This window comes from Ahaetulla prasina, chromosome 11, assembly GCF_028640845.1.
Source record: "Ahaetulla prasina isolate Xishuangbanna chromosome 11, ASM2864084v1, whole genome shotgun sequence".
NCBI classification, from domain to species: Eukaryota; Metazoa; Chordata; class Lepidosauria; order Squamata; family Colubridae; genus Ahaetulla; species Ahaetulla prasina.
Genome location: NC_080549.1, coordinates 304,741 through 371,711, shown reverse-complemented (window position 1 = coordinate 371,711; position 66,971 = coordinate 304,741). Strand labels below are relative to the sequence as shown.

Genomic DNA, 66,971 nt, shown 5'->3' with positions numbered 1-66,971 from the left:
TAATTTTTGCAACTTAGTTATTGTCTATCTTCTTTTTATGGGTGAATTTAGTCTGTTTATATTAACTGAAAACAAATTCACTTCTTCCATCATACTACTTATTGGTCACTCTTGTTTCTCTCCTCGGTTTTGTCTTCTTTTGGTATCTCTCTCTTTTTTTTTTTTATTGAAAGAGTTTTAAAAACAAAACATTTCCTTTCCCCCTCCTCCCAAAACCCTTCCCCTCCTCCCCCGGCTTCCCGGGTCAATCACAAGGTATTGTTATACATAAACCAAACAGAATAAAATTTTCCTTTCCAATCCAAATAACCACATCCAAAGCTTTTCATCTCCCAACCCCCTCCCCATTACATAAAATAACTTTCTAATTATTCAAAGGCAATCTGATATTTCTTAATCTGATATCTGTTTTGTAGATAATCAATCCATTTTTTCCATTCAATTAAATATCTTTCCTGAGTATTGTCTTTTAAAAAAGCTGAGATTTTAGCCATCTCAGCCAAATTAATAACTTTCAATATCCATTCTTCTATTGTAGGTATCTCTTCTTTCTTCCAGTATTGTCCAATCAACAGTCTTGCTGCTGTTATTAAATTCAGAATCAATTTAGTCTCAATCCCTGTACAATCCGTTATAATTCCCAAAAGGAAAAATTGTGGCAGGAACTTTATCTTCTTCTTCAGTACATTTTGAATAATCCACCAAATTCTTATCCAAAAGACCTTAATTTTCTTGCAAGTCCACCAAATATGAAAATATGTAGCATCATCACAATCACACCTCCAACATTTCGCTTGGATATTAGGATACATACATGATAATTTTTTGGGATCTAAGTGCCATCTATAAAACATCTTATAAAAATTTTCCCTTAAATTCTGTGCTTGTGTAAACTTAACATTTCTAACCCAAATTTTCTCCCATGTTTCCAACATTATTGGTTCCTGAATATTCTGTGCCCATTTTATCATACAATCCTTTACCAAATCCTTTTCCGAATCTATTTCAAGCAACACATTATACAATCTCTTTATATGCTCCTGGGTCTGATTTCTAATTTGCTTCATTAAATTTTCCTCCCTTTGCATTATACCAATTTTTTGATCTTCTTTCCATCTAGCACTTATTTGCCCATATTGAAACCAAGTATAATTCCTCCCTTCTTCATTTAATACCTGTAATGATTTTAATTGCAATCTACCTCCTTCAGCATACAAAAGTTCTTTATAAGTAATCCTTTCCTGTTTCTGTTCTATATTTACATTCTCTATTGCATGTCTAGGGCTTGCCCATATAGGAATCTTGTATTCTAATTTATAGGAATATTTTTTCCAGACCCACAAAAGAGCACTTCTCAACACATGATTCTTAAAAGCCCTATCCACTTTTTTTTCATAAAATAAGTATGCATGCCATCCATATAACAAGTCATAACCTTCTATATTCAAAATTCTTTCCTCTGTTAAGTTAAACCAGTCACTTATTACTGAAAGGGCTACTGCTTCATAATATAATTTAAAGTTAGGCATTCTTTTGGTATCTCTACTCCTTCTCTTTCTTGATTTTCTAGTTCTGTCATCTCTCTCAGTTCGATTTCCTCCGTTCCTCTTGACTCCTTGATTCGAGTTCCTTTCTACTGTCTGATTCTTCTCCAAAACACTGTTCATAGAATTCCTGGGCTTTGTCGACTGTATCCACTCTTACTTTCTTATCCTGCCAGGATATTAACATTCCTTCGCAGACTAACCAATGAAACATGATTGTTTTATTAGTTTTGACGAGAAAAACTGATAACTCCTTCGTTTGTCTCGAATTCTTCTTGATAGTTGTTTGAGTACCATGATTTCCTTTCCTTTATAAGTTAATTGCTCTTCTCTCGTTTTTCTACAAATTTCATCTCGTACTGATTTTTTTGCGAACCTTACATGAATTTCACGGGGGAGTCTGTGCCGTCGCGCATAGTTAGTGTGTACTAGCGTGAAAATATTTGCAGATCCCTCGCATCCTGGACATAAACTGTTTCAACTCCTACCCTCAAAACGACGCTATAGAGCACTGCACACCAGAACAACTAGACACAAGAACAGTTTTTTCCCGAAGGCCATCACTCTGCTAAACAAATAATTCCCTCAACACTGTCAGACTATTTACTGAATCTGCACTACTATTAATCGTTTCATAGTTCCCATCACCAATCTCTTTCCACTTATGACTGTATGACTATAACTTGTTGCTGGCAATCCTTATGATTTATATTGATATATTGATCATCAATTGTGTTGTAAATGTTGTACCTTGATGAACGTATCTTTGGCAATCCTTATGATTTATATTGGCAATCCTTATGATTTATATTGATTTATATTTATATGATTATACTGGCAATCCTTATGATTTATATTGATATATTGATCATCAATTGTGTTGTAAATGTTGTACCTTGATGAACGTATCTTTTCTTTTATGTACACTGAGAGCATATGCACCAAGACAAATTCCTTGTGTGTCCAATCACACTTGGCCAATAAAATAAAATTTCTATTCTATTCTATTCTAAATTCTAGATATGCTTCATCAATGTTATTTTGAATTTCATGTTTATTCATTTGTAGTGACTCTGCCAGCAATTCCATCATAAGTTTACAGAGATCTTCTTCTTTACTTTCTTTTACATTCTGAAATCTTAAATAGATAGGATCTTTCCAAATGGATTATCCAACTTCTTTTCGGTTCGTTCTGTTCTTGCCTCTACTATTTTTATCTTTTGCTCATTTTTTGCTATTGTTTCTTGAATCTTTTCCATTCTGTCATCTAATTGTTTTATCTCTCCCTTTATTTCACCCAATTCTCCTTTCATTTCTTCATGATTATTATTCATGGACTCCTGTGTTTTCATTCCTGGATCATGTTCAATGTTGTTTGTATGTTCAGTAAGGTTGGGGCTGATCCTAGTTTCTCAGTGTTTGGCATGTCCATTATTAGCTTTTGTCCTAATGTGGAGGCTGTCACTGGAGTTGCCTTCTTTACTGTTTTCATAACTGGATGTACTTGAAATTTTAAGTATTCGAAAGAAGTTATTCCACCGAACCATAAAAAATTAATGCTATGTTCTAGGGAAGCCTTCTTAGATCACTGCCTCAGTTCTATCTCTCCAAAAGTTACACTGAGTAAAATGCAAATTTAGTCTGACCAATTGTGAAATCTATTTTCTTTTTTTAAAATTGTTTTTATTCAACATTTACATCTTTAAATCATAATTACATTTTTACAGCTTTCGAATACCGGCATTTTTAGTAATATCCACTATCTTTTGGTTGATTATATATATTATATACATATGCATTTTGTTTGTTACGTACTTATTTATATAATCAATACATTTTATATACATACTATGCATTAAATATAACATTTCATTATAATATCTTCTCTTCTACTATACACTATCCATTAATTTTCAATTCCTTTTCCAGCCAATCATACCATCTGTTCCACATTTCATAATAAATCATTTCCTCTCTGTCCTTAAGTTCCATTGTTAATTTATCTGCTTCTGCACACTCCAGCACCTTTTTTATAATCATTGTGTTTATAATCATCATGTATAATCAAACTTGTTGCTTCCAGTTTTGGGCAAATGAAATTCTAGTGGCCGTAATTATGTGGAATATGAGGTATTGAATTTCTTTAGTCCTTTTTTGTTTTATAATCCCTAACAAAAATAATTCCAGTTTCATATCTATTTTTTCCCCAGTAATTTCCTCCAAACATTTTTTAAATTTTAAGCCAATAATCTCTTGCTTTGAGACATGTCCATCACATGTGGTAGTATGTCCCTTGTACATGGTTGCATTTCCAACAGTGAATTGTTTGGAGACATCTTAGCCAATCTCTTCGGGGGTAAATGCCACCTATAAACCATTTTATAAATATTTTCTTTGAAGGTGGCCAATGTCATTTTATAATTTGTTCCCCATATTTTTTCCCAATATTCCAATTCTATGTTGTATCCAAAATTTTTCATCCAGATTATCATTGTTTCCTTCACCATTTCCTCTTCCATTTTAAATTTGAGGAGACACTTATATGTTTTGGTAAGTATCTTATCATCTGTTCCTGTTAATATTTTATCTATTTCTTGTTGTCCATTTTGAAAGTCATATAATTCTAAATCTTTTTTTTATTTTGTTTGGATCTGTAAAAAAAGGCCACCAGTCTATTTTAATTCCTTCTTCTAATAGTTCTTGTTTAGATTTCAAATTTCCTTGTCCGTCTAACAATTCTTTGTATGTAACCATTTTGTTTTAAGTTGATTAAATTGGGGTAAACCAAGGCTTCCATCATCGACATCTATCTTGGTACTTTTGCATAAAAATTCCTTTTAATTTTGGTCCAAATTTCCAGCAATACTTCTCTCACCTGATGTCTTTGGAAGTATGTGTGGGCTTTGTTCTTACCTCCCAAATAAAGGCGTGCCAACCCTTCTGTAAATCATGCCCCTCAAACATCAGAATTCTTCCATTTTTTAGATTTATCCATTCTTTGAGCCATGATATTATAGCAGCCTGATGATAAAGTTCCCAATCTGGGAGGCCAAAGCCACCTTTATTTCTGAAGTCTTGTAAGAGTTTTAATTTGATTCTGGGCTTTCCCCCCGACCATATAAATTTACTAATAATTTTATTCAATTTTTCAAAGAAACTTTCCCCCAGTTTTATAGGAACCGTTTGAAATAGATATAAAATTTTGGGTAGAATATTCATCTTAATGGTAGCAATTCTTCCAATCAATGATATTTGTAATTTAGCCCATCCCTCTAAATCTTTTTGAATTTGGTTCAGTAGTTTCAAATAATTATCTTCCTTTATTGTGGATATTCTCGCCGTTATTCAGATACCCAGATATTTTACTTTTTTTACAATTTGAATTCCTAATTTCTTCTCTAATTTCTCATTTTGACCATCTAGTGAGATTTTTTGTGAGTATCTTTGTTTGATTTTTGTTTATTTTTTAAGCCTGCAGCTATGCCAAATTTTTCTATTTCCTGTAGTAAAATTTCTCCCGTTTCCAAGGGTTCCTCTATTATATTTATTTATTTATTATTTATTTAAATAAATGGCTTAATCAGCCGTAATAAATAATAAATTATATTTATTTATAAATAAATAAATAAAATAAATAATGGACAGCCTTGCCAAACCCCTTTATTTATATCGATTTTTTCCATTAGATCTCCATTTACCATAACTCTTGCGGTTTGATTTGAATAAATTGTTGTAATCATTTCTGTAAATTTTTCACCAAATTTCATCCCAATTAATTGAATAATTAGAAATTGCCAATTCAAGTTGTCGAACGCCTTCTGTGCATCCACTAATATTAATGCCAATTGTCTTTCAGGATGGGTCTCATAATACTCTAATATATTCATTATAATTCTTGTATTGTTTTTAATTTGTCGTTTGGGTAGAAACCTGTTTGGATCTGAATGAATAATTTTGTTTAGTATTTTTTTAAAAAATTCTGCCATTATTGTCGCCAAAATTTTATAGGTGGCATTTCAAAGTGAGATTGGCCTAAAATCTATTTTCTATACACCATTGACATACAAATCAACTGTTATATACTGTGGTATTTTTACCTTTTAAATTTAAACATACAATATCTTGAATTAATCTACAGTTGTTTCCAATTCAACATATATAATAAGAAAGGAAGTGGAACCAAATCTATAATCAATAAATATAAAGTACAAGTTTTATAAGTAAGTAAAGGTGTACATAGATAGGAAGGGGGAGCCGTTAAGATATTGGAATATATTTGATAGAAAATATATAGATATGTAAATATAAAATATGTAGAAGATAGGTAATTAATTATAATTAAATCCAATTCCAAAGTGATCACCCAGATTATCACAGATTTTAATATTTAATCTTTATACTTTCAGGATTCTCTGCAGCATTTCGTTCTCCAAGGTAAAAGATGGCTGCTTTTCATTATTTCACTTCCTAGCCATTTGCTTGGGCCATCACACCTCTGGACCTAGCCGAAGAGATAGCTGATCTCTTCCGCACTGGATTTCGGGGTTTCCACCCTCCACTGCGGAGGATCGCTCTTCACCTCGTTGCTTCTGAGTGCTCCTTTTTCTGTTGCTGTCCTCTCCAAGGTCCAACTTTACTGTTGCCAGTCTCCAGACGTGAAAAATCAGGCAAAAAGAACGGAGTCCCGTCTTCCTACACTGCACCACTGTGACGCCACCCCGGAAGTCTCCCGTTAGTGCCTATTCTGCCCTGTTTTTATGTTCATTGTTCAATACATTTGGATAGGATTGTTCATTTTGATTATGACTTTGATTTTATACCTTTGAAGCAGGGGTGAAATCTACTTACCTTCCTTACTGGTTCGGAAATGCACCCTCTGCACATGTGCAGAGGGTACAAAACACATTACTTCCTGGTTAAAACCAGGAAGTAATGATAGCACTTCCAGGAAGTAAACCAGGAAGTAACAACAGGGTGGGCAGAGCCTCGCATCACGATTGCTACCAGTTCTCTGAACCACCCGCCACAATCGCTACCAGATCGGGTGATCCGGTCCGAACCTAATTAAATAATGAATTATCATTGTCAATGGTTTGCATAGGATAGTTTTTAATCACCCTGTAGAAACCAATGCTGAAAACAAGTCATGGACGAGTGCCAGTTCACTTAAGTTTATATACATAAAGCACACAAAAGTGCCACATTCAGCAGGCCAGTAAAAACACTCTGCACAAAATGTTAAAGGCTTATTTTTTTCAGCATCGTGTTTTGGGGATCAAAGTGTGCTTAGCTGAAGTTGCAGAAGGTGGGAAAGGAGGGAAGAGGGGGCCTAGCACAAAATAAGTTTGCTTGTGTTTCCAATAACAAAGATAAATAGAAGCCTGGCAGACTTGACCAAAGGGCAGAGATTCCAGGCAGCTGGGCCTGTTCAGTGGAATCGGCCCTGCTGCATGCAAGCCAGGCCTGATTCCCGCGAGTCCTTCAGAGCTGGCCTCAACTGTTGCTGAGCCATACAAAAGTGGAATGGGCCCCAAGCAAAGGCAGCCCTGGCACGACGCGGGTCCCATCCGTTTGTGGGTCAAGAATGCCGAAGGCGTCGCTTTGAGCTGATGTCATTCCAACTGTCCGCCACAAGGGGGAGCAGGAAACAGCTCGAGTAACAGGGTGCTTTCCAGATGTGCCTGGACTCCAAATCCCAGAGTTCCCGGTAGGCAGCTGAGCATGACTTCCATTCCTGCTCTGGTCTTGATGCGAGAGTAAGGCGCTGCTGTGCAAGCCGCCAGAACGGCCGCCTTTCCCAAGACTTGGCTCTGCGGTAGGACGCTGCGGCCGCGGCTTCCGGGGCCAGAACGGCCGGTATTTTTCTGGAAGGGAAACGCCGTCGAGCAAAGCTAGGGAGAACCTCCGAGCCAAGGAGCGGGCCTCATCCCCCTGGCTCCCCCCAGCCCGCAAACAGGAGCCCCCGGCCCTTTAAGGGGGAGCGGGGCCCGCCTTTAAACGGAGCCGCCGCCGCCGCCGCCGCGCTGCTTCTTAGCCTGGCGCAACTCTCTTGGCCCGCGAAGCCACCCCGGCTGCCTCACCCGCTGGCCTGGCTGCGGCTGCTCGGGGAGCTGAGCATGGCACTGCGGGAGTGAGGCTCGCCCCCATCCCTGCTTTCTTCCCCGGGAGACGATGCTCCTTTTAGACTCCCCGGCTCCTTCCTCGTGACCCCGCACCTCAGCGCAGCCGGAGGGCCGCCATGGCGGGGCTGAGGCCGTGGGGCGTTGCTCTCCTCCTGGCCCTGCTGGGCCCCCTGGCGCAGCCTTGGGAAGGCGCGAGGGAAGCGCCGGAGGCCGAGGCACCGGCCGCCTCCGAGGCCCCTTCCCTGCCGCTGATCCAAATGCTCCTGAGCCAGGCGCCCCCCAGATCCTGGCTGCTTGGGGGAAGCCGGAGGCGAGCCAGCGGACAGCCGCTGCGCTACATGCGGAACCTCTACCGGAGCGTGGCGGACCGGCACGGCCGGCCCCGCAGGGACGAGCGGCTCTCCAGCAACACGATCCGCCTGGTTCGGCCCTTGGCCAAGGCCCGCCAGGCTGGGGCAGGTGAGCTGGGGCTGGAACTCTCTCCGCGGCCGCCTGCCGCGGGAGCTGGGGCTCGGCGCCACTGATCGGTCGAAGGGCGTGGCAGTCGGCAAGTCTTGGTCGAGGCCGAGGGCCATGTGCTGGGCTTCAGCGCTCTCCCCAGCAGGCAGCTGGCCGAAGGAACCCCAGCCTCGCTGGACACGGTGGGGGTGGGACAGCTGCCCCAGCAGCAGGGAAGTTGCCAGCCCTGGCCAGGGTTGCCCTGCCCTGGCGCATTGCCTCTATGCGGGAAGGAGCTTTCCTTCGCCAGGCGGTTCATTCACCGCCTTCTGCATGTGCCGCATGAGCTGCACGTCTGTCTTGCACACTACAGTGACGGAATATTTTGAAATGGGGCTCTTTTACAGAGTCCTTATTCCAAATGCTCTGTCTCCCCCAGGCTGAGGGCTGCTAGCCTCTCAAAGGGCCTTCAGAATTGGGGTGGGGTGAGGGACTCTGCTCAGCAGGTCCTGGGATGAAAGCAGCTTCTATGATTTTTTATTGTGAGTGCCCCAAAAGTGGCATGCAGCCCATCCCAGTTGGGGAGATGGACTAACGGCATTGCAGAAGAATGGGCAGTTCTCTTCTTTAGGATGGATGGGGGGGCCATGGGGTCTACCGATGGCTCTTGGGCCGCGCAGCTGCTAATGCTCCAGTTCTGACACCTTCTTTGTACCAGCAGGCCCCTGGTTCATCTGGGCCCTTGATTACCATCTGGAAGTTCAAGCACCAGCCCAGCACCTGGTCAGAGCTGTTGCTGTCTACGTTCAGCGTCTATCCTCGCCTCAAGGCCCTCTCTGGTGCACAGCCACCCTGCTCCCCGTTGGAAGCACCCTGCCACAGGTGGCGGTCAGCCCAGCTTTGCTGAAGAATTCCACCACACCTGCTGTGGACAGCTGGGTGGAGCTGGACCTCTCCTTGCACCTCCAGCCGTGGTCCTGGGCTGGCCAGAATAGCCACCTGCTCCGCCTACATCATGCCTGCGCCTTTCTAGAATGGGCCTGGGGCTCTCCCCATGGGCCTGATGGGGGAACCCCACCCTCCCTGGAGGATCCCTTCTTGCTGCTCTACCTCAATGACACTTGGAAACCCCTCTGGGCTGCCATGGGAAGGGAGCTCCCCCAGAGCTCTGCCCGTGTCCACAGGCTGCGCCGAGCTGAAAAACTGGACCTAGACCTCCCCCGCTACAGCCGCCGCCACCCTAGCACCAAGCAGAACGAGTGTGCCCTCTACCCCCTCCGTGTGACCTTTCGCCAGCTGGGCTGGGACAACTGGATCATTGCCCCCCACTCGTACCGGCCTCAGTACTGCAAGGGAACGTGTCCCCGGGTCCTGCGCTATGGCTACAATTCCCCCAATCACGCCATCGTCCAGAACCTGATCAACGAGTTTGTGGACCAGAACATCCCTCGTCCGTCCTGCGTGCCCTACGAGTACAGCCCTGTGGGCATCCTCATGATTGAGCAGAATAACAACATCCTGTTCAAAGTATATGAGGACATGATCGCCAAGTCCTGCACCTGCCGGTGAGCAGCCTGGTCTATGGCAACAAGCTGCCTCCTTCCCTGGGCCTTCGCTCGCTCCCACCCACTGCCTCACTGAGAGAGAATCCAGATTTTAAAACATTTGGCAACTTTTCACTTGGATCCAGGACCCTTCTTTCTGAGGGCCACAGAGGACTAGCACCTTGGTTGGGCTGTTTTACAAAAGGATTTTTATGCACAGGTTGTCAAATTCTCCTCCTCCTCTTCCTTTTTACTCCTGGAATGATTTCACTCTGCCAGACTTGTTGGAGGACAGTTGAAGGAAGTGCAGCTGGCACTCCTGGGAAGGGCTACGGTGAAGCCCGTGGGTCCACGGGAGGCAGGAGATGCGAAGATCGGCTGTCCTGGGGTCGTGTTGAGGCATGAAAGGTTCCCTCACCAGCACTTGTCTCATTGCCTGCATGAGCATCTTGATGCCAGGGGCCACCATCTCTTTTGGCCCAGCAGGGTGGCCGTATCCTGAAGTCCAGCCTGAAAAAAATGGGTGTGCAGATGTTCCAGCCATAGGTTCCCCCCCAGGCCCTTTTCTCTCCTCCCCTCCCAGTGCCCCCTCCTCCAGCAAAAGCTGTGTGGTCTCTGGACTACTCAAACCCCCTTTTCTGTTCCTGCTGCTTAAGGGGTACTGCTGTGTAGCCAGTTCTTTGCTCTGCTGCTTCTGCCTCTCACTCTGCAAATAAAGGGACACTCACACCTGCACACACACACACCCCAGATGTTAAGCAGTGAATTCCTGAAATAATTTGAAAAGAAGGCCTTGGGGTGGGGGAAGAGCCCCCTGGAGGTGTTCTGCCCTAAGAAGGATGTTCTGGAAGCCAAGGGGACTTTTAAGCCAAGGGAGAAGGGTGTTTAGGAGTGTGGCTGCATGGCAGTGGGTTGGGGCCCTGCCCAGGAGAGATGGCTTTTGGGGGCTTAGTTGGTTGGGCCTTCCCTGGGAGCTGCCTCCTCCCGTCCTGGGCTTGGTGGAGTCTTGGGTGGGAGGCAGCTCCTGACTTGGCCTTGGCCTTGGCCTTGGCATGCACTGGATGATGGAGCAAGCCTCCCCCTCCCCTGGCCCTCCCTGTGCTTCCGCGGCCTTGTCCATGGTTGTCTTTCTCTTCACCCTTACTTGTTTGCACTTGTCGCCTACCTGGCCTGAAAAAACTGCCATAACTTGGGAAAACTTTCTATTTATTAAATGGTGTATTTAAATAAGATCCTGCAATAAATGTAGTTTCTGTTTTGCTAAAGATGAATGAAGCCTCTGATTTGGGGAAGAAGGAAAAACTGGGTGCTGGATAAGGGAAAGGGGAGGAGCCCAGACTAGCCCATCTGACCCACAATTCAGCTCCCACACCAGGTGATTGTTGCATCTGCAGCACAGAATCAGCCATTCCCCAACTTGTGGCTCGTAGGTACTTCTCTGCAGCCACCCAGGCAGCCCAAGCTCTTGCCACCAGTTGCTGTTCCTTTCTTCCCAATAGGGCTGATCTAGGGCAAAGCAGGAATCTGTGCATAAGGGCAACAACACAGCCTACCCACAGCCTACCCTATCCAACTGGCAACTGGGTACAATTAAAGGGGGGAAGCAATTCCAACTCCCCAATATCGGCAGTCCCTGCTTTGCAGTCCCAGCTGGAATGGGCATGATGCAACTCCTGAGAGAGAAGCTCAGGCCTGTGGTTGCCTCTCTTGGTCTTTGCTTCCCTGGAGGCCACAGGCCCCGGCTGCTGGCTGGCCACAGAATGTGAGTCTTTCACTATTAAGCACATAATGGTTTATGACGGAAGGAAGATAAAGGGTGAAATGTTCCCGTAGTAAAATGCAGACTATCGGCAAGAACATTTGAGGAACATGTTGCCTATCAAGTTTGCAGATGGCACAAATTGGGCAAAACCCTAATACTTCAGTGTCAGAAATACATTTCAAAACAATGTTACAGAGATGGGCTAAAAACAAGGGAAGAAATCGTTGCAACGTTTTTTCAGGTAAGAGAAGAAGAGTAAATGCTATAAATGTGGATACCGACATCCCGATTCAGCCAGCTGCAGCCGCGGCTGGCTGTTGGAGGCGAGTTATTGGCCCCAAAGGATAGGGTGCGCAACTTAGGTGTCCTCCTGGATGATCGGCTGTCGCTTGAAGATCACTTGACGGCCGTCTCCAGGAGGGCCTTCCACCAGGTTCGCCTGGTTCGGCAGTTGCGCCCCTTCCTTGATCGGGATGCCTTGTGCACGGTCACTCATGCGCTCGTTACCTCTCGCTTGGATTATTGTAATGCTCTCTACATGGGGCTCCCCTTGAAGTGCACTCGGAGGCTTCAGTTAGTCCAGAATGCAGCTGCGCGGGTGATAGAGGGAGCTACGCGTAGCTCCCACGTAACACCCCTCCTGCGCAGACTGCACTGGCTACCTGTGGCCTTTCGAGTGCACTTTAAGGTGTTGGTTACGACCTTTAAAGCGCTCCATGGCTTAGGGCCTGGGTACTTACGGGACCGCCTGCTGTTACCACATGCCTCCCACCGACCCGTACGCTCTCACAGAGAGGGACTTCTCAGGGTGCCGTCCGCCAAACAATGCCGGCTGGCAGCCCCAGGAAGGGCCTTCTGTGGGGCTCACACTCTGGAACGAGCTTCCCCCGAGCTTACGCCAAATACCTGACCTTCAGACATTCCGTCGCGAACTGAAGACACACCTTTTTATTCGCGCGGGGCTGGCTTGAATTGAATTTTAATTTTTTAATTTTGTAAATTTTATTAATTTTAAATGGGGTTTTTAGTTCATGGCATATTTTAATTTTTTCAGGCTAATTTTAAAATAAGTTTTTTAAATTGTATTTTAATTTGTATATTGTATGTTTTATCTTGCCTGTACACCGCCCTGAGTCCTTCGGGAGAAGGGCGGTATAAAAATCAAATAAATAAATAAATAAATAAATAAAATGCAAAAAAAAAAAAGTAAGGATATCTGTCTTAGGAAAATTACTCGTGAAAAAGTAGAAAGACTATGAACATAAGTTGCAACAACAACAACAACCCCCCCTCCTCCACCCCCTAAAGCAAAGCAGAGGAAAGGCAGTGGTGGGCTGCACTGTTTCCAAACCGTAATTGCTTCACTGTAGCTTGGCTGGACCTAATTGCAAGTCCTGTCAGTTCTGGGCATGACTCAGAAAGAGCCTGCTAGAGATGAGCAGGCCCAGGAAGGCCCAGGAGGAGGACTGGGTCCTGAACAGATGCTAAGCAACAGAAGGGAAGTCTCACTGACTCGGTTTCGTCAGGAAAACAATAGGCAGCTATGGCACAGGAGGAGTAGGAGCGCTTGGTGTTCCATAAGAGAGGAGCTGTTCCTTCTACTTCACATCCCAGTTACTCTTTATCAATGGAGCAACTGTGGAGTCTGATTTTACCACTGCGCCAGAGTTAATTGGCTCCCCTTGCACAAGGGCAGGGTTTTGAAAATAGGCATTTTACCTCTCCCAGAGCTGAAAGGGAAATAAACACCAGTATTACAAATTGCCTCTCCGATGACCTCACGGGGACCTCAAACATCTCGGAAAGGAAAGGGGAAGAAAGTGAACAACATCCATCCTGTCCGGACTCCTTGCTTTCTGCCAAGAAACTGGAACCCGCTCAGGTCACCTAAACTCCTCACCTAGAGGTAACCTGTGGAGCCTCCTGCTCTTAATCTCTGGCCTCGCCCGCCCTTCGGCGCGTTGCCCTAGAAAATTCGCTAGCCGTGGCAGCGGGCAAGATCGTCGCCAGCTCGGAACGGAGCAGATTTCCAACTTCCTCCGCCAGGAAAGGTGCAGCTCCCGCTCTCGGCAGCAGGCGGCGCGCGCCTCCTCCCCACCCTGGCCCCAGAGAAGTAAACTTCCGAAAGAAGCGGCTGGTCCTGGCAGGGTGCTAGTCTTCGGGCGCGGTAACAGGCCGCCCTCCAAGCCGCTGGAAACGGGTCTTCGCTACGCCGGGGGCTCCTCGTTCCAGTCTTTCGCTGGGGGTGGCGGGAATCTTCCTCCGCCCCCAAAGCGAGCGGGAACACGAGACCTGCTGGCTACGGGGCTTCCAGGACCGGCCGGGAGACGCAGTTCCCCCTTTCTCCGCCGGGGCGGCGCCTGCGGGGGGAGGGGGACTTCCAGCTGGCGACCCCCCCCCACCGCCTCCAACAGGTGTCAGGAAGGAGGGCGGGGCAGCGACTGCCGGCCTGAGGCGGGGCGGGCCCTGGGCGGAGCGGGCCGTGCCGGGCGAACGGCGGAGCTTCGGAGAGGCAGCCGCTGCGGGGGTCGAGGAGCGCAGCCATGCGGAGCAGGAGCAACTCCGGGGTGCGGCTCGACGGCTACGCCCGTTTGGTGCAACTGACCATCCTCGGGCATCAGGTGAGAGTGCCCTTCGGTCACGGCTCGGCAAGGGTCCGGGCGCCGCGCAGCCTCCGGTTGCCGGCCTCCGAAGCGCTGCCCTAAATTGCCCTCAGCTGCTGGGACTGGGCCGATGGGAACTGAAACCCCGCACGGCCAGAGGCGCTTCTGGGACACCCCCACTCTCCCCGGGAGGGGCTCCGGACCCGCCCTCCACCCCCCGCCCCCTCGCGTCTTGCAAAGCGACCCCCTGCGCACACTTCGGCTTAAGGCAGCCTTTAGACGCGCCCGGGGCTCCTGGAAGATGAAGGAGCGCCTGGGGGAAGGAGGAAAGCATCTGCCCCACAGGCTTTACCGCCTCCGCGGGCTTCCCGGACAGGGGGTGGGTGGGTGGCGGTCGATACCAGGCACTTTTTCATCAGTGCCCCCCTTCCTCCCCCCCCTCAGGACAGCCCTTGTGAGAGTCTCCCAGGAAGACTTGGAGATGGAAGAGCTTCCTAATCATTTCCCTCTTTGGCCTTTTGCCAAAGGTTTTGTTTCTAACAACCTGGTTTTCATGGTGCCCCAGTTGGATGATGTTAAGTGATTATGGCTCCACATAAATCTGTTCCAGGGTCTGGGGTGAGGGTTTCCACTGGGGAGGGTCTCTTCAGGAAGGCCTTCTTTCCCAAAGGAGGAAGAGGGGCCAGAAATTCTTCTAGTCTCACGAATGGACAGGACTGAAGCAGGGCCAGGCTTCATTGCTCCCCAAACTGCAAAGGAAGGGAGGCTGGCCGGGCAAGCCCAGAAGTGATGCCATGAGGTTGTTGGCAGCTAGGAGGGCTGTACATTCTGGTGGCAAAGCCCACTGGGCAGAGGAAAGGAAGCCGGCAAGGATCCTGGCTCAGCAACCACCACCAGTCAGTGGGTCGGGACTCCTGCCTTGCAAAAGTCTGAGAAGTCCGATGAAAGAGTCATTTGCACGCTGGACCCATGGGCAGAATGTGTGGAAAGGGTGAAAGCATTTGAAAGGGTGGAGTTACTTTTGAGCAAGCTCTAGCGGGCCCAGAATCTCCCCCCCTCCCCCATTTGCTGGTGGCTCTCTAGATGTTGGCCCCAAGTGGCTTCTGGAGTGGTCCTGAGCAGGTTTGCTTGGTCAGCAGCCACCTTGCAGACCAAGGTGGCCCCTTGGTCTGCAGGATCAAAATCAAGGGCTCCTCCTGGCCAACTCTGATCTGCCTTGCTCACCAAGTGTGCTGTGGATCACAAGGACCCAGACATCCATAGCAGTAATTGCCACCACTTGTGCTAGTCTCTGGTCCTCCTTTTTAAGCCACCTGCCCTTCTCTCCCTTCTGCTTTTGGCTCCAGAATCCTGTTACAGGGTTGCTTCCGGCCAGCTGCGACCATCCAGACGCCTGGGCTCCTGGAAGATGAAGGAGCGCCTGGGGGAAGGAGGAAAGCATCTGCCCCACAGGCTTTACCGCCTCCGCGGGCTTCCCGGACAGGGGGTGGGTGGGTGGCGGTCGATACCAGGCACTTTTTCATCAGTGCCCCCCTTCCTCCCCCCCCTCAGGACAGCCCTTGTGAGAGTCTCCCAGGAAGACTTGGAGATGGAAGAGCTTCCTAATCATTTCCCTCTTTGGCCTTTTGCCAAAGGTTTTGTTTCTAACAACCTGGTTTTCATGGTGCCCCAGTTGGATGATGTTAAGTGATTATGTCTCCACATAAATCTGTTCCAGGGTCTGGGGTGAGGGTTTCCACTGGGGAGGGTCTCTTCAGGAAGGCCTTCTTTCCCAAAGGAGGAAGAGGGGCCAGAAATTCTTCTAGTCTCACGAATGGACAGGACTGAAGCAGGGCCAGGCTTCATTGCTCCCCAAACTGCAAAGGAAGGGAGGCTGGCCGGGCAAGCCCAGAAGTGATGCCATGAGGTTGTTGGCAGCTAGGAGGTCTGTACATTCTGGTGGCAAAGCCCACTGGGCAGAGGAAAGGAAGCCGGCAAGGATCCTGGCTCAGCAACCACCACCAGTCAGTGGGTCGGGACTCCTGCCTTGCAAAAGTCTGAGAAGTCCGATGAAAGAGTCATTTGCACGCTGGACCCATGGGCAGAATGTGTGGAAAGGGTGAAAGCATTTGAAAGGGTGGAGTTACTTTTGAGCAAGCTCTAGCGGGCCCAGAATCTCCCCCCCTCCCCCATTTGCTGGTGGCTCTCTAGATGTTGGCCCCAAGTGGCTTCTGGAGTGGTCCTGAGCAGGTTTGCTTGGTCAGCAGCCACCTTGCAGACCAAGGTGGCCCCTTGGTCTGCAGGATCAAAATCAAGGGCTCCTCCTGGCCAACTCTGATCTGCCTTGCTCACCAAGTGTGCTGTGGATCACAAGGACCCAGACATCCATAGCAGTAATTGCCACCACTTGTGCTAGTCTCTGGTCCTCCTTTTTAAGCCACCTGCCCTTCTCTCCCTTCTGCTTTTGGCTCCAGAATCCTGTTACAGGGTTGCTTCCGGCCAGCTGCGACCATCCAGACGCCTGGGTCCGTGATAATGTCTACAGCATCTTGGCTGTGTGGGGGCTGGGGTTGGCCTACCGGAAGAATGCAGACCGCGATGAGGACAAGGCAAAAGCCTACGAACTGGAGCAGGTACTGCTCGCAATGGAGAGGGAGGGGGGCTGTATGGCTGGCTGGCTGCCCATTGGAAAGCCCTCATCCTCTGTCACCTCCAGTCTAGAACAGTTGCTGACCAACCCCCTCTTGTGGATAGGTTTGGAAAGGAGGGGGGGGAGGCTGGTGGGATTTTGCTTTTTCAGCACCCATTACACATTTCTTCCCCCTCGGGGTTGAGTAGGTGAGGTGCGTCTCACACAGTTCCCTATGAGGGCAGCTTAAACTGGTAAGATTTGGAGGAATGCTCTTTTTCTTGGGGACCAAAGCTGCAGCACTGCCCTGTGGCCCCCAGGAGCCATGCAGAGGGGAAGGGTCTCTCCTCCAGAAGAGCAAATGGGCCTTGCCTGAACTGCTAGGAAGAGGGGATCCTGGGACAAGCAGGCCTCCCTCCTGGCACCACGAATGCCCTGCAATGACACCAGTAATCTTATCTCCTCCCTGTAAAGGTCAAGCTGGTAATACAGGATCTTGGGGCCAGGGCTATCCACTGAGGTCGGTCCTCACCTGGGCCTGGCGTTAGGAGTGGCTGCTCTGCCGCTGCTCTCAGCTGCTCCTCACCCACCCTAGAGGCCAAGCGCCTCGGGTGTCAGTGACCAGCTGGCTGGAATCGAGCCCAGTGAACCCGAGTGCCAGTCCAAGTGTCCTTCCGCTTTTTCGGTTGCCTCCTCTTTCGGGGGCTTCTATTTATGATGGCAGGACAAGTGGGGGGGGGAGGGTGGTACTTTGCCCTGTGCCTCGTATGAGCGTAGGAAATGGGGCTGCAGCGGTCTGGGTGTCGATAGCCAGGCTGCATCAGCAAGTCAAGAACAGGCTGCAGCAGATGAGCCGGCTTTGGTTACAAGCTGGACCTTGGAAAGGTCACCTCGCCTCTTTGGCCGCCCTCCGACCGCTGCTCTGCCCTTTCCTCCTCTTGCAGAGTGTTGTGAAGCTGATGAGGTGCCTCCTGCAATGCATGATGCGACAGGTAGGGCTCTTGAAGGGCAGCACGGCTGGCAGGGCCTGTGCCACTCCTGGCCCCAGGACAAAGGTAGGTGGGCCCCTGAGTTTCTGCTGGGCTTGTTCCTGGCCTTCTGCAGACCAACAACTGGCTTGCCAGGCCACTCACTGAGGCCAAATGCCAGGCCAGCCAACCCGTCTTGGCCATGTGCTCCTTGTCCAGGTGGACAAAGTGGAGGACTTCAAGTACAGCCAGAGCCCCAAGGACTGCCTGCATGCCAAGTACAACACCTGCACCTGTGCCACCGTGGTGGGAGACGACCAGTGGGGCCACCTACAGCTGGACGCCACTTCCCTCTACCTGCTGATGCTGGCCCAGATGACGGCCTCAGGTAAGGCCTCCCGTGACCACCTCTTCAGGACAGGGAGGGGCTCTGAAGATGGGAGTGGGGCAACCCTGACTCTCCTTTGACCTCACAGCAGAGCATCTGGGAGACAGGGGCACCATCTGTGCCTCACATCTTCTCTCTTCCAGGGCTTCACATCATCCACAGCCTGGATGAAGTCAGCTTCGTCCAAAATCTTGTCTTCTACATCGAGACCGCATACAAGACTGCGGTGAGTGGCACGTGGCTCGTGGCTCTGGGAACCTGAGGGGGAGGAAGCCGTGGGTGGGCAGCTCTGCTTCCAGAGGGCAGGCTTAGCGGGGAATGGCTTTAATCAGCAAGACCTTTGGGGCATTCGAAGTCAAAGGGCCTTGGCCAGTTGGGATCCAGCAGAAGAAACAGGAGGAAAGCTTCTACTCGGCTGAAAAAGTACAGCTGCTTTCCTAGGGATGTTTGTTGCCTTTGGGAGTGGGGGTGGAGTCCAAGCCAGGTGGGGTACAATTTGGCAGCCCGGCTAGGCACCCACGTTGGGCACCCACCAGTGCTGCCTCCACCGGACTGCTTTCCTCTGGTGCCCGGCTCGACAGTTGCATGCTCTGGACATCACTGCCGAGAGCGATAGCCTTCTGTGTCTTCCAGCATCATCGACGTGTCAATGTTGTTTGGCAGGACTTTGGGATATGGGAACGTGGCGACAAGACAAACCAAGGAATTACAGAGCTGAATGCCAGCTCAGTGGGCATGGCAAAGGTGAGGGGACGCCTGGGCTGCTGGAGGGGCTCAGTCCCATTTAGAGCAGCAGGCAGCGTGTCCCATAGGCTTTTCATGGTCCAGCAGGTGTAGGACACACTCCCCAAAACCTCGTTGTTCCCAAAGCTATTCACAATTTTAGGGAGCTGCAGGAGTCCCAGGGCAGAAGCATTTGCCCCCAGTGCCCTGCTGCTTCTGCCAGGAGGGGATCCCTTCAGCAACTCACCTGCCGTTCCTTTCCTAAATCTCCTGGTGTGCCAGAGGTTTCAGGGTCAGGAGAGACTGTGCCCAGCTTGCTAGCTGTAGATTGTCTCAAATGCTTCTCAGGCAGCTCTGGAGGCCTTGGATGAACTTGACCTCTTTGGTGCCAAGGGGAGTCCGCAGTCAGTGATCCACGTCTTGCCAGATGAGGTGCAATATTGCCAGGTGAGGGGCAGGTTGGACCCCTCCCCGAGGCCTTGGATTATTATTATTATTATTATTTATTTGATTTTTATACTGCCCTTCTCCCGAAGGACTCAGAGGGAGGGGGTCGCAGGCAGCTGAGATTGGCAGAGGCTCCCACTTCATGGGGCCCCGTGGGTCCGCATGCCAGGCCCCTGGTCAGCGTCTGCCCTGGGATGCGTCCTGTGCCCAGTTGCCTGAAGGGCTGCACAGCGTCTTCTGTTTCTGTCTCGGCAGTCGATTCTGCACTCCATGCTGCCGAGGGCCTCCACTTCCAAAGAGATTGACGCCAGCCTCCTCTCAGTCATTTCTTACCCGGCATTTGCTGTGGAGGACACGGACGTGGTGGAGAAGACCAAGGAGGAGATCATTGCCAAGCTGCAGGCAAGCTCTTCTGCCCTTGGCTGCCAGGCTGCAGTGCTGGGGGTGGCCCGGCTGCCAATCAAGCTGCTGTCCTTCAGCTCTCCAAGAGCCTGATGAGTCCCCTCTTGTTCTCAGGGCCGTTACGGTTGTTGCCGGTTCCTCCGCGATGGCTACAGAACTCCCAAGGAGGTAAGTTCCAGGGTGCCAATTCCAGGCCCCAAGAGGCCTTGCCTTGACCCGCTTGTCCCTTGGCAGTCCGCTGCAGCACACTGCTTGGCACAGGTCGGACCCCACATGCAGCCAGGTGGAGCCTTTGTATTTTTAGAAGCTACCTGCGACAGAAGCAAAGCCAATGCGCGTCAGGACCAAACAGGGTGGCTGGATGTCAACCTGCACTTTATTGAGCAGTTGGCAACATTTTATTGCTAGGAGAAATGTGGTTTGTTCTGAGGTCAGACATACGTTGTTTGTGAAAAAGCAACAAGACGGGTCAATATTTGGAAAGTGGGTGGTGCCCTGTGCAGCTTCTGGTGCGGAGGCTCCTTTGCCGTTGTGCAGTTCTGCTCAGTTGACTTTGAGGAAGGAAGCAAGATGCTTCCCGGTTCCCCCACTGATCACCCCCCTGCCATTCCTCACAGGACCCCAGCCGCCTCTACTATGAGCCTGCGGAGCTGAAGCTCTTTGAGAACATAGAATGCGAGTGGCCGCTCTTCTGGACCTACCTGATCATCGACGGCCTCTTCACTGGCAATGTGGAGCAGGTGAGCTGGAGCATTGTGGGGTGTGTGACCCACTCCTGCCTGGGCCTTCGTGAATGCCAACCTCTCCTCACGACTCTTTTCAGGTCCAGGAGTACCGTGAAGCTCTCGAAGGGGTCCTGGTCAAGGGGAAGAACGGGCTGCGGCTGGTACCAGAGCTCTACTGCGTCCCCCTGGAGAAGGTCAGCAAAAGAGGAGCCTGGAAGAATACCCAATAGGAACAGTTCCAGTTTTAACTCAATATGTTGCTGAATCATTTCTTCTAACCGTATTTTAATTTTGTTCCAATCGTTTTTAGCTTCTGGGCATATCCACCACATATGATAATAAGATCCTGGTAACTGGTGACATTTCCAATATTTAGCTGATTTATCTTTAAACATTTTTGCCAGTTTTTCAAGAGGCAAAATATAGAACATTTTATATGATTTTCTTTATAAGCAGTGGACCTTTCCCATAGCTGTTGCCATTTGTCTGGCCATTTGTCCAATTCTACATCCATCACAGCATTGAAATCACCCATTATAGTCCAATTCTAAAAATTTTCTATGTAATCTCCCATAAAATTCTTCTTGTGCGTTTGGTCCGTATAATGCTATCAAAAGCATTTGTTTGAAGTGCATTCTTATTTCCACCATCAGAATTCTACCTTCTTCATCTTCAAAAAGAAGTTTGGGTTCTAGTTTTTCTTTAATGTATAAAGCTACTCCTCTTTTACTTTGTTGTATCAATGAAGTAAATAGGCTTTTGGGTTTCCCCAGGGTGTGGATTGGGCCAGCCAAGCGTAACTCATCTGCAGCTCCCGGCCTTTTTCGCTCTCTCAAATCTCATCTTTCTTGGTCTGTCCTGGTAGGTTGAGGAGGAATACAGCCACCCCCACACCGTGGACCGCCTACCCGTGGGCAAGCTGCCCCTGATGTGGGCCCAGTCCCTCTACATCCTAGGCTGCCTCATGGCAGAGGTGAGCTTTGGCCCCGTCCTTGCCCTGGAGTCGCCTGAAGCTCTCGGTGGGTGGCAAGGGGCATCTCCACGCCCCTTCCCTAGGAAAGCCCAGCTCGGCACAAACCAGCCTCTTGTAGCTTCCCTGGATGCCAGCTGGCAGAAGATCAGCCATAGGTGGCTTGTTAGGTCTGCTCTACGCGCCTTGCAGCTGCCTTCTCTGGGCTTCCCGAGATCAACATCGGGTATCAAAAGAGTTCTTTGGCAAGTTGCTTTGCCTGCGTCCTGGCAAGGCTTTCTCAGTGCAACAGTAACCCATTAGTGTAATGAAACCTCCACCCTCGTGAGCAATATACCTGTCCACCCAATGGCAGAAGAAGACTTTTCCTATGGGTTTTGTGGGTGGCCTTCCAAAAGAGACCCGGCAGAGCCTTGGATGGGGGAGTGGGCCCTTGCCATAATTCATGCCTCTTCTTGCAGGGATTCCTGGCTCCAGGAGAAATTGACCCTCTGAACCGCAGGTTTTCGACTGTTCCCAAGCCAGTGGTGGTGGTGCAGGGTGAGAGGGAGCAGGGGATTCCCAGGGTGGCACTGCAACGGGATTTCCCACCCAGTAGAGGTAGACGTGGAAGGCTGATGCTCTGGAGGGGCCCTGGGTGGTTTGGAGAGTGTTTGCATGGACAAGCCCCCCTCGCCTAGTCTGAGGCAGCCAGCCTGGCTCCTGCCAACTGCCAGGGCCCCTCCAAGCCCTGCAGGTCTGCCCTGACCCTGCTCTCCTTTCTCCCGGCTAGTGTGCCTCCTGGCAGAGACAGAAGTCATCCAGACCATCCTGCGCAAGGAAGGCATTCTGGTGGAGACAGTGGCCGAAGTCCACCCCATGCGAATTCAGCCAGCCAGGATCCTCAGCTACATCTACGCCCGTCTGGGTGAGCCCAAGGGAGGCTTGGAGAGACCCCTTTCCTTCCCTCTCCCCAGAGTTCTGCTGCTGGTGGTTGGGATAATGGGAGGGTTCGGGGTTCTCCATGTTTGACCAGCAGCTGGCCCCTTGTCCCAGCAGCCCCTTCCTCTATTCTGCCTCTTGACCAGCCACAGGTAAAGTGGCCCTGCAGGATGAAGTGGGGGAGGGCTGCTTCTGCAACTGAGCCAGCTGCCCTGTCTCTTGGCAGGCCGCAACAAGCGCATGGGGCTCAGTGGGCGCCCCCTCCGGCACATGGGGGTGCTTGCCACATCCAAGTTCTACGACATTCGGGACAACATCTTTGCTTTCACTCCTGAGGTTGGTGAGAGGAGGGGGGGGCGGGTAGCCAGCTGTAGGGGAAACTGGTGCCTACGGCATTGGAGAACCTTGTCGGTGTTTTGTGGGGAGGGTGCTTATATTTTCAAGTGGGGAGGGGCTTGCTGAAGAACCTGGCAGTTCCTCCCTTTTTTTCTGGAACACAGCCAGAACACAGCCTGACACACAGGTCCCCCCCAACCCCCATTCCTTTAAGCCCCAACAGCTCTCATATGTCTTGCTGAACCCATGATTGAGGGGAAGGGCTTTCTCCACCCCACACCCCCATTGCCTCCATTGGCATCCCTCCTGCCTGTCCCTGCAGTTCATTGATCAGCAGCAGTTCTACCTGGCTCTGGACAACCAGATGATTGTGGAAATGCTGCGGACGGACCTTTCCTACCTGTGCAGCCGCTGGGGCATGACAGGGCGGCCCACCATCACCTTCCCCATCTCACAGACCATGCTCGGTGTGTTGCTTGCACAGTGGAAGGCTGGGCTTTCAAAAGGGGTGGGGGGGGGGAGTGGCAGTGGCAAACCTGGCTGGGGCAGTTTGCCTGGCCTTCCTCTGAAGAGTCACCAACCCCTGGCCGTTTTTTCTCCTTTGAAAAGACGAAACGGGGAGCAGCCTCCACCCAGCCATCTTGGCTACACTGAGGAAGTTGCAGGATGGGTATTTTGGAGGGGCAAGGTAAGCTGAGGTGCCTTTTCCTGCCAGGGGTGGCTCTGACCCCCCCCAGGTGATACAGAAGTGCCTGTGGGGAATTTGAGCTAATGAGGCCCAAGGAGCCCTTTGAAGGAGGGGATCTTGCGCCCTCTGGCACGGGGACTCTTTCCACCTGTCCTTCTCCCTCCATGTAGGATCCAGACTGGTAGGTTGTCTGATTTTCTCACTACTTCGTGCCGCACCCACCTCAGCTTCATGGATGCCGGGCTGGAGGGTAAGCTTTATGCCGATGACTATGGGCTCAGCCTTGGGAGCTTCCAAGATTTAGACCCTGAGGACTGGATGCATGGCTTTCAGTTGGCAGAAGATGGTAAGGAGACGGGACCGTCCCTGCTTCCTGCACTTGGGTGTGTGGTGATCAGGAATGCCAGACCTCTTAATCCAGACAGTAACACCACAGCCTCCTAGCTGGAGCGTAACTCATGGTTGTCCGCTCTGGTAATTAACTTCCAACCTGGCCTTCTGATGTCCCTTCTGGGTAGGAGCTCTGTGTTCCTGGGCTGAAGAGAGCAGGTGGCGTCATCCTGGTCCAGAGAGCCAGCCTGGGGAGTAGGCCAAAAGGCTCTGAGTGGGAGAGAGGGGTTTCACAACAAATCCCAACACACACACCAAGGAACCCCAGGAGTGCTGGACCTGGGCAAGAGAGCTCTCGAGTCTCTCTGCTCAGCTAGGAGAGCCAAAGGCAAAGGAGGCAGCAGTCCCTGTTAAACTGGGGCTTCCCTGGGCTGGGATGGAAGAGGAGACAACCAGCTATGGCAACACGTTGCCACTAGGCAGGTCTAGGATAAAAAACCTACTGGTCATCCCAGAAGGTTTCTCCCACCTGACCAACTGTACCTCCAAACAGCTTCCCTATGAAGCCATCAAAGTGCCTCTGCCAGGGCTTCGCTGCCCCTAAGCCAAGTGGGATAGCAGGCACTGGGTGCGCTCACCTCCTGGCATTCACTTCCCCTCTGGAGCTCTCCCCGACAGCGATAGACATCTCCACTGGCTGCTCCTCCTGCCACAAACACCCTCCGCCTCTCCTGGATTCCTCCGACTCATCACCCCATCATAACAATGTCTGTAACCAGCCTGCGGTCACCCCCTCCATACCACCTCTGAATACTGGCATGGATGCTGCATGTCTGCAATGGGGACAAATGCTTCACCTTCTGGGCTGTTGCATGCGGGAGGTAGTGGGCTGGGTGTTGGTGCTGAGGAGGGCCCCCACTGGGATGGTGAGTCACCAGGCAGCCTCGGAGAAACACGTGAGCGTCGCTCTGCCACTCTCAGCCTACAGGTTGCGGGAGAGAATCTGACTTCTTCGGGGGGAGGGGGGCGCTCTGGCAATGAAACATGGAGGGGTGCCAAGAAGTTTTCCTTGTGGAAAATGGCTTTGTGCCCAGCTGGTGGCCCCAGGAATGTGGAAAGGGCCATTGTGGCTCTTGTGCCATCTTTGAGGGGGGCATGAAATGGTGTTCCACCCCTGCTTTGTCAAGGACTTGCCTGGCTGGCACCTTGCAGGCCTTGCAACCCCATAGGGGCTGATGTGCCTGTTGGGCTTTCTTGGGCTTGTACCCTCCTCCCCCTCCCACATCCCGGGGCTGTCCTTTGGTTTGGTCAGGAGCCCTCTGGGCAGGCAGTTCTGCTCCTCTGGACCTCTCAGGCTTTCTCTCTGTGGCTCCTCTCCTTGCAGCTGACCTCTGCGATGACGTTGCCCAGTACCTCGACCAACTTCTCCATCACTCCACCCACAAAGTCAGCCTCCCACCAACAGCTCAAAAGGGGGGCCTGAATCGCTTCCGTGCCGCTGTCCATAGCACCCAGGACCTCCTGTCCCTGATGTCGAAGGCAAAGGAGCTGCATGTGGAGAGTGAGCATCTGCCTCTGATAATAGCCGTGCGTAGCACGCTGAGGAAGGATCCCTCGCCCCAAAGACCATTCCCTTCTCCTGAGCCCTGCTGGCCGATCACTCTGCCCAGCAAACCGCCAGCCGTGCCATGCCCTGAAGGGGAGGGCATTGTTTCTTGTCTCTGTTGCAGACATCAACCTGTACATACCCTCCAAGCTTCTCCCGGACGATAAGCCATCTGCTCACTTGCTGGGTTCTGCCCCAAAGCAGGAGGCCCAGGTGAGGTTCCTGAACATTGTTCCCTGTCTCCTTGGGCTGCTTCCATGGCCCAGAGCAGCAGGAGCCGCCAAGAGCTCCCCCATACCTGCTGCTTGCTATCAAGTGGGGGGAAAGACTGGGGGCCCTGGGGCCATTTGCAGCTTCCCCTCCTTTCAGACACATAAAGTGGTTCAGCCGCATCTCTCGGTTCCCTTTCCTGGTTTTGGGGCAGCTTTTCTTGTAAACTCCAGTGATGAGCTGATCAAAGAGCCATCTTTTCCCCAAGTCCCCCTGTTGTCTTTCCTCCACAAGCTGCCTGTCTTCCCTGGCAAGGCGAGTCTCCCCAAGGATGCAAGCGGGAAGATGGATTGCCGGGCCTTGGTGAACCAGCTCCGTGAATGCCAGACGCTGCAGGACCAGGCCAGCTGCCTCCATCTCCTCCACACCCTCAAGTAGGAAGCAGGCGGAGCCTTCCCCTTCTTTTCACCTTGCAGCCCCAGGGAGGGAGGGAGACTCGTCCTGGAAGACTCTGCCACAAGGGCTGCCGCCATGGGGCATCCTCTGGAAGGGAAGAGGTCTGCCTGGGGCTCCTGCAATGATTTGCGAAGAAGGGAGGAAGCCCGTTCCCAGCAGCCTGGACTCCTCTGTTATGCCGGCCCTGCCTGGGGCGGCCTCAGCAGCAACCGTGGTGCCAGTTCCGTTGGGCTGCTCTCCAAGCAGGTCGCTTGCTCTGGCAAGCTGGGTGCCCGCTGCTGCCCTAGACGCCCCCTTTCTCTAACCAGCTTCAGTTCTGCTTTCAGGGGGCCCGACTGGGACACTGAAATCCATGGCACCAGTGGGGCCACCGTCAAGGGCCTCCTGGTGGAGCTCTACAGCAAAGTTGGGGCAACTCGCCAATGGGCCCTGATCCGCTACATCTCTGGCATCCTGAAGAAGAAGGTGGAGGCCCTGGATGAGGTATTGGACCTTGACCTGGGACCGACTGGGCTCCTTTCGCTCCCTTTTCCCTCCTTCTGCCCACTTGAGCAACTCCTCTCTCTCTCTAGGCCTGCACAGACCTCTTGTCGCACCAGAAGCACCTGACGGTGGGGCTGCCCCCAGAGCCTCGAGAGAAGACCATCTCTGCGTGAGTCCCTGGCCTAATTGTAGGCTCTGGCTAAATTGTTACTGTCTTTATTGCTTAAACAGACAGAAAAAGAAAGTATATCATTATAGCGGCCATTAAAATTCTATAGTTATGTAATGGTTCAAGTTTAATGTAATGATTCAGTTTCAGAAAAAAATTATCATGTAACTTACAACTTCTTCACTGCAAAAACATATGGACTACAAATCTTGATCAGGGCAGAGCAATAGATGCAATCTAACAAGTGGTCAAAATTGGCAATGCTCTATCAAATCCTGTTCCTGTCAAAAGTGGCATTCCCCAAGGCAGCGTTCTTGGACCAACACCCTTCATATTATACATTAATGATCTCTGTGACCATATTACAAGTAATTGTGTTCTCTTTGCTGACGATGTCAAACTATTTAACACCACCAACAATACAGCTACCCTTCAAAAAGACCTTGACTTTGTATCTGAATGGTCTAAAACTTGGCAACTCCAAATTTCAACCAGCAAATGCTCAGTCCTACATATTGGAAAAAAGAACCCAAACACTAAGTACAAGCTTGATGGACATTACCTTACAGATGGCCCCCACCCTGTTAAAGACCTTGTAGTTTTCATATCAAATGATCTAAGTGCCAAAGCCCACTGCAACTACACTGCAAAAAAGGCTTTAAGAGTTGTAAACCTAATCTTGCGTAGCTTCTCCAAAAACACTACACTACTAACCAGAGCATATAAAACATTTGCTAGACCAATTCTTGAATACAGCTCGACTGTCTGGAACCCATACCACATTTCTGACATCAATACAATTGAACGTGTCCAGAAATACTTTACAAGAAGAGTTCTCCACTCCTCTGAATACAAAAATACCTTATGCCACCAGACTTGAAATCCTGGGTTTAGAAAATTTAGAACTACGCCGCCTTCGACATGACCTGAGTTTAACTCATAAAATCATCTATTACAATGTCCTTCCTGTCGAAGACTACTTCAGCTTCAATTGCAACAGAGTTGTTAATGCTTGGAATAAACTACCTGACTCTGTGGTCTCTTCCCAAAATCCCCAAAGCTTTAACCAAAAACTATCTACTATTGACCTCACCCCATTTGTAAGAGGTCTGTAAGGGTCGTGCATAAGAGCACAAGCGTGCTTACCGTTCCTGTCCTATTGTTTCCTTAAGTTATATCCAATTAATATAGTTATTACATACTTATATATATGCTTTTATATTGTATAGTTATTTCATGCTTATGCTTATATATACTGTGTGACTAAATAAATGAATGAATGAATGAATGTACAAAGCAGTTGGTGGTGGGCAATTCTCCCCAAACTTCTCCACCCGGAGTCCTTCCCAGGAGGAGACCAAGTCATGCATAGGTCAGCCCCCATATGCTAAGCTTTCCCAAACTGGAAAGCTACGGCAGCCTCCTGGCCCCAAAGGGATCTCCAGGTCCTGCCCGTGTCCAAGTTCTCCTTCCAAGCTCTTGTTCAGGAGAGACAGGCTGGGTGTTGAGTTGCTTCACTGCCCAAGGGAGCGCTCCCTGCTTAGGATTCGGAAGTCTCACTGGGGCAGTCTGGAGGTTGGGATTGGTCCTCGGTGGGCTCCTCACAATCCCTGGTCCTGCTGCCTCCACAGCCCCCTGCCCTACGAGGAGCTCACCCAGCTGATCGATGAGGCCAGCGAGAAGAACATGAACCTCTTCATCCTGACGCAGGTAAGCCACGACCAGCATTCCTGCGGGGCCCCGCCATGGCCGGGTCTGCCAAGGGCTGCCCCTTCCTCTCTCTGCAGGAGATCATGGTCTACCTTGCCATGTACATCCGGACGCAGCCAGCCCTCTTCGCGGAGATGTTCCGCCTGCGCGTTGGGCTGATCATTCAGGTGATGGCGATGGAGCTGGCTCAGTCGCTCTGCTGCTCGGGTGAGTGGGACCAGCCCGGTGCCACTGGGTTAATTGGAGGCTTCCTTTTGTGTCTGAAACCACTTGTGGCTGTGGTGACGGGCCTTTCAGGAGGGGGCCTGGGGGTGAGAGAAACGGGTCTAGGACTGTTCGCCTTGAACTCTTGGTGCTGCCTGTTTCTCCACCAGGGTTTTGCCTCCGCGTTATTACGCCTTGGCATTTTGGGCCACAGCCCCTCCGTCCCAGTCCCTTCGCCACAGCCCATTCCTTGCAGTACAGTTTGCGTCAGGCTTTCGGGTGCACAGGACAGTTCGAAGCCAGCCAATCAGTGCAGGGGCTTTGGGGGTAGAGTGGGAGCTGCAGCTCAGAGGGAGGCTCTGTCAGTTCAGAGCCTCCCGAGGCAGCCGAGAACAGCACAAGGGAGGGATCCAGCCACAAAAGATGGGTGGGTGGGGAGGGGGGCTATAGAGGAAAATTTCCAGAAAAGGGAAGGAGTTTACTAGGACAAGGCTAAACAGCCTCAGGTGCTTGTTAGGAGATGGAAGGAGAGGGGTGGAAGCTCCCCTATACTTGATCCTGTCTCCCTGACACTGAATGGAAAGAGAAGAGCGGGAGGGGGGGGGAAGAAAGAAAAAGAAAGAGGAGAGAGAAAGAGAAAGAAAGAAAGAAATACCTCCCTCGAACTGCAGCCCCCGCTCTACTCCCAAAGCCCCCGAGCCCCTGCACTGGCTGGCTTCAAATTGTCCTGTGTGCCCAAAAGCCCGACGCGAACTGTACTGCGATGAATGGCCCACGGTGAAAGGACTGGGATGGAGGGGCCATGGCCCAAAATGCCGAGGCATAATAACGCGGAGGAGAAACCTCTGCGGCGGAGAAACAGGCAGTGCCAAGAGTTTGAGGCGAAAAGTCCCATTCCGGAGAGAAACCGTGGGTTGATCAGCTCTTCCTTTGGCTTCAGGTGAAGAAGCTGCCGAAAGCCTGATGAGTCTCAGCCCTTCCCATATGAAGAACCTTCTCCACCACATCCTCAGCGGCAAAGAATTCGGTGTGGAGAGAAGTGGTGAGCTGCTTGCCTCGGGCGGGGGCTGGGAGGGGTCCGCTGTGTGTGGCAAGAGAGCCAGCCCAAACGGAGGGAACCAGCTCGGGAATCCTGGGGCTTGTAGCCCAGCTACCTGAACTCACCTGCTGACAGAGGTCCAGGAACCCCGGCTGGCATTCTGAGTCTTGGGGCCTGATGTCCCTACAGTGCGGGCTACGGATTCCACCCTGATCCCAGCGGTTTCCATCCGTGAGTTTGGGGCTGTGGGAGCAACGAAGTCGGAGCGCACTGGCATCGTCAAGCTCAAGAGTGAGATCAAACAGGTGGGCTGCTCCTGCACGGCAGGAAGGAGAGTTTCAGAGGCAGGAGGGTAAGCGGGTGTCCCACCAGGACTGCTGGCAAAGGGGAATTTCTGGAGAAATTGCAGGTTTCTCCACCCTGGCAGACAGCTGCTCTGCTAAGGCCCAGATGGGGATCGAGGCATCCTTCCCTTATGGGGCAGGTAGCCGGCAGAACTGGGGGTGGGTTGCTTTTGAGCTGACTCCTCTATTACCTCCCCAGCCTGGGCAAATTTGCCTCTTTCTTCCAGATGGGCTGGGCTTTTCCACCTGGGTGGGTGGGTTAGTGCCAGGAAGAACAGTTTCCTCTTCACATCTAACACCTTTTTTCTCTTCCAGCAACTGAATAGAAGTAGGCAGTCTTTGTCCGAGATTAAGGTGAATACCCCCCCTCGTGTCCTTTCAAAGGGCAGATGACTTGTGACTCTCGCTTTCCTGCAGGGGGTACCAGAGCCTGCAGGAGCCACAGAGGGTCTTGAGTGGGATGGGGGAGGTGGTTGAAGGACACCTTGAGTGTTGCAAATGCAGCTGCTGCTTCTGGCAGAGGGAAGGGAGCAGGAATGAGCTGACCTTGACTAGACAGGGTCAGCCCGGAGTCTGGAGGAGAGGGCAAAACCTGTGGAAGCCCCTGTTGAAGCCCTTTGGCTCAGTTCCCCTTTTCCATCCAGTTCTGGAAGTGGTGGACGCAGCTGGATGCATTAAAATTAGCTTTCCCCCTTGCCTGTAGCAGTGGGCATTCAGGGCCCCCAGGAGAAGGGGCTCCTTGGGAGCACCTCCCCAGAACTGGCCAGTCAGTGGGAATCCATGGCCCGGGAAGCCTGTGGAAGCGAGGGGCACATGCTGCAGCCCATGGGGCCTCCATACAGAGCTGAGTTTGCCTGCTTGCCTTCTGACTCCAGGGAAGCCGCCTCACAAGTGGCCAGGCCCCTCCCTGGGGCAGGCAGTCTGGACTAGAGCCACCTGTGCTTGCTTGGCTTCACTTCCCAGGGTCCACAGCCTTCCCCCGTGCTGGCTTTTGAAAGAAGAGTGTCTGCTAATTTTTCGCACAGCTTTGCTTTAACAGAAGAACCGGCCGTGGCTTGTTGTGTCCACTCAGCTCTCACGCCACGTCCTCCCTGTGCTGTGGCTGCCATGGGTCTCTTAAAAGGGCTGCAACTGGTCTTTCTTTCTTTCCAGGCTGGGGCCCTGCATTCCTTGGAAACTGCAGCGGGGAGTCCTGCCCAGGCAAGTCCTCCCTCCCAAGCTGCTTGGCCACAGGCCGCTTCTGCGGGCGTGGCCAACCCTCCGGCTTGTTCCTCCACAGTTGTCCGGATCCTCCCTGGCTCCAGGCAGAAGAGATCCCGCTGAGGCCCCAGTGGATTCCTCCACCAAGGACGGGCGCCAAGGGCAGTGGTTGCGGCGGCGACGGCTAGATGGGGCCCTCAACAGAGTCCCAGTGGGATTCTACCAGAAGGTCTGGAGGATCCTGCAGAAGGTGAATGGGGGGGTGGGGCACCCATTTACTCTCCCCACCTCATCTCAGCTGCAGCGTAGCAGTGCTGTCCAAGCCATTGGGCCACCTGAGTGGAAGCTGCAAAGAAAGGTCCCGGATAAGAGGAGCTCTGGAATGGAGCAGCCAGGCTCGCTGTCAGTTGCCCCGGAGGATGAATAGAAGCTGGCAGAATTGGGGTTGCAGACTGGGCCTCCTGGCTCACCTGAAAAGCTGAGGCCTCTTGTCTCAGTGGCCTGTGGAAACAGTAGCCTGGTCCTCCAGAGGCTAACTGCTGCCTTTCTCCTCTCCTCCTGCAGTGCCACGGGCTCTCCGTTGAAGGCTTTGTTCTCCCGTCTTCCACAACTAGAGAGGTAATGGCTGCACTGTCCCTTTATCCTAAAAGTGGAGTGGGGGGGGTTCCTGCTCCCCAAATATTGTGCCTGCAGGGGGGTTCCTCCATTGTTTCTCATGGCCCTATGGGCAGACAAGGCCTTCTGGCTTCTGAGGAAGACTCATTTCCCTCTTCTTACTCTTGATTGGGTGCCTCGTGGCTATCAGGCGCTGTCCATTCCCCCTTACAAAGAGCCCCATTTGGAGGCTGTTTAGGGACCGCCCAACTCAGAAGAGACTTCCTTTGGCCCTAGATGACTCCTGGAGAAATCAAGTTTGCAGTCCATGTTGAGTCCGTGCTAAACCGAGTCCCTCAGCCTGAGTACCGGCAGCTCTTTGTAGAAGCTATCCTGGTCCTGACGCTGTTGACGGATGCCGAGGGTCCCAGCCTTGGGGGCCTGGTAGCTGTGGACAGGATTGTGCATGTCGCAAACGATTTGTTCTATCAAGAGCAGGTTGGGGCCTCTTACTGCTGGGGTTCCCTGGCCAAGGGAGGAAAGGCAGGCAGCGTGGCCTGGCTGTTGAGGGGGGAAAGGCTGTGGAGCATGGCTGCTCACAATCCAGTGGGCAGAAAGCTGACCCCGGCTTGGCCTGCTGGACAGAGTCCTTGGGCCCTCCACTGTGGCTTTAGCTGATGGGAACATAAACCCAGCCAAAGAGCGTGGAGTCTCTGGCAGACACAAGCTGCTTTTGTCCCCTACCTGGAAGGGAGGGGATGCTTGGCCCCGGACTCTGGGCAATAACATGTTCTTCCTCTTACGTTGCAACCAGAAAATCCTGGGGGCTGATGACCACGTGCTAGAGAAGGACTCGGCCACGGGCATTTGCAAGCTGCTCTATGACAGTGCTCCGAGCGGCAGGTTTGGCAGCATGACCTACCTCTCCCGAGCTGTGGTCACCTGCGTGCACGAGTTCCTCCCAAGCAGTGGCTGCACCACGCAGTGAAAGTGCCTCAGCAGCACCAAGAGCCACCTTGGGGTGCGATTCCCTGGCTCCGCACCCTGGAAGCAAGCAGCACAGCCAGCCACTTTCAGGAACTGCAGCAAGCAAGATGTGAACTGGGAGGTGTCTGGCCCAGACCTTTCCCGTCTGAAGGGGTCCCCCTCCCTCCCCTGAGAACGGAAGCCATGAGTTGCTGTTGGACAGTTCTGGAAGTTGGAGGACTTTACTTTCCACGTGAACCAGGAGCCACACACTGTTCTTAGGGAGGCTTCTTCCTTTGAGGGGCTTTTCATAGTTAGTGTCAATCATGGAGAGCATGATGCCTTCTTGACTGGAAGGGAGGCCACTCAGTGCTTGGGGGAGGGTCTTTTCTGCCACATGTGACACAGCATTCTGGGAAGAAAAGTTCCTGGAGCGTCCTTTGGGGCAGGCTGGAAACCTCCTAGGCTCTGGCACCTTCACAGTGGGAATGGCAGGGGCTGGTTGTGGGAGTTGGGGGGCATCTCCCTTTTGGTGAGGGGAGGGGGCCTGATGGCAGCAAACTGCAGAACCTCAGAAGGGTCCCTTCTTGATCTGCTTGACCTCTGGTCCCCCTCGGGACCCCTCTCGTTTGGGTGGTGTGGTTGGGGCTGATCTGGCACACTTGCAGGGCTTGGGCTGTCTTTTGCCCAGTCGCCTTTGGAACACCAGGGCTTTCCAGCCCTACTGGATAGGCTGGCTTTGCTGTGTGTGCCAGTGGCCCTCTGGCTTTGCACCAAGTGTTCTGGCCACGATGAACCCGTTTTGGGGGTGAAAGTGGGGAGGGAGAGGCGGGTTGCGCGTCTGGCGCTTTGCGTGGCTTTCAATAAACCGCTTTGTTGGAGTGATAGCCGGTCTCCGAGCGTGATCCTTGGGTGGCAGGCCGAACGGGAGCTTCAAGCTCTGCTGCCGGTCGAAGACCGGGGGGGGGCTCCGCGGGGCTGCCTTGCCCCTCCGCGGCAAGGCAGGACTTCATTTCCCGGCGCTCCACGCGGCAGGAAGCTCGTCCCGAAGCGCGCGCGAGGCTCGCTCGGCCCCGGGTCGCTTATGGACGGCTCGGCCCCGCCGCCGCCGGTGTACGTGTACGGCGCCGAGTACGTGGCGCGATGCGACGCCCTGTGCAAGGTCCCGCGGCGGGTGCGTAGCGCGGGGAGGGGGCGCTTGGGAGGGGGGGGCGCTGCCCGCGTGGGGCGGAGTTGAGCCGGCGCCCTTCTCTCTGCAGGCCAGCATGGTGCACGCGCTGGTGGAAGCCTACTCGCTGCTGCAGCACATGAGGTAGGCGGGCGGGCGGGCGGGCGGCAGCGTCGTCCCCGGCCGGGCGGAGGGTCTCGGCGCGGACCCCGCCTGCCTGAGCCTTGCCTTCCTAGGGTCATCCAGCCGCGCCCCGCCCGCATGGAGGAGATGGCGGCCTTCCACACCGACGCCTACCTGCAGCACCTGCAGCAGGTCAGCGAGGACGGCGACGAGGACCACCCGGACTCCGCCGAGTTCGGACTCGGTGAGCGGCGGGCGGAGACCCCGCGACCCTCCCTCCCGCCGCCGCTGCGCCCCCGCTGATTTGGCCCCCTCCCTTCCCCCCGCAGGCTACGACTGCCCGGCCAGCAAGGGCGTCTTCGAGTACGCGGCGGCGGTCGGCGGGGCCACCCTGACGGCGGCGCGGTGCCTGGTGGAGGAGAAGGGCCGGGTGGCCATCAACTGGGCCGGCGGCTGGCACCACGCCAAGAAGTACGGGCCGGCGGGCGGGCGGGCGGGGGGCGGGGAACGCCTCTCCCCCGGGACCTTTTGCCTTCGCGCCCGGGCAGCCTCGCCGAGCTGCAACGTCTCCCTGCAGGGACGAAGCTTCGGGCTTCTGCTATCTGAACGATGCGGTGCTGGGCATCCTACAGCTGCGCCGGAGATTTGACCGGGTTCTCTACGTTGACCTCGACTTGCATCACGGGGACGGTAAGGCTCCCCCTGCTCAAACGGGGCGGGGGTGACCGAGGGAGGCCTGCAGAAGAGAGGCGCTCTGCCTGGAAGTGGGCTTTCACAAGCTCCCACAACTCAAGGAAGCGAATCACCTTTGGCTGTGAAAGTGGATGGCAAAGCCGAAGGTGAACAAAAGGGGGAGGGGGCGCCCTTTTAAGGACACTGTAGAAGGGGATTTCTAGATGTTCTCCAGGGTTCCTTCCAACCCTTTGATCCACTGGGTGTATCCTGTGGCCTCCAGGTCCCAGAGAAGTTGCAGTGCTTTTCTTGGCTTCAGTCCTCTTCCTTTGCCTGTTTTTGGATTTTTTCCTGTTACTTCTCTCAGTCCTTTGATACCTGTCAGGAAACTGGGCCTGCCCATGTCCTGACATGATATAGGTAGTCCTCGATTTACAGCAGTTCATTTAGGGACCGTTCAAAGTTACTGCAGCACTGAAAAAAAGTGACATTGCCATTTTTCACACAACTATTGATTGCTTCGTCCAGAGGGTCGTGCGATCAAAATTCAGACACTTGGCAACTGACTCTCATTTATAACAGTTGCAGTCTGGAGTCACGTGAATGGGAAAGCCAGATTCACTTAACCACGTTACTAACTTAACAACTGCCATGATTTACTTAACAACTGTGACGTGCATAAGCACCAGCGTGCCTACCGTCCCTATCCTAATGTTCCCTTTAATTGTATTCATTTTATGTATTCAATTCATGCTTAGGCTTATATATGTTATCTAATATGTACTCGAAAAAATAAAGGTTGCAAAATGGGACAAAACTTAACAAATGTCTCGTTTTGCAACAAATTTTGTGCTCAGCTGTGATCGTAAGGGGAGGACTGCCTATAGTAGAAGTGGTATTTGGTTAATGACCCATTCAGCAACTGTTCTGAACAAGCGGTACTTGCGACCAGTCCTCGGAGCTCTGGCCAGCATCTCACGGTCACCCTTTGTGGCCTTTGTTGGCCTTCACTGAACAAAACCCTTGGGGGAATCTCTTGGCCACAGGCTGTCTGGAGGTTGGGATATCTCTGGCTGGGTGGTGGGGTCACCTGAGGTCATGCTTTATGGCTGTCACATCCCAGTCCCAATTTCCATTGTTAACTGAGGACTACCTGAAAAGGCCCGAATGCCGGATGCTGAACGGGAGCTGGGCAAGACCGACTCCGGGTCGGGAACAAAGGGCATCTCCCTCTTTGCTGTCTGCGCAGGTGTTGAAGACGCTTTCAGCTTCACCTCCAAAGTCATGACGGTGTCTCTGCACAAGTTTGCTCCTGGATTTTTCCCAGGCAAGTGATTTCTTTGCCACATTGGATCCTGCCTTGCGGGATCCCTCTCCCTCTGCTTTTTCATGGGGAAAAGATAAAAGCCTTGGATTTCTATGTGCTGACCTGAGCCTTTCCACCTACACAGGAACAGGAGACGTGACAGAGGTGGGCTTGGGGAAGGGGCGCTACTACAGCGTCAATGTGCCCCTTCAGGATGGCATCAGGAACGAGACATACTATCAGATCTGTGAGGCGTAAGCACCTGCTCATCTGGGCCCCTCTGCGCAGGAGGAAGAGTTTCTTCTGCCTGGGCTCCCCTGCCCCGTGGGAGGAAAGAGACAAAAGGCTGAATGGACCCTTCCCTATCCCAGAATCCAAGCTGTTGATTCGGCTTGACTTGCCTGCTTCCTGGATGGCAACGGGGGCCTCTCAGAGTCAGGAGAAATTGGGAGGGGGGGGCTTTTCCCCTGGAAACTTTGTCTCGTCCTCTTTTGAAGTTGGCAGCCCACAGTGGAATTTCATCTTCTCAGAATTGCTGGCATGTTTAGTGCCGTTTCTTATGGAGTATCCCAGGGCGGTAGCTATTCTAGAATCTCTGCCTGCTCTTACCTTTGTCCTTCCCCGGCTCTCCCCACCCCCCCAATAGGGCAAAAGATCCTCGGAGGAGGCCACAGGGAGGGATGGCTGATTCCCAGCAGGGGAGAAACGGGTCAACAGCTTCCTTCCCTGTTTCATTCTGCAGGGTGCTAAAGGATGTGCATGCTGCTTTCCACCCTGAAGCCGTAGTCCTGCAATTGGGAGCAGATACGATTGCGGGCGACCCCATGTGTGCATTCAACCTGACCCCGGAGGGGATTGGCAAGTGCCTGAATTATGTGCTACAATGGCAGCTGCCGACCCTTATTCTGGGGGGAGGTAAGCAAGCGAGAATGCAAGTGGGGCATCTGGCAGGCAGGCTCAGGGAAATGTAGATAGGGACGGAGCCCCAAAGGTCGGCTGCGCTGATCACAGTCTTAATAGTGGGAGGTGCTTCAACTTGGGGCAGCCTGGAATCTTGATTTTTTAAAAGTCAAAATGAAATGGCCTCAGTACAACGTTCTACATCATCGACAGTGTTTCTTGCTGGGTCAGTGAAATGGCTTCACTCAATCCTGCACGCTTACTCTTTGCATCGCTGAGCCAGTCAGCTTTTGCAGCTGCGCGACGCTTTGTGCTCTGGGACTAGAATGGCTGTGGTGGGCAAGTGTTTTTCACTTTCTTTTTTCTTTGTCCTCTTCCTTATGTGGTGTCATGTCTCGTTCCCTCCTGGAGACAGGAGGCTATCACCTTGCTAACACTGCTCGCTGCTGGACATACCTGACTGGAGTCATTCTGGGAAAAACGTTGCCCTCTGAAATTCCCGATCATGAGGTAAGGCTCAAGCCCCCCTTCCCTGCTCCAAGCACAGGAAAAGGGCTGCCCTTAGTCGTGGACTCCCTGTGAAAATAGCCTCTGATTTATTTATCTTGGGGTAGCCGAGAAGGCAATACACACATGATGATAAACGTTTGAAGGAACTCACTGCTGCTCAAGGCAGCAGCTGGAAATGCAGGGACAAAGCGGGTGGCTGGCCCAGGGTTGCCAGGCACGCACAGGCCACCCCAGGCTGGCTCCTGAGAAAAGGCCTTCCTCTCTTGTTGAGATGCAGGCGGGGGATGGGGCGCCAGGGTTCCTGCCCTTTTCCCTTCCGCCTGACCTTCCCTCTCGGGCAGTTCTTCACGGAATATGGCCCCGACTACGTGCTGGAAATCACTCCAAGCTGCCGGCCAGACCGGAACGAGCCTCAGCGCATTCAGGAGCTCCTTGGCTGTGTGAAAGGTGGGCCCTCTCTGTTCCAGTCTGGTGGCCGATTGGAGGGTGGGACCCGAGGGCTCCAGCAGGAGACAGGCTTGGCATGTCCTCTCTTTGCAGCACACCTGAAACATGTGACTTAGTGGGAAAGAGGGCTCCCTTCTCTCCAGAGCCACTGCACCTGGGAGCAGCTGTTGAAGAGTCTGCAGAGAAACTGCACAGAAATTGTTTGTGCAGCTTGGAGCAAGAAGGTGTTAAAGGAAACCTCCCCCCCACCCACCCCAGCCTGGACTTCCAGCCTCGTCCCTTGCAGAGGCAGCTCATTCTGGAAGGAGTGGAAGGCCCCAGCCCTGGACCTCTTGGACTGGCAGGAGCACAGCAAGATGAGCCCCCTCTATGTTGGTCTTTTTTTAACAGCTGTTTGCCTTGAAATAAAAAGCTGGATGACTTTGCCTCTTGTCTTGGTGTGTGTTCCTTACGTTCTTCTTGGACTAAGAGCTGTCAATAGCATTTTCCATCTTGTGACAATGAGTCCCACCGGTTTCTTTAGTGAGCCTGAAGATTGCATTTGATGTGAGTGGCAAGGAGGAAAATGGTCCCCCACCCGGTGACTTCATAGAATAGAATAGAATTTATTGGCCAAGTGTGATTGGACACCCAAGGAATTTGTCTTGGTGCATATGCTCTCAGTGTACATAAAAGAAAAGATACATTCATCAAGGTACAACATTTACAACACAATTGATGATCAATATATCAATATAAATCATAAAGATTGCCAGCAACAAGTTATAGTCATACAGTCATAAGTGGAAAGAGATTGGCGATGGGAACTATGAAACGATTAATAGTAGTGCAGATTCAGTAAATAGTCTGACAGTGTTGAGGGAATTATTTGTTTAGCAGAGTGATGGCCTTCGGGAAAAAACTGTTCTTGTGTCTAGTTGTTCTGACGTGCAGTGCTCTATAGTGTTGTTTTGATGGTAGGAGTTGAAACAGTTTATGTCCAGGATGTGAGGGATCTGTAAATATTTTCACGGCCTTCTTGATTCGTGCAGTATACAGGTCCTCAATGGAAGGCAGGTTGGAAGCAATTATTTTTTTTGCAGTTCTAATTATCCTCTGAAGTTTGTGTCTTTCTTGTTGGGTTGCAGAAGCAAACCAGACAGTTATAGAGATGCAAATGACAGACTCAATAATTCCTCTGTAGAACTGGATCAGTAGCTCCTTGAGCAGTTTGAGCTTTCTGAGTTGCATCTCCCCTTTGCTTCGCTTCTCCATTTCCCAGTGAAGCATCCTCCAGCATTGCCAGTGCCCGGCTTGTAGGTTCCCTGGGTGGCCCTTTGGGCTCTGCAGTCAGCTGCCCCGCTCCCCCATTCCTGGCGGTAGTAGTCCCGGGCGGGAGGGCAGGAGATGCCGCAGACGGAAGTTCCAGATGTGGCTTGTCAATAGTCCCCGCAGAGTCCCCTTCTCCAATTGCATTGCGCATTACGCATGCGTGCTCTGACTTTGGAGTATGTGTGGCGCTGTGCGGGCGGGTGGAGGTGATGGAGAGCATTTTCTCGCGGAGTAAGAACCATCGTGGCCGCTTGGGGGAGCTGGTCGCTGTCGCTCCCGAGACTTTCTGGACGCGCGGAGCCGCCGTACTTCAGCCCGGATATCCGGCCGGGGGTAGAAGCTGCGGTCCTTTCTCGGCTGAACGCGGCCATGGTGAGTACGCGGCTCTTGGCTCGCACCTCCCGGAATCCCTCGCCATCCGTCGGCCTACTCTGAGCGGAGCGCCCCGGTTGGAGGCAGGAGAACCGGCAGCCCGGCAGGGCCCCGCGCGGCCGCTGTTTGGCAGCAAGAGCCCTTCCCGGTCCCAAGGAAGGCCGGCTTCGGAAGAAGCGGAGGGGCCGGGTCGCTCCCGCACTCGGTCTGCTCCAGGCCAGGAATCCGAGCCGGCCGCAGCAGCTCAGTTGAAGGGCGGTTGCGTTCCGGGGGCAACCCGGGGATGGGGCCCGAAGCGTCTGGAAGGAGCTCGCTTGCCTTACCCGACCATCTGTAACTGCTGCTTTGCGCGGTTCTTGCAGGCTCGTGGACCCAAGAAGCACCTGAAGCGGGTGGCCGCTCCGAAGCACTGGATGCTGGACAAGCTGACGGGAGTCTTTGTAAGCTACACCGTTCAAGCACGCGACGTGGGGGGAGGGGGCGATAGTTCCCTGTGACGTGGCCTGAAGGGGCCGCTGGCGCCGCTTCCAGTCTTGGGCTTGGTCGGGTGGACCTCCCGAGCTTTGAGCAATTTGCAGAGATGCGATTGTGATAGAGGCCTTCCACTACAGTGATCCTTTTTGCATTCTTGCTCCAAACCACAACTTCAGTGCATTCTTGTTAAAATAATGCCGCAATTTATGAGCGTGGCGTGCACTGAATGAAGGAGGAAAGGAACCTGCTGAGTGTTCGACTTGTCCCACAATAGCTCCCTGTGATTGAACTTGTGAGCATCCCTGCAGGGTGGATGCCTTGACCTCTTTTCTGTGTGCTGAAGGGGGAATGACAATAAAAGCCCCAGGCAGGAGAGACAGTATAATATGATGGCCAGAAGGGCTAGGAATAGCAACACCCACAAGGGGGAGGAAGCGTACTGGGAGATATTGACTCAGCCCCTTGCACTTCTGGGCAAGAGCTAAAATATTAAGCAGGCAGTGCAAGCAAACCCATGAATGAGTGCTGTCTCTAATGCCTCTGGGTGAGGGAAAAATCGGGCTACAGTTCAGCTATATAAATGGTGGCCAGTTTCATAGCTCATTTCTGTGTTCTTTTTTTTTTTTTTTTTTTTTTTTTTTTTATTGAAAGAGTTTTAAAAAAAACAAAAACATTTTCCCCCTTTTTTCCCCCTCCCTCCCAAAAAAAAAAACAAAACAAAACACCCCTCCTCCCCACCCCGGCTTCCCGGTCAATCACAAGGTAAAGTCCAATCCAAATAACCACATCCAAAGCTTTTCGCCTCCCAACCCCTCCCCATTACATAAAATAACTTTCTAATTATTCAAAGGCAATCTGATATTTCTTAATCTGATATCTGTTTTGTAGATAATCAATCCATTTTTCCATTCAATTAAATATCTTTCCTGCGTATTGTCTTTTAAAACGCTGAGATTTTAGCCATCTCAGCCAAATTAATAACTTTCAATATCCATTCTTCTATTGTAGGTATCTCTTCTTCTTCCAGTATTGTCCAATCAACAGTCTTGCTGCTGTTATTAAGTTCAAAATCAATTTAGTCTCAATCCCTGTACAATCCATTATAATTCCCAAAAGGAAAAATTGTGGCAGGAACTTTATCTTCTTCTTCAGTACATTTTGAATAATCCACCAAATTCTTATCCAAAAGACCTTAATTTTCTTGCAAGTCCACCAAATATGAAAATATGTAGCATCATCACAATCACACCTCCAACATTTCGCTTGGATATTAGGATACATACATGATAATTTTTTGGGATCTAAATGCCATCTATAAAACATCTTATAAAAATTTTCCTTAAATTCTGTGCTTGTGTAAACTTAACATTTCTAACCCAAATTTTCTCCCATGTTTCCAACATTATTGGTTCCTGAATATTCTGTGCCCATTTTATCATACAATCCTTTACCAAATCCTTTTCCGAATCTATTTCAAGCAACACATTATACAATCTCTTTATATGCTCCTGGGTCTGATTTCTAATTTGCTTTATTAAATTTTCCTCCCTTTGCATTATACCAATTTTTTGATCTTCTTTCCATCTAGCACTTATTTGCCCATATTGAAACCAAGTATAATTCCTCCCTTCTTCATTTAATACCTGTAATGATTTTAATTGCAATCTACCTCCTTCAGCATACAAAAGTTCTTTATATGTAATCATTTCCTGTTTCTGTTCTATATTTATATTCTCTATTGCATGTCTAGGGCTCATATAGGAATCTTATAATCTAATTTATAGGAATATTTATTCCAGACCAAAAGAGCACTTCTCAACACATGATTCTTAAAAGCCCTATCCACTTTTTTTCCATAAAATAAGTACGCATGCCATCCATATAACAAGTCATAACCTTCTATATTCAAAATTCTTTCCTCTGTTAAGTTAAACCAGTCACTTATTACTGAGAGGGTTGCTGCTTCATAATATAGTTTAAAGTTAGGCATTCTTAAACCACCTCTTTCCCGTGAATCCTGTATTATTTTCATTTTAACCCTCGCCTTTTTACCCTGCCATATAAATTTATTAATCCCACTCTGCCAATCTTCCAAATTTTTATCCTTTTTAATTATAGGTATCATCTGGAACAGAAACAAAAATCTAGGTAACACATTCATTTTAATAGCCGCAATCCTTCCCAATAGGGATAACTGCAATTTCTTCCAGCCATTCATATCATTCTGAACTTTTTGCCATAGCAAGTCATAATTATTCTTATAAAGTTTCTTGTTCGATGAGCTAATATAGACCCCTAAATATTTAACCTTTTTTACTACCTCAAATCCTGTCATTTCCTCTAGTTTTTGTTTCTGTTGTATAGACATATTTTTAATTATCACTTTTGTTTTATTCTGATTTATTTTAAATCCTGATACCTTTCCATATTTATCAATTACTTCCAACAAAAATCTACTTGAATTTATAGGATTCATTAACGTAACCACTACATCATCTGCAAAAGCTCTAACTTTGTACTCATATTGTCTAATCTTAATTCCTCTATTTTCATTAATTCGTATTTTATCTAATAATGGTTCCAGAGTCAAAACAAACAATAATGGTGATAAGGGACATCCCTGTCTTGTTCCTTTCGCAATCTTAATAACTTCTGTCAAACTACCATTTACTATAATCTGTGCTGTTTGCTCTCCATAAATCGCTTTAATTATTCTAATAAAACAGTCTCCAAATTGCATTTTCTCTATTAATTTAAATAAAAAATCCCAATGCAATCGATCAAAGGCTTTCTCTGCATCCAAAAAAATAAGTGCCGCTGAAGTATTCTTCTTTTCCAAATATTCCAATATATTAATAATCTGTCTAACATTATTCCTCATCTGCCTCCCTTTTATAAAACCAGATTGATCAGTATGAATTCTTTGTTGTAAAACTAACATTAATCTATTTGCTATTATTTTTACAAAAATCTTATAATCATTATTTAAAAGTGAAATCGGCCTATAGTTACCAGGTTTAGAGCAGTCTTGCTCCTCTTCGGTATCAGTGAAATAAAAGATGTTTTCCATGACGGGGTATTCCCACCCTAATTGTATCTGATTAAATAATTCTTTAAGTGGGCCTAATATTTCATCCTGTGTTTTTTATAATAAGTTGCTGTAAGACCATCTGTACCAGGGTTTTCCCATTTTAATTGTTTAATTGCCTCCACTATTTCTCCAGTAGCTATCGGCCGGTTCAGCTCCTCCTCTGTTCTAATGTTAGAATATTCACCTTATAATCTTTCAAATAATCATAAATGTCCCTATCCAATATTTTGTCTTTTGCATATAGTGCAGTATAAAATTCTGAGAATGCCTTTTAATTTTATCCTGTTGATATGTCTCTTTACCTTTATATTCTATTTTTTGTATGACACGTGCTTTCTGTTTCTTCCTTAAATTATATGCCAACCATCTCCCAGGTTTATTTGCATTACAAAAGGTATTATGTTTAGCATATTGTATATTCGTTGCCACCTGGTCTGCCATTAACATATTAAATTGACTCTGTAGTATTTTTATAGCCTCTTTAAGTTTATGATCTTGTGGGTTTTGTATTAATAACTGTTGCTTCCTTGAATTTCTTCTTCCAAATATCTACGCTGCTTTTGTTTATTATTCCTTTGCCTGTTGTCCAAATAAAATCAATATCCTCTAATAAACGCTTTGCTCGCTTCCCACACAGTTCCTATAGGTGTCCCTTTGTACATATTAAAATCAAAAAATTCTTTTAACTGTTTCTTACAATAAGTTACATTATCCTCATATCTAAACAGATTTTCATTCAACCTCCATGTTCTACCACCTTTTTTCCCTTGTAATAATTCCATCCATACTGGGCTATGGTCAGTTAAACACCTCGAAAATATCTTCGTTTTCTTCACCCTAGAAAGCAAGTCATTAGAAATTAAAATAAAATCAATGCGTGAAAAAGATTGATGCCTATCAGAAAAAAAAGTAAAATCTCTCTCATCTGGATTCCGTAACCTCCATATATCTCTAAACTCAAAGTCTTCCATCATTTCAAAAAAAGATTTTGGTAATTTTGCATGTATAGGTATCTTCTTGGAGGAAGTTCTCTTATCCCTTCTTGTATCAATTACTCCATTCCAGTCTCCTAATAAAATAAACGAACTATAATCCCAGAGGGTCAACCTCTCATGTAACATTTTGTAAAACTTTTCTTGTTGCTGATTAGGTGCGTAAATACCTATCAACAAAGTCTTTTTTGCATCTATCACCAGTTCAATAGCAATAAATCTTCCTTGAATATCTGCCTCAATTAGCTTAGCTGGTATATCCTTCCTGATATATACAACAATTCCATGCTTCTTTTCCAAAGCTGATGCAACAAAATGGTTACCCAATTTTGAATTAACTAAATATTTTTGGTCTGATAATTTTTCATTTCTGTGTTCTTGAAATGGCTTTGCAGGTATATTGTGGCTCATGTATGGCTTTCCACTTTCTTTGTATTTACAGGCACCCCGTCCATCGACAGGACCCCACAAACTGAGGGAATGCCTCCCACTTATCATTTTTCTCAGGAATAGGCTTAAGTACGCCTTGACTGGTGATGAGGTCAAGAAAATCTGCATGCAGCGGTTTATCAAGATTGATGGCAAAATCCGCACAGATATTACCTATCCGGCTGGATTCATGGGTTAGTGAAAGTTAGTTCATGCTGGGCTGGGGAGGGCAATCTGTAGATTAGGAGAAGTGACCTTTTGATATTTCCTTAAGCTTGCTGCTCATCCAGGAAACGTAGTTCAGTTGTTTAATTCTAATAAAATGCTTTGAAAGAGTCCATTCCACAAATAATGTATCTAACATTAAGTAACAGAGCTCACCTTCTCCAGCCTAGGGTATCCTCAGTTGTTAGATGTCAGCTTCCATAAACTGGGCCAGTTTCTGGGTAAGTGGTTATGGGAACCAACCTGACCCATCTCCATTATGCAGTTGCCCTCACTTGCTTCCAGTTTTCTTCGGGTGGCATCTAACTTACTTTGGCCTCTTTCTCTGGGTAGTTTGCTATACAGCCTTTTGTCTTTGAGTTATGCCACGTTTCACTCTTTAGATCTCAGAAGAGTCGAAACCTCTCCTGAGATCTGAAGAAGCAACACATCAAAAGACACAACCACGCAGCGGCAAAGCCACGTGTGTGGGCCTCCTTTCTCTTTTCGAAGCTAAGGACGTGTCTCTCAATGCCTTTGTTTTTGGCTGATTCCTTACCAGATGTGATCAGCATCGAAAAAACAGCTGAGCACTTCCGCCTTGTGTACGATACAAAGGGACGCTTTGCTGTTCACCGCATCACACCAGAAGAAGCCAAGGTAAGCCTGCTAGCCAACCAGTATTGGAAAGGTGGAACTGTATTCCTTGACTAAGAAACTGAATGAATATCGATCAGAACAAATGTGCTCTGAAACTGGGACGTTGTTGCTCCTGAACATTTGTCCTGATGTCTTTTGCCAGACTTGTTGCCTTTAAGTCCTGTTTTTGGAGGGGGATGAGTAAAATTGACCTCTGAACTTTCTGGATAGCAGATGGGTGGGGAAAATTCCTTCATTTCCTGGAGTGAGTCTTGCCAGGTTCTTGCTCTGAATGCTGAGGGGATCTGGGGTGGGACCGTCCTCAGAAATGGTTTTCCATGCTAGGCCTTGAGTCCCAGGATAGGCTGAGGTGATGCTTCCCAGCTGATATAATTTGGAGGGTTGTGATAATACAGTCATGTCTGGTGCAAACCTTGTTCCTTGGGCCTGCTCCCAGGCCCAAAGGATTAGCGGAAGCTCCTTGATGCTCTCCAGATCCTCCATCAATTCCAGCCTGCTGCCTGAACCATCTGGTGGGCCCCCTGCTCTAAGCAGCAGGCTCTGCCTCTTGGCTTAACAGTAGCTGGCCAGCAGATCAACAGTTGGGGAAGACTGGTGTCCTTTTAAAAGGGTTGTAATGGCAGAAGCCCCATCTGGCCCCAGTAATTCTTTCTGTTGGTTGTCTTCCCAGTACAAGCTGTGCAAGGTTAGAAAGATCTTTGTGGGCACCAAAGGAATTCCTCACCTTGTCACTCACGATGCCCGAACAATCCGGTACCCAGATCCCCTCATCAAAGTGAATGACACTATCCAGATTGATTTGGAGACAGGCAAGATTACAGATTTCATCAAGTTTGACACAGGTTTGTTTTAAGTGACTTAACTGTGGGGTGGTCAGACTCCTGTGGGTCTGTTTTTAGGGGTCATGGGCAAGCAGCAGTTTTTGTGGAATAGTGTCTGTGTTCCTGAAAACCATGCTGGGGCCAAGGGATAGCCTTTGATTAGGGAACTGGGATGATTGTATGGGCAACGTCTTCCTTTTTCACCTGCAGGCAACTTGTGCATGGTGACTGGAGGAGCTAACTTGGGGCGTATTGGTGTAATCACCAATCGGGAGAGACATCCTGGTTCATTTGATGTGGTTCACGTTAAGGATGCTAATGGCAATAGCTTTGCCACCAGACTGTCTAACATCTTTGTGATTGGAAAGGTAAGCTGCTGGCAGCGGTAGAGAATTGGCCATGTGTTCTCACAATCTCCTTTGAGGAGCAAAGACATGAACAAGGAGCGCCATTGTCGGCCCTCCTGACTTGCGTGGAAGTCAGGAGGGATCTGCCATCCGCCTTCCCTCCTGGTTGAGCAGGTTTTACCTGCCAAGAGGGAACTTGTGCAAAAGGATAAATTCTTCAATCATGCAATCATAATTTTATGATTTCTGAATTTTTATTGATAAATTCTTAATCGGTTCAGAAATCATAAAACTATTCAGTATACCTTTGAAAATGAAAGCCTAAATATCCTGAATATTTCAAATGTCCTTGAAGAAAGATTGCTTGAATCTCTTTGCGATGGGAGCGAGAACTGTTTTTAAAAAATGGGTTGGAGCACGAGTATTTACAGATGGGAGCATTATGGCAAATAACTTCTAGGGTTAGAGCTTGAACTAGTATTAGTCCATCTGGTGAGAGTGGTCAGTTTGATTTCTTTTTTTCCTATCAATTTGCTTTCTCAGTTTGTTAGATTGTATCCCTCAAGTTCAGTTCTATTTGTTAAGGATGCTTAATCTGAAGAGCACCAAAAGCCGTCTCTCCTGATCTGATCCATGCTGATCTGGCTATTCTGAGGGGTGGTCCAGTGGCTTTCCAGAGATAATCTTGCAGAGCTGGAAGTGGATCATGGCATTCTGGAATGTCTAGAATCCCTTCAGTTGGGCCCAACGCTACTGACCACCTCTCAAGCAACCAGATCGTTATGGTTCGGAAGAAAGAGAGGATGTTTTGCTTCTAGCATTCCCAGGAATGGTGGGGCACCATCTTTCCCCCTAACGTGTTTCCCTTTCGAACTTCAGGGTAACAAGCCTTGGATCTCTCTGCCTCGTGGAAAGGGAATTCGCCTGACTATTGCTGAAGAGAGAGACAAGAGGCTAGCGGCTAAACAGAGCAGTGGTTGAGCCCCTGAGATGCTGTGCAAAGCCCGATCCAGACTGATTTCCGGTTTGATAAATAAACCTTTTCCATACTCCTCTCTGGGCTTTTCTCTCCTTGTCTGCCTTGGCTCTCCTGGAGCCTTTCTGTGCTCTACGGTAGAGAATATGATGACATGAGGAGCAGGGAATTTCACGAGGCTTCAGTCCTCCGGGTGCCTTCTACTGTTCTCATTTCTCTTGGGTTAGTGGCCAATTCTGGCAGAGGAGGTGAGTTTTCAGTTAAATATTTCTGTCCCTGTGGGGAATTGCCCCATGGGGGGCATTTTGTTCCTATGCTTACAAGAGGGAGAGGACTCTAAGCCACCATCATAAAAGAAACAGCCAGATGCGTCAGGAAGGTCAGTCTATAGAGTTTATGAACACGTGTGTATGCATGTGAAGGGAATATTCCGAAAGCATTGGAGAAATGAGGAAGAGGAGGAGGCACTTACTGAAGAGATTGCAGTTGGTTACGGTGGTTTTATCCTTAGCAAGTCTTGCACATTTACTGGGTCAGCTCTTTCTGGCAGTTTTTATAAAATCTTTTTACAAAAAGGATCTTAGTTCAGGCCGCACAAGGATTTGAATCTGGGAATAGAGGAACTAGACTGGTCCTGCATTGCAAAAACCTCTGAGCTGAGATCTTCGGGGTCTGCAGATGATTGCTTGGGAAGGTTGACCAGAATATCCCGCCTTCACTGATACTCAGGGTTAGCAGGGCTGGCCGCAGCTCCTTACGTTCGCTTTTGTTTGAATCCGGTGCTCCCCTTGTCGTGTTCCAGATCTAGACTTCGCAGTAAACGGCCATCCTCTGTGTGCTCGGAGTCTTCCGAACATAACAGGTGCTCCGAGTCCTTGGAGGCAAAACTGCCGGAGTCGCTTCCACCAAAGTCGCTGTCATCTGAAAATGGAAATACCAGAAGCTTGGTTTGTGTGTGGCAGCTGAGCGCCCCACCTGAACCCTCCACAGGTGGGAGGGGCCAAGCGCTTTGGCCACTGTGTGTTGGATCAAAAGAGCACCAGGGGTAAGTCAGTGTTCTCTTGGAGGAGAACTCTGTGGGGAAGGGGGACCTGTTGAAGCCAGTGGTAGCAACCTGGACAAGGTAAGGACGGTAATTTGCAGAGGAAGGCCAAATTACGGGAAGGGAAGGAAAAGGTTTCGGAGGCTGTAACGGTAACTGAAAACAGCAGGTTCTCAGGCAACTTGCAACAGAGGGGTTCTGTTGTTGCCAAGCGATTCTCGCAGCCCAACCTTGAATTAACAAACGACCCTCCCGGGATAACCCAAAATGCTGTGTGCTGCTTAGCACTCACTGGCTCTGCTTTGCTTAATTCTTGGGTGGATAGGAGCCCACCAGAGTTGTAGGCAAGACTAGGGTCCAAGCAAGCCCAAGAAGAAAGAGCAAGGTGCTCCATGCTGCTGCCAAGGGAAGCCTGGCAGTGCCCCTATTGTCAGAGGAAGGGGGGGGGGCTTCTCTGAGGCCTCCCCTTAGTGGGTCAAGCAAGTAGAGCTGAAGTGAGCCCTAGAAGCTGTGGGACAGAGCAGCCTCACCCATGTGCTTCTGCAGGCTCCCAGCAGCCGAAGAGGACTTGCTGTCTTGCATGGCCCATTCAAGCGTGTCCACCGCATCGGCCAGGGCGGCTTCCTCCGAGTCCTCAAAGTCCCGGGGCTCCCAGTTGTCCTCGGAAGCTGCGAGGAGGAAAGAGAAGTGGGTTGGTCTGGGCTGGGAAAAGTCCTTTGTTCTCGAGCCTTTTCCAGCCCAGAGCCTGGCTCTCCCTGAGGAAGACTTGGCTTTTGCAGGATGCTGGGTTCAAAGAGCAAAGTAAGAAGGAGGTCAATGGCTTCCTGAGGCCTGGTCCTGTAAGGGGCACAGGGCTCAACATGTTCCTGCTTGCCCCTCTGCATTGGGGGCGGGGGTGGGTGGGTGGGGGCTGGAGGTGAGAAGGCGACTTGTATCATCTGCAGGCAACGCCTTCTCAAGGACGCCAAACAACAGCCTTCGGTCTCCCAACGTTATTGACAAGCTGACTAGGGCTGTTGGGGTAGAGGGATTTTCTAGCCTCACAGTTTACTCCAGACTGCATTAAACTGCCAGATTCACTGTAGGTTTTATAAGTTCTCCCACGCACGATGGCATTTCAGATTCACTGTTTTAATGAGCTTAGCAACGGAGGGCACCCGGTCTCGCTTTACTGCAAAAAAGGCAGATGAGCCATGCTAGTATAGGGTGGCAAAGGAATCTGGGAACAGCCTTTCAGAACACTTATAAGGCAGAAGCCTTCAGGAGCCTTTGTGTCTGACGAAATGGGCTTACAGGTTTCAGTTGCTTCGGTGTTGACGGGGAGATCTGCATCTGAGCTGCTGCCAATGGAAGAAGTGCTTGTTTCTTCAAAGTCTGCTGAGTATTGTGAAGCGCTGCTGCAGACACTCAGGCTGTCTGCGAGGTTCCAGCCGTGCTGAAGAGAGGGGAGCCAGGCAGAGCCGGGTGCCTCGGCTGCACAGCTCGGGGAGCCCAGAGCGCCCTCTGTGCCAGCCTTGGGCGGACTGGGCTTAGCCCCCTCTCCTTTGGGAGGGGCTTCTGGCTGCAGCTTGCAGGGTAGCCGAGGCTCCCGGTGGAGGAAGTAAAGGCTGAGGTGCTGCTGGACGTAGGGGAAGGTGAGGATGGTGCTGGCACTGGGCCGGATTTCAGGGTCCTTCTGCAGGATGCTCTGGATGAGGCTGTGCAGGGGGGCTGGGTAGCTGGCTGGGACAGGGCTGGGGCTGGAGTTCACGATCTTATGGAACAGGCTGATCATGCTGAAGGCCTGGAAGGGCGGCTGCAGGGCACACATCTCGAAGAGGACACAGCCCAGGGCCCAGATGTCCGCCTTGGAACTGTAGGGCAGGTCCCTGCAGAGCTCGGGGCTGAGGTAATAGGGCGTGCCCACAAAGGTGCTGGCTAGTTCCAGGGTGCCGTCCATCACCTTGGAGATGCCAAAATCCCCCAGCTTGAGAACGCAGGTCTGGGTGAGGAAGACATTGGAGGCTTTGATGTCCCTGTGCAAGATCCTCAAAGCGTGGATGTACTGCACCGCCAGGGCCAGCTGCACGAACCACCGCATGATGACGCTTTCCGTGAAGGGCCCCCCTTTCTGGATATGCTGGTCGAGGGACCCCCCGTCGCAATACTCCTGCACGATGAAAACATGCGCCTCCTCGGTGTCCAGGAAATGGCCGTGGCAGGCCACCACGTGGGGGTGCTGCAGCTGCCGCAGGATGGCCACTTCCCGCAGGATGGCCTCCTTACTGCGCAGCCGCTTCCCAGGTACCGTCTTGACTTTCTTGACGGCAAAGAGCTGCTTCGTGCTGGCATTCCTCATCAGGAAGACCTCAGCGCTGGAGCCCTGGCCGATGCTGAAGATGGGCTCATACTGCTCCATGCTGCCCCACCGAGGCCACTTTGCCCGTGACCACCGGGCCGACCCCTCCCTTTACCCATGGCCGGAGGAAGAGAGGGCCAGGAGCAGGGGATACTCAGCCACCAGCCTGGCCTTGGCTTCCAGGGCATGGCTGAAGTCAGGCCAGAGTGGCAGGGGAGCCTGCATCATAAGAATGACTATGACACCGCCCCCCCCCCCCCGCCCCAGCTGGTTCAACTGCAAGACCAGGGAGGGGGCTGAGTCATGGGAGAGGGAGGGAGCTCAGGAGGAGCCAACCTCTGCAGCTGCCAAGCGAATCCCCTTCTGATGTGCAGGAGAGGGAGGTCAGCAGCCCAGGGCCGAAGCAGCAAGTTTGGGGGGGTCACAAGTATCAAGCAAGTGCTTTCTGTGGCCCCCTCCTCCCTCATGACCCCCAAAAAGCACCCTGGCAACGTTTTTCCCATTATTGCAATATCCCTGGTGGAGGCCATCGCTTCCCCTGCCTACAGCTGCTGTCAAAGTTGGGCACCCCTAACTCTGTCTGAGGCTCGGTCATCCATTGGCCAGGTGGCCAGGAACCAAAGCTGGACAGATGCTCCTCTCAATGGGGACAGCTGGCTTTGGGTCACCATTGTCACCCACTAATGCCACCCTGCTGGTTGATGGGGAAAGCCTCTGGCAGGAAGGTCACACTAGGACCACCCACCTGAGTGACCAGAGTCGATCCCCTGCTCCCCATGCAATGTCTGTTCCCCCCCACTCCCGCTTCATACTCCGAGCCCGAGAGCTGAAGGCTTTCTGTCAGAGGACGCTGCTGCCCGCTTGCCACATGAGGGAACTCTTTCCCTGCAAACCAGGGGCAGCCCAGGAGGAGGGTTTCCAGATGCTCCCTGGTGTCCCCGCCCCCTCCCGGCCAAGGAGTCAGGGCGCATTCTGTTCACTGCAGACTTGGAAAGGCAGCTGAGCCGCTGGCAGGACGTCTCCAGAGATTGCAAGATGCAGACCTGGGAAGCCAGAAACCTTCAGAAAAGGCTCGTCCTTCTGCCCAGGGCCTCTGGTGGATGAGGAATGGAGTGCTGGTCATGTCAAGTACTGTATTCATGGGGAAGGGTCTTTGAGGGGAGCTGTTGTGGCAATTCAGAACATCCTATGGCCCCAAAGAAGAGTTTCAAATGGAAGTCAGGGACTGAACTCCTCTCAGTAACCTGCCCGAAGTGTCCAGTGGGCAGAGGGTGCTCCTTACAGGGCATCTAACAACCTCACAGCAAATTCAGTCCAAATTCTGAATCTGGCTGTTTGATACCGGTTGCTTCTCAAACCCAGCACACTCTGGAATGCAAGAGGACAAGACTGCTCATCTCTTAGCATCTTCCCTATGGCTATAAGTGGGTACCAGAAGAGCTCCGCATCCGGGGGGTGGGTGGGGGGCAGAAGGGCAGCTCTTGACTCTCATGGATGGACCTTGGGCCCCTTGGCCTTTCGCCCTCATGGGCACCTTATGAAATGGGCCTGAAGCCTTGCGTAGCACATCCAGGGCTGCAGGAGGTTTAGGAGTGCCTTAAGCCTCAAGGACCCCCACCCCCACTTGGAGGTTACGGTAGAACCGCAAAAGGGATGTTGGTGTACAGCAAATGCACCTCTGGAAGAGACGGGGCAAAGGTGAGGGGATACAAGATCTACTGTTGCTCTGCCTCCAGGAAGGGGCTCAGTCATGAGGCAGACCACTTGCTGCCCCTCCCTGGAAAGAGATGGTGGCCCAGAAACAGGTGCTGTCCCCACACCCATTTCTTTCCAAGTGGAAACCTGCAGCCTGATAGTGAAGCTATCGGAACGTTGGTCTGAGAGGGGCCACAATGCAAGGCCTCCCTTCCCTCTCATCTAGAGGTAGGGCACAAGTCGTCCTTCTGCAGAAGGGGTGCCATGTGCTTAAGTGCTCGGGCGCAGGCAACAGCCCAGAGCCCTTAGCCTGCCTCTGGTGGCGTTTCTTCCCTGCTCTGCCACTTCCTCCAGCTCTGGTACTTTCAGGGTTCCTCAAGGCTTCGGGGGGGGGGCACAGAGAGGCGTGAGGCGTGACCCACACTGACATCAGGGAAAGCAGAAATAGGGGAAGTGGAGGGCGGGAGAGTTGGGTATCAGCAAAGAACAAAACAAATTGACGACAACACAGAAAAATGTTCTCAGATCCACACTGTTATGTAAGAAGACTCTGGAGGCAGGCGAAGGGGGGGAGCGTGGAGCACCCTCCCAAGGTCCAGGCTTGCAGCCTTGGCTTGTCTCACAGACCACGTCCCGTTTCAAGAGATTACATAACAGCCCCCTGCATTCCGCCCGCCTTGCAGTTTGGAAATCAGCCCTGGGAAGCCACTCGGTCAAAATCCCTGTCTTGGCATAAGGTGTAGCTTTGCAGAGCTCTGTTCCCATCTGAGAGGGTTGGCAGGGGAATGGCAGCCCCTAGCAGGTCTTCCTCACCATCGCCTCCCTGCATCCGAGACCAGGTTAAGCAGGCACGGATTTCTGCACCTTCCTCGGGTAACACTGGCACGTCCATTAGCTCAGAATGCCAGGCCACTATGGGCTTCAGCTATGAGGATCCCTGCCTGTCTTGGATCCCGGCGCCAGGCACATATAGCATACCTGTCAGGATTGTTTTCAGGCAGTCCTCAAGGAAAAGGCCAGGGTGTGAACGAGCGAGCCTCACAGAGCATCTGCCAAGCCCAGTTTGGTCTCAAGGCTGGTCCACCAGAAACGTGTTTGGGACACTCCTACATCATTGACATGGAGTTGGCTTTGACATGGTCCTTCCAACTGCAGCAAGAAGGTGGGGTGAGTGGGCGGGGAGGACACACAGCTGCAGCTTTCCCCACCCTTTCCATAGGTCCAGAACAGCCTTAGTGGCTACAGACAGTGAAGAGGAGAAAAGAAGCCTCTGAAATTGCATGGTCTGACCACCTGCCACCCTTCCCGGACATTCTGCAGAAAGTGGCTGCTCCTTTGTGCGCAGGATTGGGTGACCAGGGACCAGCATCCAAACAGCCTTGCCAACCCCTTCCGGGCCACTTGGGGCCCCTGTGGCTCTCGTGGGTGCTTGAAGTGACCCAAATGGACTTCGCACCTGGCACAGTGGCAATCTGTGCAGCCACCTTGGGGTTTTGAGTGGAATGAGGGAGTCGTGTGTCTGCCTTGGCTGGGCTTGGAGAGTGTAGGCTGGGGAGCGCTGCCCCGCCCCTGGGCGCCATCCAGTGGCTGCTGCAATCCTGGCACGGAGCTGCTTCCAAGTTATGCAACATGTGCCTTATTAGCATGGAGGACTTCTTGTTCTCAGCTTCTGCTGGCGAGTCCTTTGTTTTGGTGCTGCTACTGCCGCTCACCAAAAGGGCAAAGAGGTGGTGCTAAAGGGCGCTTGCTCAGTTAAGGGGGCAGGATGCAAATGTCGCCCCCGGAACAGCCACCAAGCAGTCCCTTTTTCCACCCAGGAAGGCCCCAGAGTGGACACCGCTTGGCCTCAGCTGCAGCAGCCCCAGTCAGAGAAGAGTCACCAACTGGGCACCAGCAATTACACCTGGTTCCAAGTGGCCCACTTGGTAAAAGCAATCTAGCCCCATAGAAAGACACCCACCGCCCCCCACCCCGATTTGCTATGGCCTCCCTTTTCACAAGCAAAACAGACTTTCACTTTTGGGACTTTAAATCTGATTGTCTTTAATTAACAATGTGAGACTCTGTTATTGCTAAGAAAGAGGTCATAATTTAGACATTTTGTGCCAATCCTGCCTTTGTCACCTTGCCAAATGGAATAACTTACATAAGTTATGATGTGTCGGTTCTGCAAATAAACAGAATGAGAAGAGGCTATTTACTCAGCCTCGGTCTGCAAACTTCAAAATGCATTGACAAAGATTGCAGGAACATAAGTCTCAGAGAGCAAAGGGGAAGAGGCGGGTATTGGCAGGACATTTCTCCTACAGCTCTCCATGCCCAGCCAGCCACCCAAAGTCCCTGCACTATCAGTGAAGTTATAGACCACACTGAAGAAGGAAACCTGAAGAGTCACCTGAAGGATCACAAGTTCTGCTCTCAAATGCCCCCCAGAGAGAGAGAGAGAGAGAGAGGGAGGGAGGGATCCCCTTCCCCCCCACCTCTGGTGGGACAGGTGTGCGGGAGCCTCTGGGCATTGGCAGCCGGAGGACAACTGGGCTCCCCAGGTCAACATCGAAGGCCATTTACCGCCAGGCCTGGAGGCCCTGCTGGCCTGGAGAATGGGCCAGGCAGACCAGCTTCTGTACCTTGTGCTGCTGACAGACGGGCAGGCGGCTGGAGGGCAAGGTGGACCCTCCCGCTGGGCAAGGAGGCAGGAACGAAGCATCTGGCCTTTTATACCTGGGTGCCAGCTGGAGGCCCTCAGGCTCCTCCAGAATAATCCCTGGTTATAATGCTGCCTCTGCCCTCTCTCCCTTCTGGGAGGCCAGCAGTTGTTGCCCCTTGCCGCCTCCTCAGTTGCCATCTTTGGGGGGGGCTCCCCCCCCAATGATAGCCCCATGCCAAAAGCTCCCTTGGCACCCCCAGGAGGTTGACTCTGCCCCAGACTCAGATGTGCATTGCTTCTGGTAGAGGAACATCATCCCTGGGAAAGAATTTGCCTACCCTCTGGGTGATTAAGCTTTCAGGAGCCCCACCCACCCACACCCCGAGAGTGAAAGGGACCAAGCACCCTATAGCTGGGAACTTTCCTTGGCATAGGTGGAGGGAGAGGGTCTAAAACCAAGCAATCCCGACGGCTCCCTCTCGTTAATTCCTCAGGGATGAGATTTCTAAGCATAAGAGATGGGGGGGGGCACATTGGAGGACCTCATAGCCCCCTTCTGAAGCACCTGGAGGAAGCCGGGTGGGGGCACCTGCAGGGGTGAAATCCAACAGGTTCTGGAGAACTGTTAAGAGGAAATTTTGAGTAGTTTGGAGAACCAGCAAATACCACCTCTGGCTGGCTCCAGAGTGGGGTGGGAATGGAGATTTTGCAGTATTCTTCCCCTGCCATGCCCACCAAGCCATGCCTACAGAACCGGTAGTAAAAGATTTGAATTTCATCACTGGGTACCTGGGAAAGTTTACCCCAGCCGGCCAGGTGCTCCTTACTGGCTCTCAACTGGCATCCCTGCCCCAAGTTCTGGGAGGGCGGGAGAGGGCCTGAGGGGTGGGGAAGGTGACCAGCAGGTGGAGGCCTTGTCCCGCCGCTGGGAGGTGATTCCCTGGTTGACCCTGCTGGGCAGCCTTCTGCAGCTGGGTCTGAGAGGGCCACCTGGATGGGGACCCACTGGAGGAAGAAAAACATGGCTTTATAAAGAGCCTGGGGTCTTCTCTCCGGTTTTCCCCCCCACCCCATGAATAAATTTAGCAAGTATTTCTTTGTGAGGCTGGAGAGGAGTTTGGGATTTGGTCTGAGGGGTGGAGAAATGTTTTTTTCTTTAGCCCAGAAGATCTTCAGGTTTTGGAGCTATGAACAGCTGTCAAGAATGCTGCTGATTCATTTCCCCAAATATTTTACTCTGCCATGGGGGCAGGCAGGAATAGCAAGCTAGAATAACAAAGTCACAAGCAGTAATTTTTTTTTATTTTTTTTTGAAAAGGCACCGAGGCCAGAATATTAGCTTAGCCACACCAACCATGGGCAATTCTGGCTCCGGGATTCTGTTTTCATTCTGCCTGCAAGACAAAGGCGCGCAATCAGCTGATTGAAGGGAGGAATCCTTTCCAGAGCTCTCCCACACAATGAAAGCCTTCTTGGGGTGCAGCCTCCCCCCTTTCCCCTCGCAGCCAGTGGCTCCGCTCTCTGAGAGTGGCCCATTGCTTACCAGTCTCCCATGGGTGGCCCCCTCCCGCCCGAGTGCCAACCCAAAGGAAGCCCTTTCTTCCCCATGGAGCTGGGACTGGGGCAGAACAGAATAACTGAAGGGAGGCTGGAGGGGAGCAGAGCCCTTACTGGCCCTTCTTTTGTGTGGCCCTTAATCCCCTCCCCCACCCCAGCCAGAAGGCATCCCTACTGCTTCCAGGGCAAAGCTCCTTGCTGGTGCTAGAACTGGCTTAAAGGAAGCAACCGATGCCCAGCAATGACTGTTTAGGGTTGCACCCCATCTCCAAGGCTGCTGTAGAAGCCCTGCCTTAATCTAGAGCTTAAAGTTGGGGGACAAAGCCGACCCCCCCCTCCCGGGGAAGAGCCAGCAGAAGTGACCCAGCTCCGTTCTGCCTCAGCAGCCTGCTAATTGCTGGCTCCTTTTTCGAAGGCTTCCTGCGGTTTGCAGATAAGGCTCTTTCTGAACATTGTGTTCAAGAGAGAGAGACGTCATTGCCTAATTATATAACTGCTGAGGGTCTTGTTTATCTGTGGCTTCCTTGCCAGGCAGCCTCTGCCTGCTGCCCAGGTTGCTGTCTGGAGCTCACCTGGCACCTCTGCAAGAGGGGCAGACCCCCACAGCGGCTGGGATGGGCTTTGATGGTTCCGAGGCGAGGCACCGAAGCAGGATGATTTGGCCAGTAACGGGGGCTGTGACCTTGCAAGGCTTGGTTTGCAAGCAGCTCTTTGAAACGGTCTTTAAACAAGCAACAAAGTACCCAGATGTTGCAATATTGTGACTGTAATTAATCACTCAGCTTTGTTTGTGCAGATTAGAAGCAGTATTTGCATACACCTTTTCACAGGGTTTATTTTGCTTCTAACGCGCAGCCTTGCAGAATCCGGAACAGGAGACAAGATTGCTTCGCCAAGCCTGGAGGAAGATCAAGTGCTCTCTGCACCGGTGTGGGACTTCGCCTGATTCCGATACATCTTTTCAGCCATAAAAGCACACAAAACAATGAGAAAAATAACACTGTGGCCAGAGTTTTGTGATGTTGATCTTGGGCTTTGCCTCAGCCATTGCGGGGGTGGGGGGGTGGGGGGCTGGCTCTGTGCCAGGATTAGCCACAGTTTCTTTGTAGTTAACAACACCTAGAAAGCGGAAATCAGAAAGAACAAACTGATCTTGAGGCAGCGGTCTCTGCTTCTGCTTTCCAGGGTCAGCAAAACATGAGCCAGCCCTCCCTTGGTGCAGATGTTTTCTGGGGGGGGGGCTCAGCAGCTGGGCTGTGGGAAGGCGTGTGACAACACCCCTGAGCCTCTGAGGCAGCAAAGGGCTCTCCGGCTCTGCCCGAGGATCACCACGGTTGGTATCAGCAGGGTCGGGGGCTGCTTACCTTCAGCACCAGAGCAGCTCTTCGGCCCTTTGGGCCCAGGGCAGCCCATGGACCACAGCCTCTCCTAAGGCTGGGGTGGATGCTTTCCAGCCGGGGGCAATTTTGCTCACCAACTACCGTCTGGCAGCAGCCCAGTCCTGTCCTGTTCTAAGGATGGGCATCAAGAGTGTGGGCATAAGATGCCCAGTTGCATGGTCGCCTTCTGCCCTCCCCCACGAGGACAGCAGAAAGCAAGAAGGGGGCAGCGGAATGAAAGCGGCTCTGGCCCTTTGGACTTGGCTGCCTGCAGCCATCCCCCACCGGCCTCACAAGTGGTGTGGGGTCCATGGTCTCAAGCAGGGCTTCTGTAGTGGTGAGCTGGGTCTTTCTCCAGCAACTGCAGAGCCCAGGAGAGCAAAGGGGCTCTGAATGACTTTGTTGCCCTCCACCTCCCCTTCCCCAAAGTTCCTTGTCTGGTTTTCATTGGTCTCCATTTGTGGGGGGGATGTCTCTGGATTTGTTGAGCAGGTGCATCCAGACGTCCTGAAAGGAGGAGTGATGCAGCCTCTGACTGAGAGGTTGGGCCTTCCCAAAAGACCCTCCCCCTCCTTCATTGCTGCTGCTGCCGCCGCGGGGGGTGGGGGGTGGAGTGGTGGAGGGAGCCTGTTGCTGGGCAGCAGCTGTGGGAGCCGTAAGGGAGAAGCTGCGGTTTCTTTCCTCTGAGGCAAACAAGGCAGCCGCCTCAGGTCTCATCATATGAGTCTAATTCACACATGGGGGGGGGGAGCGGGGGAGCCTTACGTCAAAGGGCTCCATGCAGGCTTCCTTCCTCTTTCTGCACCACGGCTGGTATAAAAGGGCCAGAGCTATAATTACCCTCTGTGAGCTTTTTCCCATCTGCTCACAGACGAAGCCCAGGGAGCTTCCCCTTGAATTTGTGCGGGGGAGGGGGGGGGAGGCTGGGGGGGCATGCACAGCCCTGAATGCTGCCAGTGAGATGATCCTCAGGGAACCAGCCGGGTGTCCGTGAAAGTGGATGTCTGGGTGCAGTGATGCAGCTTCTGCCTCCCGGGGAGCTCAGTTGGGTGGACCTCAGTTCAGACAGCGAGCACTGAGGCCTGGCAATCTAAGAGCCTGTGGAGCCTCTGCCTGATCATCAGAGGCTTTTGTTTTCTTTTAAAAGCTTTTTTTTTTTTTTTGCCTTTAAAAGAAAATAAAGTCTCTGACGATCAGGCAACTCAGCTGGGATCATCAGAGGAGCCTTTTAAAAGCATTTTTTTCTACAACCTCTTCAACCAAAGAGGTTGTAGAAAAAATTGCTTTTAAAAGACTCCTCTGATGATCCCAGCTGAGCTGCACGATCATCAGAGGCTTTTTTTTACTTTTAAAAGCATTTTTTTGGCCAAAGAAAAATGCTTTTAAAAGTTAAAAAAAAACAACTGATGATCACACGGCTCAGCTGGGCATGGAGGGGGGGAGATTTTTGATACCAGTTCTCCGAATCACCCGCTGCCATCACTACTGGATCGGGTGATCTGGTCCAAACCGGGAGCATTTCACCCCTGCTTCTGACCCCAAGGGTGCCCCTTGGCTGCTCTTGTGGCACTCCGGAGAGGAGGCCCAGTGGCCCTGAGCACAAAGGGCAGCTGCTGAGCTTCCTCCCCAAGTCAGTTTCCCAAATGCTTCTCCTCTGCTCTGGCCCAGGATGCTCTCAGGACATGGCTGGCTCCCAAGCCCCACAGTCAATGGCCACAGTGGGGCCCTTATTTATTTATAGGGCCACCTCTGAACCCACAGAGGGCAGGGTAGAAATCAGACAGCCCCACATTCAGGAAGGTTCCACCCACTGTCTCTGGCCAGGACCTCAAAGCCACCCATTGATCCCTGCCTTGGAGTGCAGCTCATGAATGCGTGCGGAGGGACCGAGCGTACCTGGCCAAGTGTGCTCGTGAGGGCCATGTGTTGCCAGCCTCACGTGTGGCTTGCCCAGACAGCAAGCAGCTTTCTGTGTTCGGGGATGGAAGGAAGACAGCTTCATGGACAGAGAAGGAGGTTTTCTTCCCAAAGCAAGCCAGAGCTGCAGCCTCCCGGGAGATCCCCTTCCTCCATCAAGTGGGGAGGGGAGTTTGCTCAGACCTTTTGGCACAGAGAAGGAAGCTGCCTGGGAAGAGGGCAGAGCCATCCCAAGAAGAAGATGGGGAAGAGGTTTTCTGAAGCAGGAAACCGAAGTGAGATCATAACGTAAGGAAGGGGGCAAGCAAGGCTGAAGGAGGTGTGGAGGGCTTGGGGAAATGGAATGAACCCTCCGGATCACTTTCTGCAGAAATTGGCAGGACTGGGTGGGAGGCTGCCAAAAGTATTGTATCACACTGAGCTAATTGCCCAATTAAAAGTGAAAAGATCCCTGAAGAAATACACGGAGGTGGTGTGTTTGGCCATCCCGTGTTTTGTTTAGGGTTCCATGTGTTGTGTGAAACTGGAATGGGGGTAACTGAGGACACCGCAGGTTCGTCAGCTAGGCCAGCATAATTCAAACTTCCTTAAACCTTCAAACATGAAATAGTTGACCTCTAACAAAAATAGGCAGATTGATAATGCAAATATTTTGCTGGAAAGAGATGGTGCGACCTGCTTTTAAGAGAAAGAGAGTCGACTGAACTAGGGGCCTCGGTGGCTGCACTTTTAAAAAGGGTAAAATTTTGGCACCAGCTTCACAGACAGGAGAAGGGCGGAGCTCTTTCTGACTGCCTCCAAGGAAAAGTGGGGGCATTCCCCTTTGGGGGTGGGGGTGGGCAAAGGTGGGAAGAGGCCAGGAGTCTCCCTCTCTGCCTAGCAGGAGCAAGAGTGGATTTGGATGCAATTCAATCAGCTTTCTTCTCATCAATGTTGAGAGGACACCAGTGGTGAAATGCTACCGGTTCGCACCGGTTTGGGCAAATTGGTAATGATAAAAATTACCGGTTCAGCCAAACTGGACTTTCCGATGATCAACTGTACCGTGTGATTTAAAACCACTAGAAAGCAGGAAACCCTAACCCTACTTACCTTCCCAAGCCTCCTTTTGGTGCGTAATGTGCATGGTGTTTGGTGTGCACTGTGCATGCGTGCAGAGCGTGCACTGCGAACCGGTGGCAAACCGGTTCAAATTTCACCAGTGGAGGAGACCCCTTAATACAGACCAGCAAGCTGGTTGCACCTCTTCCAAGGGGCAACTAGAGGCAATGCCGAGTTGGGTAGTGAGAACCATCGGATGCAGTGGCCCATTCTGCACAGCGTGGACACCTGCTCTGGGTGCCTCACCTGGGAAAAAGATGGACTTTCTCCAAGTGCCAGGGAGGAGGGCAGGTGGGCTCAGCCTCTGCCTCACTAGGACCAGCAGGCGGTTCCGATCCAACTATCCAGCAGAGACCCAGGAAGCCCAGCCATTCAGTGGCATTGGTTCCCCAAGGCTCCAGTGCTGCAGGCTGGGAAGTGGGAATGCTCTCCGAGGAAGCATCACTGTTGCTCTGACAGTTCTGCGCACAGATTCCCCTGCTCTGCTCCCATTTCAAAGGATTTCTGATCTAGAGTGGGATCCTCCCTGTTGTGGTCTGCCAGCAGCCTGCAGAGCTGGCAACGGAGTCAGACAATGATGAGGCTGAGGAAGAGCGTGTGCCAGTCCTGGAGGCTGGGGAAGACCTGGATGAGGGCTCTGCATCAGAGGCTGAGGTGGGGCCAGGGCCATTGGGGAGTGATGTGCGGACTGCAGAGCCTGCGGAGGCTGACAGTAGTGAAGCAGAGGAACAGGAGGAGCCTGTTCCTAATGCATGCATGAGAAGAGCTGCCAGAAGGCAAGAGCAGCTCAAGCAAAGAGCTCGACTCGGGAGTAGAGCAAAGAGATGATTGGCCCCTCCCATAAGGCTTAAAAAACCAGCAATGGCATATGGGCTCTTTGCCGGAAAACAACGTTGATAGCTTTGTCTTGTTGCATTTGTTTCGTATTGGTATCTTCTGAACTTTTGCCAAGAAAGGCCTTTGGCAGTTTGCCTAATTGGACCAAGGTTGGTGATAAGGCTGAGGAATCGTGTTGGGAGGAATTTGCTTTAAGTTAGTTTGGACTACGCTGAGAATGAGTTAATTCTCAGTTGTGCTAATAAAGTTTGTTTTTACATTGACTGAGTTTCCTACTACCTACTTGGGCCTGGGTCACAACACTTCTATCCACGCAAGCCAGGATATGGGGCTGGAGACCTACACTGGGGTCAAAGGGTCTGGAAAGGCTTGTGGAGGCTTGTGGCAGAGCTAGGGCCATCATAGTGTCAGGCATCCAGGGCCGCAGAAGTTGGGAGGGCTGAGCCAAGGTGTAGCTCCAAGCCATAAAGCAGAGAGACAGGAACCTCGCCTGCTTCCCTTGGGCCCTTCCTTGTTCAGCCAAAACAAACCAAATCATTCTCAGGGTGGTATTTCCCTTTTCCTCCTTCCCAGGTGTAGGCAACCCCGGGCATCTTTTTCAGGTTCACTTTCCTTGGGGGGCGGGGAGGATGCTCAGAGCAGGAGCTGACACTCAAGATGGAGCTTAAAGTGATCCAGAAACATCTCACCTTCTAAACTGCTGGGAGAAGGAATGATGTGAGGGTCTAGCGCTTCCAGCAGTGGCCCTTTTCTTTTCTGGTGGGTGCCAGAGAGTGCCAGAGCCTCTGGGCCCTCCAAAGCCACCAGTGGTGCTATTGCTGACTCCTGAGAAGCTGCTGGCTTGAAAGGCCACTCCTGGGGGGGCGGGCAGCATCTGGCAGGTCCGGACACATTTATTGAGACATTGTGCAAAGGCTTTTCTAGGGATGAGCCACCCTACTTGCAACAGTGTGGGATTTTCTTCAAAATATGCATATAGCATGTTTAAAATTATGCACAGGCATAATCTGTCTTTGTCTTTGATTATTGCTGCCCGATTTGAGCACCAGACCCGTCTTGGGTGTCTCCATAAGCCCATCCATCAATTAGTCCTCCCAAAAGCCATTGGCCGGGCATTTTCCCAGCTGTCGTGCAATGTCTTTGGAAATATACACCAAGCATGACGTCAAAGCTTCCCATGCTTGGGGTCATCCAGTAGAAGCTCCTCCTGGCTCCCAGTGTGGTTACGCAACTCCTTTTGGCACTGCCTATGAGTCAGGCTTCCCTCAGTCACAAAGGAGACTTGCCCCTCTCTTCTGTCAGAGCTTCACCCCAATGCATGCTGAGCCCCCCGCCCTGCTTCAGTGAGCCTTGCTTGCCCGCTTCACAGTCCAGAGAAGGACCAACGCTGTGAAGTCCTCGTTTACCGGGGGCAACTGTATTCACCCCAATGCTTGTATCAGGATGCAACGCAGCTTTTAAGAGCCACCAGAGCCGACTGGGTCTGAATGACCCAGGCCTTGCCAGAGTCTGCTTTGAGCCTCTGGGGAGGTGGGAGGGAGAGAAACCCCAAATGGGCCCCTTATTAACAGGAGTTCAATTAATGGCTACCAACGCATGCAAGTGAAATGGCTGGCTACATAAATTTAACCAATCCATCAAATAGCAGAGGAGTTTCAGCTACAATCCCAGATTGGCAGGATTTCCTCTAGTGTCCTGTACCTTTTAAAAAATGTGTTATATTCATGGTCTTCCTTCAAGACGGCACTCCCGCAATGTGGGCCAATGTTTAAAGATTTATATTCCTGTGTTACATTTTGTGTTTCACTTTATTGCTTGTTTGTGAGAGTTGAAATCCTGAAGGGCACTTTAAACTTGTGCTGGTGCCGCCAGACAAGCTCTATCATAACCCTCATTCCAGGGCAGGACAGCTTGGGGTGGGGGCAGTGAATTGCCCAGGCAATCAATCAATCAATCCAAACAGAGCAGGAAGGGACCTTGGAGGTCTTCTAGCCTAGCCTCCTGCTGCTCAAGCAGGAGATCTTACCATTTCAGACAAGTGACTCTACAGTCTCCTTAAAAACCTCCAGTGATGGAGCACCCATGACTTCTAGTGGCAAGCTGTTCCACTGATTAATTGTCCTCACCATTAGGAAGTTTCTCCTTAATTCCAAGTTGCTTCTCTCTTTGATTAGTTTCCAACCATTATTTCTGGTCCTGCCCTCTGGTGCTTTGGAGAATAAATTGACCCCCTCCTCTTTGTGGCAGCCCCCCAAATACTGGAATACTGGCAAAACTGAGATGGTCAGAACCTCCTTGACCTCGCCATTGATTCTTTCCCCTGGCCATGAGACAGAAGAGGTCTGAATAGTCCAGAGGTGATGGCTATGGGTCGGCAGGCAGGCAGGCAGGCAGGCTCTTAGCAAGATGCCCAGATTATGCCCTGCCCACACCACACCCATCCTGAGTGATAGATTCAGGGCAGGTGCTCCCAGATCTCCCCCTTGCCGCAGAGCCTTCTTTGGGGCCATGTCCTGCTTGAATGGAGAAAGACAGTGCTGCAATCTCTGTTTAACAAAGGTGAAAAGGACCGCGTGTAAGCCACACACTCACAATTGGGAGCCAGACTCCTGCTCCTCTGCTGGTCCCGCTGTTCTTCCTGCGTGGCAGCCGGGAGGACGCTTCCTCTCAGGGGTGAAATGCTCCCGGTTCGTACCAGATCGCCTGATCCAGTAGCGATGGTGGCAGGTGGTTTGGAGAAGCGGTAGCAAAAATCTCTCCCCCCCCCAACTCCAGCTGAGCCGTGCGATCATCAGAGGTTTGGGATTTTTTTCTTTTAAAAGCATTTTTTCTTCGCCCGAAAAAATGCTTTTAAAAGTAAAAAAAAAAGCCTCTGATGATCGCGTGGCTCAGCTGGGATCGTCAGAACCCTTTAAAAGCTTTTTTTCCTCTGGCGATCCCAGCTGAGTTGCCTGATCATCACAGGCTTTTAAAAGCATTTTTTTACAACCTCTTCAGCCGAAGAGGTTGTAGAAAAAATGCTTTTAAAAGTAAAAGAAAAAAAGTTGGCCACGCCCACCCAGTCACATTACCCCCACCACCACCAAGCCACACCCACAGAACTGGTAATAACAAATTTTACATTTCACCCCTGCTTCCTCTCCAGGTGTTGTGTGGCCTAACGGCCTCCGAAGCTCTACTCATGCCGATCCGTCTTTCGCTTGTCCAAGGAAAGATTGGCGGGTGGTGGGACCCACCTGGCTGCAAGGAGCGTCTTTAGGATGCAAGGCTGAGCTACGGCCTGGCTGGCTGGCTGGCTGGCTGGCTGGCAAAATCCCTGCTCTCCTTCCTGGAACTTGGTGTCCCCTCCCTGACTGCCTGTCTCCGCCAGGGGATGCAGGGGCTTTGCGGGAGCAAGTGGGCTGGCACCAGAATGGAATCGGGCCTTAGGGAGATTCCCAAGGCACGGAATGGCCTTCAGCCCCATCAATCCGTTGGACTGGAGGGCTTTGGCAAAGGTTTCCGACCTCTCAACTTGAGGGAGCATATTTTGTAAGAAAGAGTTTTTCGTAATTCATAAGAAAGGCGGCCTGGCCCTCGCTTGGTGTCCCAGGTATGCCTGGAGGCACACATGTTAACCCCAGTGGGGAGGCTGGAGAGACTCGGGGGAGCCCGCTGTCTGTGCGGAGGTGCTCTCTCGCTCGACGGAGCCCCTTGGCTTTGTGGCTACCTGTCTCTGCAGACAAGAGGGGGATGACACCCCCATCTCTCCTGCCAAGTCCCCGCAGACCCAATTGACCCATCTGCAGCTGCCCTTCCCTTCCTGCTGCTTGCCTGCCCTCAGCCTGGACTTGCCGCATCAGCAGAAGCCGCTTCTAGGCCATGCTGAACTGAAGTGTGAGTTTGTGTGTGTGTGCTTCCAAGAAATGTGTTCCTGGGCACTTGCCCAATGGAAAGTTGGGATGGACTTAGAACATCCCAGAAGAGAAGTAACACGGAAAACAAGCTTCAGAAAAACAGGGAGAACTTTGGCTCAGCGGGATTGTTGTTGTTTTCAACCTTTGATCTATAAATAGCATTTCCTGCTCTTCCTTCACGGGCAGCTGCCCTGATTCCTTCCAGATGCTGAGTTCCTGGGAATTCAGGCATGACGTGCACCAGAGCTGCCTGGCTGGACAGGGGAGAGCAGGAATCGGGGGGGGGGGAGTGAGGGCTGCTCTAGGGGCCCAGCCTGTGCCCCCCACCTCTGCTGCCTCCCTGCTTCTGTGGGGCACCAGAGGAAATGGGCTGGGCTCCAGTTTTTTCTTACTTGATCTTTTCCACTTTGGCTCCCAAGGGGTTCGGCTGCAAGTCCTCCTGGCTTTGAAGATCCCCAGAGATGGAGTTTTGGGATGATTTTTTGCTGTGGGTTTGGGAAGCTTGAGAGATGCTGCCAATGCATTAACATTACCCATGCCAGGCAATGTTTGTATGACGTTCTCCATCTGCAAGGAATGTACCAGCAGGAACAGTTTTCAATTTGGATCCCCGAGTGCTGGGTTGGGCGCAAAGACTCCCTCACCATGGGACGTGTGGGTGGAGGGGGAATTTGCCTCTGTATTTATTTGCCTTCCAGCCATCAAGAAAGTAAAATAAGTAGCGATGGGGGGGGGGAGTTGGGGTCTGGAGAGGGCACTATGGTGGTGCGAAGGGTGGGGTCAATCTGCCTTCATAGTGAATGCAGAGAAACAGGAGAGCCCCCTCAACTACCCATCAGCTTTGCTGAGGCTGCTGGGCTTGGACCTCTTGGCAAGTGGGCAGTCAGATCCCAGCCTGGCCAAAGTTGGCAGTTTCCCTAGGCCAGTCACTCCCCCTAATCTTCTGAGCAGGGAAGGGACCTTTGAACATTACACTCAGATCTTGCAAGAAACAGTAATTCATTAAATGTACAGTAAATATATCGATAACAAGAAATCAATAGCACCCTCTGCTCCAGAGAAGTGCCACTGGGGAAAGCTGCTACCCTACAACTTCAGGAAGTGGATCCCCTGAGTTCCCAGGGTCTCTCTTGTGTGAAACCGTATAGCAGCTTGTGTAGGAAATCTGGGTTTCTAGGGCATGCCAGAGTTTGCTTGTTGAGGGCGGTAACCCACATGGCTCAGGGTGTCCAGGCTCCCTCTCTTGGCACTGCTGCAGG

General features: G+C 51.2%; 5 protein-coding genes and 2 long non-coding RNA genes across 20 annotated transcripts; 5 read left to right on the top strand and 2 right to left on the bottom strand.

Moving 5' to 3' along the window:
- Positions 1-7,401: 7,401 nt before the first annotated feature.
- Positions 7,402-10,913, top strand: BMP15 (bone morphogenetic protein 15). Of its 2 annotated transcripts, none has more exons than XM_058196779.1 (2): positions 7,402-8,125; positions 8,826-10,913. In XM_058196779.1, exons 1-2 carry the CDS (start codon positions 7,783-7,785, stop codon positions 9,671-9,673), a joined length of 1,191 nt encoding a protein of 396 aa, XP_058052762.1. In that variant the 5' UTR covers positions 7,402-7,782; the 3' UTR covers positions 9,674-10,913. The 2 variants fall into 2 exon arrangements, with proteins under 2 accessions (XP_058052762.1, XP_058052760.1); XM_058196777.1 differs by having other exon boundaries at positions 8,823-10,913.
- Positions 10,914-13,567: 2,654 nt separating this feature from the next.
- PHKA1 (phosphorylase kinase regulatory subunit alpha 1) lies at positions 13,568-32,522 on the top strand. Of its 4 annotated transcripts, none has more exons than XM_058196769.1 (33): positions 13,568-14,031; positions 16,467-16,625; positions 17,566-17,613; positions 17,809-17,977; positions 18,121-18,203; positions 18,641-18,721; positions 19,049-19,147; positions 19,403-19,549; positions 19,664-19,717; positions 20,167-20,289; positions 20,373-20,468; positions 21,140-21,247; positions 21,706-21,784; positions 22,017-22,151; positions 22,392-22,501; positions 22,824-22,968; positions 23,111-23,189; positions 23,360-23,439; positions 24,904-25,080; positions 25,250-25,338; positions 25,630-25,769; positions 26,118-26,274; positions 26,364-26,443; positions 28,075-28,153; positions 28,231-28,360; positions 29,298-29,399; positions 29,586-29,701; positions 30,056-30,094; positions 30,893-30,940; positions 31,020-31,190; positions 31,505-31,558; positions 31,832-32,032; positions 32,349-32,522. In XM_058196769.1, exons 1-33 carry the CDS (start codon positions 13,954-13,956, stop codon positions 32,520-32,522), a joined length of 3,630 nt encoding a protein of 1,209 aa, XP_058052752.1. In that variant the 5' UTR covers positions 13,568-13,953. The 4 variants fall into 4 exon arrangements, with proteins under 4 accessions (XP_058052752.1, XP_058052750.1, XP_058052751.1 ...); XM_058196767.1 differs by having other exon boundaries at positions 23,360-23,535; XM_058196768.1 differs by having other exon boundaries at positions 17,566-17,676.
- Positions 32,523-32,674: 152 nt separating this feature from the next.
- Positions 32,675-38,051, top strand: HDAC8 (histone deacetylase 8). 8 transcript variants are annotated; one of them, XM_058196773.1, is made up of 11 exons: positions 32,675-32,813; positions 33,760-33,812; positions 33,905-34,035; positions 34,121-34,262; positions 34,369-34,481; positions 35,611-35,790; positions 35,915-36,023; positions 36,512-36,684; positions 37,085-37,179; positions 37,521-37,626; positions 37,720-38,051. In XM_058196773.1, the coding sequence occupies exons 2-11, from the start codon at positions 33,766-33,768 to the stop codon at positions 37,740-37,742; spliced, it is 1,119 nt and encodes a 372-aa protein (XP_058052756.1). In that variant the 5' UTR covers positions 32,675-32,813; positions 33,760-33,765; the 3' UTR covers positions 37,743-38,051. The 8 variants fall into 8 exon arrangements, 7 of the variants coding, with proteins under 7 accessions (XP_058052756.1, XP_058052757.1, XP_058052754.1 ...); XM_058196774.1 differs by lacking the exon at positions 32,675-32,813 and adding an exon at positions 33,448-33,674 and having other exon boundaries at positions 35,713-35,790; XM_058196771.1 differs by lacking the exon at positions 32,675-32,813 and adding an exon at positions 33,448-33,674 and having other exon boundaries at positions 36,512-36,627.
- A 1,191-nt stretch (positions 38,052-39,242) lies between these two features.
- LOC131205098 (small ribosomal subunit protein eS4) lies at positions 39,243-47,382 on the top strand. Its single transcript, XM_058196996.1, has 7 exons — positions 39,243-39,309; positions 39,672-39,749; positions 44,309-44,489; positions 45,062-45,159; positions 45,830-46,001; positions 46,191-46,348; positions 47,207-47,382. Exons 1-7 carry the CDS (start codon positions 39,307-39,309, stop codon positions 47,306-47,308), a joined length of 792 nt encoding a protein of 263 aa, XP_058052979.1. The 5' UTR covers positions 39,243-39,306; the 3' UTR covers positions 47,309-47,382.
- Positions 47,383-47,559: 177 nt separating this feature from the next.
- On the bottom strand, positions 47,560-64,631 carry LOC131205100 (uncharacterized). 3 transcript variants are annotated; one of them, XR_009156714.1, is made up of 4 exons: positions 64,409-64,631; positions 53,357-57,539; positions 48,876-49,013; positions 47,560-48,224 (listed from the first exon to the last, which is right to left on the bottom strand). It is a non-coding gene; the product is annotated as an uncharacterized LOC131205100 (long non-coding RNA). The 3 variants fall into 3 exon arrangements; XR_009156713.1 differs by lacking the exon at positions 64,409-64,631 and adding an exon at positions 57,947-59,101; XR_009156712.1 differs by lacking the exon at positions 64,409-64,631 and having other exon boundaries at positions 53,357-56,419; positions 57,155-57,444.
- LOC131205097 (serine/threonine-protein kinase Nek3-like) lies at positions 49,260-50,886 on the bottom strand. Its single transcript, XM_058196995.1, has one exon. The coding sequence runs from the start codon at positions 50,741-50,743 to the stop codon at positions 49,514-49,516; it is 1,230 nt and encodes a 409-aa protein (XP_058052978.1). The 5' UTR covers positions 50,744-50,886; the 3' UTR covers positions 49,260-49,513.
- Positions 51,506-57,587, top strand: LOC131205099 (uncharacterized). Its single transcript, XR_009156711.1, has 2 exons — positions 51,506-52,107; positions 57,438-57,587. It is a non-coding gene; the product is annotated as an uncharacterized LOC131205099 (long non-coding RNA).
- Positions 64,632-66,971: the final 2,340 nt, after the last annotated feature.

Bases quoted from the DNA above. Each gene is read 5' to 3' on its own strand.
- LOC131205098 (XM_058196996.1), top strand. The intron at 46,002-46,190 runs GTTTGTTTTAAG...TTTCACCTGCAG, and splicing joins TTTCATCAAGTTTGACACAG to GCAACTTGTGCATGGTGACT. The intron at 46,349-47,206 runs GTAAGCTGCTGG...TTCGAACTTCAG, and splicing joins ACATCTTTGTGATTGGAAAG to GGTAACAAGCCTTGGATCTC.
- HDAC8 (XM_058196770.1), top strand. From the start codon at position 33,585: ATGGACGGCTCGGCCCCGCCGCCGCCGGTGTACGTGTACGGCGCCGAG. The intron at 33,813-33,904 runs GTAGGCGGGCGG...TTGCCTTCCTAG, and splicing joins TCGCTGCTGCAGCACATGAG to GGTCATCCAGCCGCGCCCCG. The intron at 36,685-37,084 runs GTAAGCAAGCGA...TCCTGGAGACAG, and splicing joins GACCCTTATTCTGGGGGGAG to GAGGCTATCACCTTGCTAAC.
- BMP15 (XM_058196777.1), top strand. From the start codon at position 7,783: ATGGCGGGGCTGAGGCCGTGGGGCGTTGCTCTCCTCCTGGCCCTGCTG. The intron at 8,126-8,822 runs GTGAGCTGGGGC...TCTTTGTACCAG, and splicing joins GGCCCGCCAGGCTGGGGCAG to CAGGCCCCTGGTTCATCTGG.
- PHKA1 (XM_058196766.1), top strand. From the start codon at position 13,954: ATGCGGAGCAGGAGCAACTCCGGGGTGCGGCTCGACGGCTACGCCCGT. The intron at 14,032-16,466 runs GTGAGAGTGCCC...TTTTGGCTCCAG, and splicing joins TGACCATCCTCGGGCATCAG to AATCCTGTTACAGGGTTGCT. The intron at 25,081-25,249 runs GTGAGCATCTGC...TCTCTGTTGCAG, and splicing joins AAAGGAGCTGCATGTGGAGA to ACATCAACCTGTACATACCC.
- LOC131205097 (XM_058196995.1), bottom strand. From the start codon at position 50,743: ATGGAGCAGTATGAGCCCATCTTCAGCATCGGCCAGGGCTCCAGCGCT.